At 38.4% G+C, this 72,089-nt stretch overlaps 1 pseudogene; it reads left to right on the forward strand.

Annotated features, from left to right (window-relative positions):
* Positions 1-5,019: 5,019 nt before the first annotated feature.
* LOC128869733 (piggyBac transposable element-derived protein 4-like) lies at positions 5,020-48,852 on the forward strand (annotated as a pseudogene).
* Positions 48,853-72,089: the final 23,237 nt, after the last annotated feature.

Here is a 72,089-nt window from a genome sequence, read left to right on the forward strand (position 1 = left end):
GCTAACCTATAGAATTCAAGTACCCTACGCCTTTGTGCTCCTAATTCCTTGTTCTAAGGAGGCTTCACCTTGCGTCTATTACTTGTTGGGGGCAGGATCTTTTGAAGGCTTTGACGAGAGTAGTTGCAAACAATTCAACCCCTTTCTCAAGTGCAACTTGTGACTATATTTCCGGGGTATCATTGGTGTTTTTGATAGTATATCCCTATACAAGTCCTTCCTTCTTCTTAGGATTTCTAAAGGATATACCTTTATCTTTTGAGCGGAATATAACCTGAAAGCTTATGTATCTGTGATCAGAGAATGAGGGCCTACTCAACATTCCTGTACCATAACATCTTTCCTTGTGTAAAGTGTTGAATCAAGTACATTCTTCGAAGTTGGTCCCACATATGTTGGTTCTTCACCTCTATTAGCTATCTCTAGGCTATTCTGAAGAATATAGTTAAATAGTGACTCACCTCGGTCATTTATATCTGCACTACCCCCAGACCGTGTGATGTGCGTTAGCGTCAGTTCCTACCACGAGAGCGTGTTTCTTTCTGCCAGCTGTTTCTACCAGCTTTCGAAGTTCTATCTGTGGTGCTTCTTCATCATGTGGCATGTAATAAGACCCAAAGAGTAACGTCTCACCCTTGCTGCCCCCCGCGCCACCACTGTCAGACGTCTGATGAGAGATTATGATCAATATAAGAGCATATGCATTTTTAAAGCATTATCGCTGTTCTTACCTTATTCTTTGCAAACGGGATGTAGGTGTTGTAGTTATGTTACTTTAGACCGAAGACTATGTCGCCCGATGCTATCCATGGTTCCTGCACTAGAGCCACATCGTTAAGCAACTCCCTCTATGTTAGGCAGGAGCTCGGCTGAGGCGTTGTTAGTCTTGTGGAGGTTTATCTGACCGTCAGCATCTGGCCTCAGTACCTTATCGGGGTTGGATACTTCCTCCAGCTCACCCTTCTCCACTTCCTGTATATTGAGGGAGGCTTCCAAGATCTCTTCTACACCGAGATCCTTTTCCACCTCCCCCGCAGCGAGCGTGTTGTGGTTGTCATCTGCCGGGTTGCGCTTTTTGAGGCGAAGGTTGCCGCTACCAGCTGCCCAAGCCATCCTCCCGAATCGTGCGTAAAGCAGGTCCTCAGCCGGCTCATTGATCTGGATAATGTAGTCTTGGCCTCCATCAGCAGTTGCTGGTTTTGCCACGCTCAACACTTTCCAGACGTCCATGTTTTGTCTTTGTAGCAGCCGCAGTGCATTTTCCGGTTTTACCACTCGCGGAATGAAAACCTTTGCCTTCGGTATTGAGGAATGCAGCTGGGATCTACAATTTCAAGTGATGACGCTGAACACACATTCTTCCAACGCATGCGTTGGGAACAAGAACGTCGAACGCTGGAGAATGCAGTCGGTCACATAACCATTGTAAATATAATCGACAAGATGCTATTTCGCGAGGAAACGTGGGAGATCATCAGTGGCTTCGCGGAAAGAAGTGTCCATATAAAAAAGAGGGACCTGGACGCAGGCACATAGGGGTAGACCATTGTAATGTAGAAGATGGAATGGCACTCTGAAGTAATGCCGACACTGCGTTTCCCACAAGGTATATTTTGGCGAATTTCCTTTTGGTTATGTAAATTTATTGGGTGTCAATTACATACATTGCTTGTTTAGGCCACACCCTAAATTCTAATAAATGTTTAGCTACTCTAATGTTGCAAGCCACCGGTTCTAGTCGCTGCAACGTTAAGGCCGTTAACCTCGACATTTCCCCGCCGTACAGTTAAAACGTTTACTGTGATAAACGCTGTTCGGCGAGGTTACTTTCGTCTTAACACGTTGGCTGCCACGTATCACCGGTGATCACAAACGAAATATTTTTACCAGGAATAAAAGTCACGCTCCTGACGCGTATGAGCACGTTTTTGTGCTGTGTTCACCGGTGACCACTTGCCGTTTTTTAAAACTATTCTTTTTTTTTGACATTTCGAAGAAGTAAATCAAAATAGATCAATATCAAACTTGAGTTCATAGCGAGCAGTTGGTTGCAAATTACAGTGAAAAATAGTGAAGTGAAGTTGTGAACTTTGAGCTCATTCCTATGGTGCTGGACCACTGTACACCCACGCTAAGTCCGAGCGGACCTTTTTCTACTCACATTCCCTCAAGGGATGAGTGGGCGGGGTGCAACATTCGGCGGCAAAGCATGGCAAAAATGTTCACGGGTGGCTCGAAGTTGGACGGAAGGGTTGGTGGGGGAGTATTCTGTAAGGAGCCTCCCATCAAACTTAAATTTAGGCTCCCGGACCACTGTAGTGTTTTCCAAGCGTAGGTATCTGCAATTAAGGAAGCGGTGGACTGGTTGCTTACTTCGGTAATTACCGTTAAGGAAGTAAATATCTACTCCGATAGCCAATCGGCAATTAGGGCTTTGGGCTCGCTGTTTGTGCGCTCGAGATTGGTCGGGGAATGTCTGGCTTCTCTCTCGATTGCATCCGAATACTTCATCATCAGGCTCATTTGGGTTCCCGGGCACAGCGGCATAGAGGGAAACTGCTGGGCTGATGAGCTGGCTAGACAGGGAACTTTGGAGACGGTCTCGTCGCGAAATGAGGGAATTGGGGTTCCCCTGAGAACCTGTGGTCTGCTCTTGGAAAGATGGGCCTCGAGTCAACTCAGCGAGCGCTGGGCTAGTGCGCAAACGTCCAAGGTCGCGAGATCCTTCTGGCCACGGGTAGATCGGAGACGCTCAAGGGCACTCCTAAGGCTAACAAAGCCCCAGCTCACAAATTTGGTGGGCATCCTTACCGGACATTGTCCGTTAGGTGTTCACGCCGTAAGACTTGGCATTGCCTCAAGTCCGTTCTGCAGAAACTGTCTGGAGGACGAGGTGGAATGAACTCAACACCTTCTTCTCAGCTGCCCTGCTCTCGTCTGGCAAAGACTTAGAAATCTGGGCTCTCACTTTTTCGCTACGCCTGCGGATATAACCGGTGTAGATATCATAAATTTGGTGAAGTTCATTAGTAGCTTGTTACGGCTAACTACGAACGCAAATCAGCCCCCGTCGGCGCCGTCGTAAAAATGTATGGTCATCATCGTTTCTAATCCCAAGGCTCCTCATTCCTTCCCATCTCCTTCCTCCTCTCCCATGTATGGCACCACAACGGACGAATTTCCTAACATTTGTCCAAGTGAGCCCTTTAGCTAGGGCAGCCATTTAACCTAACCTAACCTAAGTTGTGAAGTTATCAATTCCGAGGAAATACGTGACGCGTTGAATTCAATGGAAAATTCCAGTGTTAGTGGTGAGGATTTTAGTCCAGATGAAGATGAGTACATCCCAGATTCAGGCAGTGATAATAGGAGTGATGGCAGTATTGATGAAGACCTCGATGTTAGTGCTACAAATGTTAATAATACTGCTGATGAAGAACAGACGGAAACTACGACAGCGTGGACCTCGCCTGCTACCGGAGAGACTTTGAAGAATTTCGAAGAATTTACCAATCCACCCCAGGTTTTGCAATATGATGCCGGTACGCCATTTCAATATTACAGAAAGTTTTTGACCGATGAGATATTGGATATTATTGTTGAAGAGACAAATAGGAATGCAAACTCTCAAGTAACTGGCATCGGTACTCGCAGCAGCAGTAGGATGAAAATGTGGGAAGATATTGATCGCCAGGAGATCATGGAGATTCTGGCCATAGTCATGTATATGGGAATGGTAAAATACCCTGCAATAACCGACTATTGGAAACCAAGCACATTGTTCAAAAACGCATTCGTCCCACAAGTTATGGCTCGTAACCGGTTCCAGATCTTGCTCAAATTCATTCACTTCGCAGATAATGCCCAGTCCTCTGAAACAGTGTCAAAAACTTATAAAGTTGACAAGGTCTTGCAGGAATTAGTTCTGGCCTTTAAACAAAATAGACCAGCTAGCCAAAAACTAGTTATCGATGAAAGTATGATACCTTTCCGTGGTCGTCTGGGTTTTCGACAATACCTTCCTGGTAAGGCCCATAAATATGGTATAAAAGTGTTCAAAATAGCAGACACTACCGGTTACATATAATATATAATTTGAAACTGTATACCGGAAAAGCAGACACAACAACAGGGTTTTCTCTTGCAACAAATATTTGTCGTCAACTGATGGAAGGTTATTTTGGATAGCACCGAACACTCACGGTGGACAATTATTATACTTCTATCGAGTTGGGCAATGCTCTCTTAAATAGAAAAACCCATCTACAAGGAACTCTAAGAAAAAACCGGAGAGGCATACCTAAATTAACGAAAAAACTAAAAAAAGGAGAATGCATCACATTTGAAAAAGCTGGAATGGTAGTTGGCTACTGGAGGGACAAGAGAGAGGTTCGTTTTTTGTCCACGGTAAGCAATGGAACACTTGTACCCTCTGGAAGCAAGTCAAGAAGAACTCGACAAGATATTTTGAAACTTAACGTTATATTGGAATACAATAAATGTAAACAAGGTTTGTTAATTAAACTCTTTTAAAATTTCAAAATTCAAATACATATCTACTTAAATACTTATTAATTTTATTCCTTTTTTTATTTTTTTCAGGAATCGATTTGGCGGATCAAGTGGCAAGCTACTTCAGTCCCTTAACCTTCCTACGGTCTTCGGGTCATTTTTGACCCATTTCAGGAAAAAAATTAAGTTTTTTCAAGAATCAAATTTTTTCAGGACTTGATGTTTCGTGACTTTTTCTAATTTATTATATTTTATATAATAAGCGTAAAATTAAAAAAAAATAATTTAGGCTCTGTCGCGTAGAAATTTTTATACATCTATGACCCTCGGGTCTAATTTGACCCAACGTATAAATCAGACGTTATTTGAATTAAATTTATGTGCTAATTGCAAATTTTCGGCTCAGCGGGTCATTGTATTATTTAATCTACTTTTATTGAGTTCACAGTAAACATAAATTTAAAAGCACGTACTTTGTTTGGTTATTCGACTATTTATTTCGTAACGATGAGTGATAGTGAAAGTGAATTCTCTTTGGCCGCGTTTTCGGATGATGAGGAATCATGTTCTGAATTCGAAGATCATGTTGAGGTTGTAGATTCTTCCGACAGTGATTTTAGTGATGACGAAAATTCTCTTGTGCCTTCTGAAATTATGTCGTCAAAAAATGGTCAAATAAACTTTTCAAAAGCCCCTCTTGTAACAAGTGCCGGAAGAGCTTCAAGAGAAAATATTATCAGCTTGATTCCTGGACTAACGCGTTACTCGTGCTCACGAATTACCGAAAAAGAAATTTCTAGCTTTGAACTATTTTTTCCACCTCCTTTGATACGTACGATATTGACCTACACAAACATTGAGGGAAAACGAATATACGGGGAAGAATGGCTGGATATTGAAAACATCGAACTATTTGCATTTATTGGATTGCTAATATTAGCTGGCGTTTTTCGATCAAATAACGAAAGCTGTGAAAGTCTTTGGAACCCTGAAACCGGAAGATCAATATTCGCTGCAACTATGCCTTTAAAAACTTTCAAAAAAATATCGGGAGTGATTAGGTTCGACAACAGGGAAACTCGAAGTGAACGAATATCGTTGGATAAATTTGCTCCTATACGTGATTTGTGGAATCAATGGGTTGTGATATTACCTAAGCTCTACAATCTAACGGAAAACGTGACCATCGATGAACAATTAGTAGCTTTCAGAGGAAGATGTCCATTCCGCCAGTACATGCCAGCAAAGCCTCCAAAGTATGGAATCAAATTTTGGGTACTTTGTGTTTCAACGACGAGCTATGTTTGGAACATCCAACCTTACACTGGCAAGGCAATCGAAAGAACCCCCGAAAAAAATCAAGGCATGCGTGTTGTTCTTGATTTGATTGAAGGGCTAAAAGGACATAACCTCACAACCGACAATTTTTTCACGTCTTATCAATTGGCACAAAAATTATTGGAGAAACGTATTACGATAGTAGGAACAATACGCAAAAACAAGCCCGAACTACCACCAGACTTAGTGAACATAAAAAGACGACCACTAAATTCATCAATCTTCGCTTTTTACTTAGCACTCTACACCATGATTCAAAAATTAGTAATCGTCGGGATAAAAAGCCAGAAACAATACTGGACTACAATAAATGTAAAGGTGGTGTAGACACATTGGACAAAGCTGTAAGTGGTTACACTTGCAAACGAATGACAAAACGGTGGCCTCAAGTAGTGTTTAGTAACATAATCGACATTTCAGCTTATAACGCTTTCGTTTTATTCAAATCCGCCAACCACATCTGGAAAGAGGGTTGTCTTACAAAGCGCCGTTTTTTACTTGGAAAACCTTGGTATGCAGCTCGTAACACCCTATATAAAAAAGCGACAAACGAGCTCATTTTTCACTTGAAATTGCCAAAAAAATACGAAAGGATTCTCAACTGGATGCACAACCATCATCATCAGGTCAATTTGGAAACACGTCGGAAAAGAAAATAACTAAAAGAAGTCGATGTCCACTATGCCCAAAAACTGATAACTAAACAGGATTAGTTTGCGACATTTGTAATAAATATATATGTAAACAACATTCTAAAACTATTACTTTGTGTACAAACTGTCTGAAATAATGTATTTCTTTTTTCTTTCATTATTAAATACACTTTTTATTTAAAGTTTTCGTTATTCATGAATATCTTTTTGTTATTGAATAAACGTTTTTGTTAAAGTTTGTATTATTCACATAAAAATAAAATAAAAATTTTCATAAATATTTAATAAAAACATATGATAATGGAATAAATATATTTGGATTTTCATTTTTATTTAAGATACCCATTTAATGGAAAAAAACCTAACAGTAAAAATAATCAAAAACCAAGTATAAACCTTGAAAATATAGTATTGGGTCAAATTTGACCCGAAGTCCGTCCGCGTAAGTTAATTTGAAGACCGTAGGAAGGTTAAGGAAAACTATTCGATGGTTCCACAAAGTAGCTTTTGACGTGCTATTGAATACGGCGGTTATTAATGCGTATATCTTACACAACGAAAATAACCCCAAAATGCAAATATCTGACTTTCGTCAAAGCATTATCCTTTTGATGAGTGGAAAAGATGGCGCTTCAATAGCGCGCTCACATCCGCAAGGAAAACACTTTTTAATAACGTCGACAGAAGCAACAAAGGATGGTAGGCGCAAGAGATATCGTTGCGGCATGTGCTATTCAGAATTAAAGACGACAAACTCATCGTCAGTCGCCAGGAAGAAGGCCAAACTAGTGGCAACATACTGCGCCCAATGTCGGAGGTCACCATACCTATGTCTTAAACATTTTCAACAACTACATTAAAATTAAAAACAAAAAATATAGTGTTTTCTGTTTCCAGAATTGAATTGAATTTTCTCATTTTTAATTTCGTATTATTTCAAAACTTTGTATTTTACTATGAAATAAAATATTTTTTCTTTTAAAATAAACTTTCATTTTTCCCAAAACTCCTTCCGTTAGGGTCCCAGCCCCTAAAATCTAGGGGCCTAGGTGTGTATCACTGGTGATACATTGGCACCTGGGGGTAGTTTTTTGAAATGATCACCGGTGATACATTGGCACCTGGGGGTAGGTTTTTGAAATGATCACCGGTGATACATTGGCAGCCAACATGTTAATTCCAAAATTTAATTTCACTGCAAATTTAGCACATCAAGGATCAGGACGTATCAGCCGACAGGAGGTAAGGATAATTCCGTGTCATTATATATTGTACATTGTATCATATTAATACATACATACATATACATATAAAAATATCAATAAAATATGATAGCAAATAGACACTAACATGCTTTTCTTCTTTTTCTATAAAAAAATATCATCGGAGCGACCGTGGAGGAACCACACTTTAAACCTCGCAACTGCGTCGCCCTCCGATGATAGCATGGTCGTTCGAGCCGGATTTGTTTTAAATTAACAAGTAATTTTTAAACCAGCACCAGTGCCAAGCATCAACCAGCGCTCACCAGCATCAAAGCGAACACTAATGCTGAAAACAGTGAACGACGTACGCAGTCCCTTACCGCAGCCCCTAATGAGCACAAAAACTCATGCCGTGAGAACAACTGCGTTCTTTTAATTACATATTTACACAATACATCGGTTTGTGCGTGTATTTGTTTGGTTGTATCTACACAATGTTGCCATTGATATGTTTGCTTACACACTTTTTCACACATCCGCGTTATCAGTTACAATTTTTCATTGTTTAATAAACCAAAGCTAAAACCAACAAATGCAAATAGTTAATTTATCTATAACTAGCAAACCCGCGAACTCCGTTTCGCCACCAGATGGCTTCATTTTTTGTAACATTTCGTTTAGGGATTAAGAGATGAAAAAAAAAATATTTTTTTTGTTTTATATTTGAAAAGGAAAAATTATATTTCATTTATCCGTTTCATTGAAGTGCTTTTGGTAAACCACATTTTTTGTTCTTTGGTATGACGTTAACACAAACAAAGCGGATGGTTTCCCAACTCGTGAACACGCAACGTATAGCTGCCCATGTGAAAAGACTGATTTTCTAAATTTATCCCGCAAACACTAAGCGATTGGCTTTGCGACTTGTTAATTGTCATTGCGAACGCAAGGCGAACCAGAAACTGCAATCGTTTAAATTCTAACGGCAGATCAGTCGAAATCATTGGTATTCGGGAAATACATACATTTTCACCTGCGTAATTGCGTTAATAATGGGGGCCTCAATCAAATTCGGCATAAGTCTTTTTACCGCAAGTCGAGTACCGTTCCAAAATCGCGGTGGATTTAAATTACGCAATCTGGTAATTCCAGACAGTTCAAAAACTCCGTTGGATAATTTACTACATCATGGGGATTTGTTATGGAATCAAGGAATTTGTATGTCACCAAACAGCCATCGAATGGTGAAATTCAGTGCGTATACATCATTATTCTTTGCGGCGACAATTGCTCGTTGACTTAACCAAGGATAATTCTGATAATTTTCACTAATGTTTGGGAAAACATTTTCAATAAGAGCTAATTGAGAGTCTGCAAATCGGCAAAAGTCGTTGGTAAGAGTAAATAATCCAGCTGTCGTACCATCTGGGACTTTTCCATTTCCAACAGCTAACAATTGTTTGGAAAATTGTGGAGCAATTTGTTCATTTTGAAGTTGAACTCTCATATTAGTGGTTAGCGAAAATGTTTTAACGTTATTCCACAAAGTTGATGCCTTCAGGCAAGCATTCAATTCATCTGCAGGCGTTCCACGGGGAGTTACTGGCAACGTCTGCCTGAAATCGTCTGCCAAGAATATGATCAAGCCGCCAAAGCTGTTGTTATTTTGCCGAAGGTCCTTCAGTATGAAGTTAGGTGCTTCAAGTGATTTCTGCAATGCAAACGCTAGGATGCAAACAGTAATCAGTGTTGCAATCATATCGAAACGCTGCTCGATTCAAATCAGCACTTGATAAGTCTCTTCTTGTGTGTCGAAAAAAATCTGCTTGGAGATCTCTGTTATTCGCTCGACGATTTCGCATTGCCAACCGAGCCGTTTCACGGGCTGCCTCGCTTTGCTCTTGTGATTGAGAAGCACGAAGGCGACCCATACTAACGCGGCGCTCTTCACGGGCAATTCCTTGTGCTTCTTCAGTCGTTTCATTCGCAATGTTTCGTATCCTTCTTGCATTACGGCTTTGCCGGGAAAGATTCGATCGTCTTGGTCGCGGCATTGATAATGATGATGCAAAGAAAATACAAATTACTGTGATAATATATTTCTGACTAAATTTATTTTATCAAAGTTTCTACTTAACCATAGACAAAATTACGTTTAGCTGTCATTAGCGTTTTGTTATTCCATATCAGATGCGTTTTTGTTATACCACATTTTATACGGAAACGTGTTCGAATGGGATAAAAAGTATCCTATGTCCGTCTCCTGGTTTTAAGCTACCTCAAAACCAATTTTCAGCCAAATCGGTTGAGCCGATCTCGAGTTATAAATAGTGTAACTAAAATGACTTTCTTTTATATACATATGTATATAGATTAACATTATTCAACAGTGTTTTTAAGTTATTTTAATAAAAATTATAATTTTTCTAAGTTTATTTTGTAAATGATTTCGAAATGTACTGATTGGCAACACTGTGTGGTGAGAGAGCAATCAGCTGACGGGGTTTTACGGGATGTCTTCAAATGTCGTGAAATAAAATCTACGATACGGAAGGAAGGAATTTTTCATTTACATGGGGTTCTCATTAGTTTGATCGTAACAGCTGACAGGGGACTGTGTTTACGACGTTCACTGTTTTCAGCATAATGCTTACCTATAATTAACATTGTAATTTAATTTTGCATTTACATAGGGTTCTCATTAGTTTGATCGTAAAAGCTGACAGGGGACTGCGCTTACGTCGTTCACTGTTTTCCGCATAAGGCCTAGCAGCGGTATCACCAACCAAATGCAAGAAAAAAAGCAGTGGTCAAAAACATTTCTGTTCCAGCACTACCAAGGTACGTGGAATTTATTGCACACATTTTTTTTTGTGGTGAAAAAAAAATACAGAAATAATAATAATAATAATAATAATAATAATAAAAGAGTTCAACGATTCCGTCTGTCCGGAAACAGACAATAAAATCTAAGTGCGCGCGGCGTTTATTTCAATCTAAACTAACTAAAAGCGCGTTGTTGGGAGTTTCTGTAATACGAGTATTTCATTTTCCGTGTATCCTTTTTCTTTCTATTTGCACATTCCCGCTGTAAAGTGCACTTTTGCTGCGGGTAAATTCCACCTAAAACGGCCCTATGCAGAAAAAAATTAATTTAGTTGTTTTTAGTTAAATTCAGTCAAATAATGTCTGCCAGAGAATAATATATATGGGAAAATCAAAAACTATATTTTTGCCTTAAGTTTAATAAGTTTGGCAACACTGTGAACTTCGCCGATACTGAAAAGTGAGTTTACATTCTTTTTACGATGTGTCTTTATTTTACATTTTCTTGTTCTTCCTTTATGACTATTGACAAAACCCCGTTATATTTGAATAATGGACTATGAATAAGTTCGTGCGGTTTTTTTTCGAAATTTGAAACTTTATTGACGTAAAATGGTTACAAATTTAATATTCAAAATATTGTCCATCGCTTACTACTACTTTTTCCCATCTTTCTGGCAATTCACGGATTCCCTTTGTGAAAAATTCGGTCGGTTTTGCCGCAATCCACGAATCGATCCATTTTTTGACTTCATCGTAATTACGGAAGTGCTGGTCAGCCAGGCCATGTTGCATCGATCGGAAGAGATAGTAATCGGATGGCGCAAGGTCTGGACTATACGGCGGGTGGGGTAGGACATCCCATTTGAGCGTTTCTAAGTATGTTTTGACCACTTGTGCAACATGTGGCCGAGCATTGTCATGTTGCAAAATAACTTTGTCGTGTCTATCGGCGTATTGCGGCCGTTTTTCTCGCAGTGCTCGGCTCAAACGCATCAATTGTCGTCGGTAGACATCCCCCGTAATCGTTTCATTCGGTTTCAGTAGCTCATAATACACAACACCCAGCTGGTCCCACCAGATACACAGCATAACCTTCAGGCCATGAATATTCTGCGCCGACGTCGATGTTGAAGCATGGCCAGGGTATCCATACGTTGCCCGACGTTTTGGATTGTCGTAATGGACCCACTTTTCATCGCCAGTCACAATTCGATGCAAAAAACCCTTTCTTTTGTGCCGTTGAAGCAGTTGTTCGCATGCCATAAAACGGCGTTCAACGTCTCTTGGCTTCAATTCATACGGCACCCAATGGCCTACCTTTCGGATCATTCCCATGGCTTTTAAACGTTTGGAAATGGTTGATTGATCAACTCCCAAAGTTTTTGCAACCTCTTCTTGCGTTTGAGCCGGATCTTGATCGAGCAATTCCTCCAATTCGGTATCCATGAACTTTGGCGGCGCACCCTCGCGTTCTTCGTCTTCCAAGCCAAAATCACCACTTTTAAAGCGTGCAAACCACTTCTGGCACGTTCGCTCAGATAGAGCATGCTCACCATAAACTTCCACCAAGATACGATGACTTTCGGCTGCTTTTTTCTTCATATTAAAATAATGAAGAAGAATTCCCCGCAAAAACACATTATTTGGCACGAAATTCGACATTTTCAAGTGTGGTAAAAATATTGTTGTTTACGCTTCAAATAAAAAACTTATACTGACGTTTGTGCCTTACGACAGTAGCTCTCCAATGAATGTTTGGAAATGTGGACCGATGGAATAATAATCAAGTTACGCCATCTGTTGTAAAACCGCACGAACTTATAAATAGACCTATTATAATATGCTATTGGTTCCATTCTTTCAAAGTTTCGACATGGTCCATTGTAAAATAAAATTTTTATCGATTTTTTAAAACTTTAAAATTTTCGGTCACACCCGTCCCACTAAAAATGGAAAAAGTTCAATTAAATTGGTACTGTATATTATAATCACTTGATGCTTTGCAATGATAACAAAATATGCGTAGTAAATAGTTTGATGACATTTTACTAATTTTTTACACACCCGTCACATAAACGCGAAATGCTTGTTTTTTTAATGGATTCGAAAACCAGAAAGCGAGATCAAAGGAAAAAACTTAAAAACAATAAAGAAAAATATGAACTACATTTGGCTTTAGAGAGAACAAGAGATAAAAAAAGAAGAGATGCCAAAAAAATTACAATGGATGAAGCGACGTTGGAAGAAAAAAGGAGAAAAAATAAAGAAAGAAAGTGAAAGAGTAGACAACGCAAAAAGGATGAGCAGAAAGTATCAAGTGTTTTGAATACATCTGAAATAGGTAGCTTCAAATCTCGTCGTTCATTGAAAAAAACAGTCACCAAAATTGAGAAAATCCTGTCTCGTAGTCCATCGAAAAGAATTGCTGTTATTAAGCAACTCGCTAAAGACGTTCCCTTAATCTCTTAATCTATAATGCCCTCAGTAAGTACAAGAGTGAGAACTCCGATTGACGATATTGACAAAATCAAAAGCTTTTATTTACGGGATGGTATCAGTCGACATACACCTGGAATAAGGGACGTAAAAATCGTGAAAAATCCATCAACGGGCGCTAAGCAAAAAGTTCAAAAACGATACCTCAACATGACTGTGGGCGAGTGCTATAGTTTACTTAAGGAAGAAAATCCAACAATTAAAATTGGTAAATCTCAATTTTATAATTATCGGCCGCTAAATGTGTGCCTAGTGGCGGAAACTCCCCTCAATATGTGCCTTTGCATCTATCATGAAAACATTAAGTTTATGACAGATGTTGAAGACAGAATTGACTATTTTTACAGCATGCGCCTGGGTTAGATATCAAGACGGTATTTCCACACAATCCTACGCTATTATCAGTGATGATTTAACTCATAACAAACACAGTGTTTGGGCATTCTTAAAAATGATTACAAGTGACCTTAAGGAAAAGGTTGATTTGAAAGTTGTACACATTTTTTCAGATGGTTGTGCATCTCAATTTAAAAATAGGTACAACATTTTCAACATATGTCATGCTCCTAAGGATTTTGGGTTAGAAGTGACATGGAATTTTTTCGCTACAGGCCATGGTAAAGGCGCAGTAGATGGTATAGGGGCAACAGTAAAAAGAGCATTATGGACAGCCATTAAAGCTAGAGAATGTACTATTAAAACACCGCTGGACTGTTTCAAATATCTTGTTGCAAAACACAAATTGAATAAGATCAATGTTTTTTACGCATCAAAAGACGACATCGATCAGAATAGTTCTTTCTTAAACGAAAGATGGGAAAGCGTTAAAATGGTAAAGAACCTTCAAAAAATGCATGCCTTTAAAAGAGCAGATGCGGTCTCTGTATATGCTTCCTATTCATATTTATCTGAATTTAAACAAATTTCCTTGAAAAATACAGCTCTAGAGTATTGTGATGTCAATGATAGCGAATAAAAAAATGAAATGTTATTTTATGTGGATTCAATAAAAAGTTTCGGTTCAGCAAAATTTTTGAATTTTCATACTAGGTCACACCCGTCACATAGAGTGGTCACACCCGTCCCTTTTTTTAAGCTTTTTTTTTAAACAAAAATATGATTTTTTTAGAAAAGTAAGTATGATATACAACTAGAAAGACTTCAAACAATGTCCTCCTCCAACATTTCTATACGCATTCTTTGGGAAATTTTACAAAAACTTCAATGAAAGTAAAGTTTTGTTGAAAGCTTAAATATGTAAGGTCACACCCGTCACAGTCTTCAAATGGTAGCTATGGTCGGAAATGATGCATTTTCAGTATGTACTTGGTATCAAACAACTTTAATATTCACATGGCAGGGATTAGTGTCCTTTAATTTAAGTAACAGTTTTAAATTCTAAAATTATAACGAAAAATGTCAGTAACACGGTCACACCCTTCACAATGGAAATGACCTGCGGTATATAATATATACATATAATACACACTTATTATTGTGTGGGCGGCGAATCTTATTTACATGTATAAACATAATATATTATTTTTAAAATTAAATATAAGTTAAAGATTTTCGCGTGGAAATCTCTTTTTAAAAAAGATTGCGGTATGACCGCTCTTTATTAAGTTCAATCTAAAACCAGAATTACAAAATTTCTTAATCTAAAACCTAAACTTAAAATGCACCGAGCTACCTGTGATGGCGTGAGCAACTTCGAGGAATCGCTGACTTTGGTTGCGCAGGCATAACATCCGGCCTAATTCAATTGGGTTGTTGCTGCCGTTGGCTTTTCTGCTGACAGTGCGTCTGGAATATTGTGGGAAGTGCTATGTAAGCGTTGTACATCCGCTGTACTCATGTTGCTGATCGGCGTGTGAAAAGTTAACATTTGCCATGTTAACACTTCCCCTCTTAAAAACGTTCGTCCTCGAGCGTTGTTAGAAATAGGGTAAGTTATTGAAGCTTACATATCTTGGTTGATCTTTTGCCAGATCTTTGAGTTGACCCAAGTTGAGGCCTGCTGGAGGCATCTGGTTGCTGTCTAGGCTTTGTGCGATGATTATTTTGTTTTGAGTTTTCCTCCAAAATTTTAAAAATATTAGTGCTATGCAAGTAATAGCTGCAATTGATCCAAGTGAAAGTGAGCCAGTTGATATTGCTGCTGCCTTTGGGAGATTTATTTTTCGGGTATTATTTACATGCAGTTCTTGCAGAGATTTTAGTGAAAGCAATTCAATTCGTTCGTTTTCGATTGGTGCTGGTTGTAGGACAGCTGGGATAGCTGGAGGAGAAATTGCCTCATAGTTGATGAATATTTGATTATTAACTTTCAATGTTGAGTTATGGAAGTTGATAACATGAATTCCCCTCAAGTTCTGGGTTGTTGCGTCAGCATCTATTTTTCCCACAAAGCCATTAAGTAGTAAAATGCCTGATTTTATTTCTTCAATATGTGGAATATGGTGCCCGGTGCTTATGGTGCAAGTTGAATTAAAGCTATTAATTATTCTAGGTATACAATTACTATTAGTTATATTAACTATCTGCTTTTGTTTACAAATTTCAATTATCTTATAGTTATTACAATGAGTTTTTATTCCGTAAACTTGATTGTTTCCTTTTAATATTTCACTATATTCGACATTAATTATAGTGTTATTTGCCTTTATTACAGGTCTTATAATAATTTTTTGAAGATTTTCTTTAATTGTTAATGGTACCATGTAAAAAATTGTAAAATTTTTGCTAATAACATTAACTTCTGATATTTCTAATGCCTGTTCCGCATTTCTAAATGGAATTTCATCATCTTCTAATTTTTCAAGTGCAATTTCAATTTCGTTCTTGTTTAACAATAATGAGTTTAATATATCTCTCTTTGCCCTTTGTACGGCATATTTAATATTTATTAATTCCTCTTTTATTAATCTAATTCTATTTTGTAAATTAATAATCATTTCATTTACTATACTCATATCTTGCCGTATATTATTAAAAAGTTTATTCACAATTTGTGTAACGTTATTAATTTTTTCATTAAAAATTTCGTTTATATCATTATTGCTGTTAAGCTGGTTTAGATTATTTGATATTGCTTCTAGATCCTCATGATCGGGGGATCCGGCTATAAATTTCCAGGCAGTACCTAGAATATTTATTGATCTTTTTTGTCGTAAGTTTGCTGGTTTAAGGGTATCAAGGATTTGGAGAGATTGAACTAATTCGTGCTTTAGGCTATCCTAGTAATAAAATGCTATCCTTAGGAATGTCTGAAGAAATGTATTCGTAAATGTCCGTTAGAAATTGTTCGTGTCTGTTAAGGTCGATTATATGTATTAGCCTAAAGGCTCCGTTTTGAATTTTTGCTGTCCCGTCATTGATTGTAACCAGTTGAGCAGTAGAGTAGTCATAAATGTCTATTGTTGCGGTGGTCGAAATAAAGAGAGTTCTGAAAAGAAGGTTAGACGGTTTAATTCTAGTTTTTTATATTGCTTTTGTGAATTATTTTTCCCGATTCTGTTACTATGGTTGAGTGTTTGTTCTCCTTAACTATTTCTTTTTTGAATTTTGGGGTAATTTTTGTGCCTAGCCTTTTATTTATTTTTACATAGATAGTTTCGCCTGGATGATAAATCTTTATGGTTTCTCTTTTTTTGTTGTGAAAACAAAGGTCTTTTGCCTGTTTATTTTTTAATTCTAAGATGTTTTCCTCCCTTGCCTTTTCGAACTGGCTTGGGTCAGTGGAGACTCTTCTCCCGAAAAATATCTCTATTGTTTTTTTTTTGTAGTCGAGTGGATAGTATAATTAATATATATTCATAGACTGAGTTATCAAGGAGTTCGGCAAATGAAGTAAAATTTCGTACTGCTTTTAGGCAGCGCATTATTTCTGTTAGGGTAGAATGAAATCGTTCTAGTTGGCCATTAACTGAACTGACATAAGACGGTGTTTAAAAATTTTGATGTTGAGAGTGTCTTCGAGCAGAAATTTTATAGTTGCAGAATTAAGGGAAGTTTCGTTGTCTATAACCACTGATTCGGGTACACCAAATTGGAAAAGCAATTATCGTAGAGGTTATTTTACGTGTTCTATTGCTCTCGATTTAATTATCTTGGTTTGTGCATATTTTGAGAATTTGTCTATTGCTGTTAATACTATATTTCTGTCGGTGATGTAAATATCAATATGCAAAATCCGTCCAGGGTATTGCGGCATGGGCGTTTCGCCTAGTTCTGGTTTACTGGGGCGTCGGTCGTATTTATTTCCCTTGCATACTGAGCATTGCTGAATTATTGTGTTTATTTTCTTCGTCATTGATGGCAAGTAGTATTTTTCAAGGATTTGAGATTTATTTTCTCGGTGCTTTCTGTGTGCTCTTTTATGGATTGTAATTATAATTTCTTCCTGTTCTTGTTCATTTGTAACGTCCTGTACTTGAAGTTGAGTAAATCGAATTTTATAGTTGCTAAAATGTATTGGGTATATATCCTGAATTTTCCCCATAATGCGTTCTTCTGTCTTAATGCAATTAACTACGGAGGGATTTAGATATCTCTTAAGGAGGCTTTTACGATTTGCTAAATTGTAAACTTGTTCCTCTAAAATGTGTCTGTGATAAGTGGGAAATATTATTTTAAATTGATATGTTGAAGTTAACCCAGTGTTTAAAAATATTTGATTTTGGTAAACGTTTATCGGAGTTTCTACGTGCGGGATTAGATTATCGGATGAACTTTCGTCACTGTGTTGTCGCATAGGATTCTTCCGTCTTATTAAGTGTTCTGGATATGAAAGCTATGGGTTTCTTATCTTGTGCGAAGACTGCACCGATGGCATAGTTGGAAGCATCGGTTGTTAAATGAAATTCTTTACTAAAATCGGGGTATGCCAGTATAACGTCATCGGACATAAGAGAGTTCTTAACATTGTTGAAGGCATCTTTTGCTTCGTGTTCAATACAATATTTATCTTGGCTGATTTAGTTTTTGAAATACGTCCCTCTTCCCCTCTTAAGAGTGAAGTTAGAGGTTTAGTTAGCTTAGCATAATATTTTATGAAGCGGCGATAATAGCCTGAAAGGCCTAGAAATGAACGGAGTTGTTTAATAGTTTTTGGATATGGTATCTTTGCTATTGCTTCCACCTTTGCAGGGTTTTTCGTTATCCCTTTGGATGAAATGATGAATCCCAGGAATTCTACTGAGTCTCTAAAGAAATGACCTTTGTCCAGCTGTATTTTCATGTTAGCATCTTCAAGCGTCTTAAAAATTTGTTGTAAGTGGAGGGCATGCTCTAATTCCGATTTACTAAATACGACAATGTCGTGGATATAAACGTAGCAAATTTTGCCAATGTGATGGCGAAGAATGTCATCAAGCGCGCGCTGAAAAATTGAAGGAGCGTTTTTGAGTCCAAATGGTTACCTCATGAACTCGTATTTGCCGTTATTAATTGAGAAAGCGGTTTTCTCGATATCAGATTCCTTTAATGGGATTTGATGGAATCCGCTTTTTAAATCTAGGACTGAGAAATATTGATTTTTCCTTAATTGGGACAGTACCTCATTAATTTGGGGTATTGGATAACGATCCGCTATGGTTATCGCATTGAGTTTGCGATAGTCGATTACTATTCTGTACTGTTTAATGCCTTGAGAGTCCGGTTTTTTTGCTACAACCCAAACGGGTGAATTATATGATGACCTTGAAGGTCGAATAATGCCGTTGTCTAGCATTGTTTTAATTTGGGATTCTACCTCGCCTTTTAATGCCATTGGGTAGGGGTAGTATCTTGTGTAAACTGGGGTATCTTTATTTGTCCTAATTTCGCCTATGACTTTCGTAGTGTAAGTAAGTTTGTCGGTAGGTTCTGCAAAGAGTTTAGAAAAGTTGTTCACTAAATTGTTGATTCTGCTTCGTTGGGTAGATGTCATATGATCTTCTTTAATGTTAATTGCGTTCGCGGATTTGGATTCAAGTTGCTTTATTTTAATTTTGGTGTTACCCTTGATTGATATAAAATTGTCTTTGATGTGGATAACAGCTTCGAGAATTTTAAGGCTGTCGTTTCCAAGGATACCATGGAATGAACGTAGTGTTGGGAGAAGGAAAAATTTTAATTTTGACTCTGTATTAAAAAGCTTTAGGAAAGGTTGAAGCGATAGAAGGTTGAATATAGTTTTTCGTTGATCCCGTGTCAATTAGAAATTTCACTATTTTTCCACTCTCCAGCCTGCATTCAAAATAAGGCAGCGAAGAGTGAGTTAATATAAGAAAAATGTTTATCTGTTATGTCAGTCAGATCGTTGTCTTGTAGTTCATCGTACTGGTCTATTAAATCATTTGTATGTTCTGCTATAGATTGCTCTTGACCATAATTTTGGTCGGAATCTATATGGAAATTCCTTTGCACTTTATTCGGAATCGGTGGGTTATCGATCGGAGGTCTCTTACCGAAAAAGTCGTTAGTGCGTGGTCTGTTCATGTAATTAGCATGGCGTGTACGTAATGATGGATCTATGTCCATCGGTTCCGGTCGTGGTTGAGGTTTCGGAAACGGAAACGGACGCGGTGTTAGATTGTTTGGTTGCTGAGATATGTTGGGCTGATAATGCCGTTGAAATTGAAAATATGGCTTATGTGCTCTGTTGAGGATGACCGGGTTTGGTCGCGACTGGGGCAAATATACTAATTCAGGGTAGAACTCATTGTTGGACCTTCTTGGTGGAAGGGGTGGACGAAAGTTGTGAGGTTTCCTGTTCTGATCACTGCTTTTCAGTGCGTAGTAAGAACGAAAACTCTGGTTTTCCAACTTCAGGCATAAATGAAGAGCCTGTGGAAGATCTGAAGGTTCTCTCATTCCGAGGAGTCTTGGTAGATCATCTCTAAGTCCTCGAATAAAGGTGTCAAGGGCCTTATCTCGATAGGTACGCGTAATTAGATGCATGGCTTCTTGACTAACTTCCATGCTTCCGATTTTGTTAAGGATAAGTGACAGGTGGGAGTAGACGCGCTGATAAAACTCTTGGACAGTCAGGTTGCTCTGCACTAAGGAGGTCATTTGGTACTCAAGGGTACCGATGTCGCGTTTGTCCGCGTAGTGTAAAGTAAGGCATCTGGAAATCGCTTTCCAGTCCAAAGGCGTGTTATACGATTCTAGGCAGTGTCGGCGTTACCCACAATCTTGTTACGTATGACGTTGAGGATTCCATAGTATTTAGGCGTTCCTTTTTGCGGATCATAGATCTGCAAAATGCGATCTACATTCTTTTTCCAGGAGTTGAATTCCCCGGGTTTCCCGAAAATTCACGCAAACATCTCACTACATCTGGAATTTTGTCTAACTCTGTTATATTGTTCGGTAGGCTAGAATCGATAGTTACGTCCGAAATGTCAGTAAAGTTCGCATTAGGGTTGAGGGCAGCTTGAACTAAGTTTCGTCCCTCTTGTTTAAGTATGTTATTTACGACTCCTGCTATTACGTTTGTTAATTGCTCCATGTTGAAAACATTTGCATTTGAGGAGGAAGGAGCAGATTGTAGAGGAGGAGCGTTTAGCACAGGAGGTCTTACCAAGTTATTTGGATTAGACATGATTTAATTTTTTTTAAATTTTTGTCTTTTAAAATTTTTCATTATTGATAAAGCTGGATGGTCCCCCCGAAGGTGGTGAATCGCAGCTTTTGCGTGTAATTAGTTATTGGCTATACAAGCATAACATTCGGCTTGGAAGGTCCCTGGTGTTGGGAATCGCTGAGTTATGCTATATTATCAATTTGCAATTTATTGAGTTATTGGCTGAATGAGCCGTTCTTTATGAATTTTATAATTGTGGTATTTGTTTTACTCCTTCTAGGAAGGAGAGCTTTCTTATCCTGGAGGGTCCCTGGTGTTGGGAATCGCAGAATTAAGCTATGTTATTAGTTTTAAATTTATTAAGTTATTGACTGTACGAGCCGTCCTTTATAAGCTTTATAATTATTATATTTGTTTTACTCCTTCTAGGAAGGAGGGCTTTCCTACTCTGGAGGGTCCCGTAGGAATCGCAGATTTAAGCAATATTATAAAGTTTTTTTATTTTGAATTTGTTATTGGCTGTACAAGCCTTTATTTATAGAATTTAGCAGGAATTAATTATTTCCCTTTCACAATATATTTATTTTTTAACATTTTCGTATTACTTTTGCGATTTCAAGGAATATAGGCATTTATACTTTAAGTATGTGGCCATGTACATAAAAATAAAGGTTAACTTTAAAATTGTTATTTTTTTCCACAATTTTGTATTTAATATTTTCGTAATATCTTTATATTTAATATTTTCATGATTTTACATCCTCAATTTCGTATTTAATATTTTCGTAATATTTTTATATTTAATATTTTCATGATTTTACATCCACAATTTTGTATTTAATATTTTCGTAATATTTTTATATTTAATATTTTCAAGATTTTACAAATGTATGCATTTTTAACCTTAAATTTATAGACTTGTATGTAACTTACATAAAGGTGTGATGGAACATTTTCACTGTTGACCTTTTCCTTCCATGAGGTTTACTTGCGTGTCTTGCGCTGATTCGGTGCGGCGGCTGACGGATCGCGTCTCCCGTTTGCTTTCGCTACTAGGGGGCCCCTTTTCCGTCACTCTTGGTTGCTATGATGCGGCGGATTGATGGTAATCCCCGTTTGTCAGGGAATCCTTTCTCCGCTACTTGGTCGCTGTGGTGCGGCGGATTGTTGATAATCCCCGTTTGCCAGGGAATCCTTTTTCCGGCACACGTTTCTAGCTTTTGGTGGCACAGCTTGAAAAAAGCCCTTTATGTCCACCGGGTTCGGGGGCCAATTCAGTTACTAGTCGCGAATGGAACACTTATTAATGGAGGCGGCTCTTCTATTTTTAGTACGGACACTATTGTTGGAGACGGCTCCTTTATTGGCTTACACTCGCGTTAGTTAACGAATTGGCCCCACGTTGGGCGCCAGTTAAAGATTTTCGGGTGGAAATCTCTTTTTAAAAAAGATTGCGGTATGACCGCTCTTTATTGAGTTCAATATAAAACTAAAATTACAAAATTTCTTAATCTTAAACCTAAACTTAAAATGCACCGAGCTACCTGTGGTGGCGTGAGCAATTTCGAGGAATCGCTGACTTTGGTTGCGCAGGCATAACATCCGGCCTAATTCAATTGGGTTGTTGCTGCCGTTGGCTTTTCTGCTGACAGTGCGTCTGGAATATTGTGGGAAGCGCTATGTAAGCGTTGTACATCTGAAAAGTTAACATGTGCCATGTTAACATATACCATATATATATATTTAAATATATTTAAATAAATCACAAATTTTGGTACTTTTAATATCGGTGGTGCATTTGGACTGGGGTCTCGTTTTGAATTCGTCTCCATTTCGTGAAGGAGCAATTTCTTTAATATGGATACATATATTCGTGTAGTCGACGCCGTAACGGAATTCGAATTTAATGGCACACCGTCAAGTGACCATTCGAAATTGATGGAAAATTGTTGAAAGCAATGTGGGAAAAAGCCAAAGCGGCTTAGGATAACTTGCTTTCAACTAAGGATCTCCTAAGGATCTTGCCGCGATAAAGAAGAAGAATAAAATGTATTACCACACATATTTGCGCGGCATATCGACTATGGCTGAACTCTCTGCAAAGCTGGAAAAAGCAGACCTGGAAGGCGAACATTTCGCAGTGCGTGAGCACAGCATTCACCTTCAACCGTGCGATAAAGACGTATTCAAAGGTGACTACGTATCTTGGCCAATATTCCGCGATATGTTCACGGCCATGTACATTTTGAATAAGCGCCTTACCCCAGTCGAAAAGGTATTCCACCTCAACCAGAAAACGCATGGTGACGCCAGAGACATAGTGAGGAAGTGCCCGCTCACTAACGACGGGTTTTCAACGACATAGAGAAATCTTTGCGAGAGGTACGAAAACAAACGAATTCTGGTTAATACGCAGCTAAAGATCCTCTTCAATCTACAGGCAATCCAAACTGAATGTGGCAGTTCGATTAAAAAGCTGCAGAGAGATATTAATAATTGCATCTCATTCCCACAAAATCACCAGATTGATATATCAAACTGGGATGCAATTATTACGTACTTATGCTCCACGAAATTGCCAGAAAGTACTTTATCGCTTTGGGAACAAACGATAGAGAATAAATCTGAAATTTCAAAGTGGACGGACATCGACAGATTTCTTTCCAATAAATTTCAAACACTTGAAACCGTGTCAGGCTTAAAAGGGATTAAAGCCTATAAAACGCCCAAGGCGCAAAGTATACAACGGTCAGCGGAAACTATACCTAAAAAGATGAGTCGAATCGCGAGCGTCAAGAGCAACAACTGTTGCTTGAACTGCTTATCGTCAGCACATACGGTGCCAAGAAGCACGAGCTCATATAATTGCAGCACGCTTCTTCACATTCCGACAGTTCAACCAAAAGGAACAGTTCTTAGGCAAACCAGAGATCCCGCTGATGACCTACCCTCAACATCCAAGGTGGCTCTAAAACGACACGATTCCAATAGGCCAAAGGATAGCAGAATACATAATTTTATATAGTGCTATTCCAATACGGATAAAGGTATACTGTACGGATAGTGCTATTCCTATATGTATATATAAGAACAGCCATTGTAAACATATTTCATAATAATAATCATTTTGAAGAACGAGCATTGATCGCTTCTGGGTCTGAGTGTTCGTTCATCACTGACCGACTCAAACGTAGAATCAACCTGCCATCTAAACGCGTGCTTGCCCAAGTCTCGGGCATCAATAATTCAATATCTGCGCAGGTAAGACAAGCGTGTTCAATCCAACTGCGGTCGCCTATCGACCCTTGCATAAAAATAGACGCAATTGCGCAAGTTTTGCCGCAATTGTCTGGAAATCTGTCTACTTCCCTATTAAGGGGGGAAACCGGTTTAGGAGGCCAAAATTCTGGTGTTTTTCGAGAATTTTTAGAACAAAGAAGGAATAATCAGAAATTGTTTAAGTTTAGAAAATATTTTATTTATATTTTTAGCTACACTTTTAAATTTTTTTGAAGCTATATCAGCGGGAGATAGTGGCGTTAGAGCGTGCTGTCTATGGACGATCGCCATCCGAGTGTTTTGCTCGTGGGAATCCCTGAAGCAATTTTTCTCTGAAATCAACAGCAATTTTTTTTATTAACAACATATTTCCTAAGAGTATGAACCTAATTGTGGTAAAAAAATATTGAAAATTGCATGCTTTTGAGGCACTTGAACACAAAGTAGTTTTTTTTTCCATATTTTTTCATCTACTTTGCTTAAAGGATAATTTGCTTTTTTTAAGGATAATTTAATCCCAAAATTAAGTTCATATGGATTAGGATTGAATAAAGAATACTCCGAAAAAAACTTATAACGATTGGTATATAACTTTTTGAGCTAGAGTGCCCACCAGTTGAAAAAAGTAGTTTCGAGAAAAATGTCGTTCTAAGTAACGCGCGCTATGGCGCGGAACCGACGGACAGTCACTTAAGTGCTCATAGAATCGGGAATAATGCGAATTTCGCTTAAAAATTTTTACCACATATTCCTGAGTTGTTATACTAACGCTTTATTCAATAAAAAAATAGATTTTTTGATCGATATAAACCGGTTTCCTTCCTTAAGCGCAACGTCAAGGCAAGAATTTCCAGATCTCCCTTTGGCGGATAAAAGGTTCTTCGTCAATGAACCTGTGGACTTTGTCCTTAGCGGAGACATTTATCCCCAAATCATTTTAGGCGGCTTTAAGAAAAGCCCAAGAGACTGTATTCGGGTGGACACTAACTGGTCGAGTCGAAAAAGTCAGACCACCAGTGAATCGGTGGCAAATTAAAGGCCCTCCATCAAACCTTTTGCAAACGTTAGAAAAGGCAATTTCTTCATCGAAATGCAAAAACACACAAAGTGGAAACATCAAAAACCTAACATTAAGGTAGGTGACCTTGCCATCATTAAGGAGGCGACCTAACACCAAATGAATGGAGGATGGGATGAGTGGTAAAACTACATCCCGAATCCGACTACCAAGTACGCGTAGTGGACATCACAACGAGTCAGGTGTCCGGACCACTGGTCGAGCTGGTTCTACATCTACCTTACTCAAAAGAAACGGCAAAATCCACACCTACACCCTCAACGTAATATTTTAACGTATTTAACGTGTATTAATCCAATATATTACACAAATATTCACTTTTTCTCTATTCAATGAAAGAAAAAATTAGAAAAAATAAAATAGAAAAATTTAGCATTTGGTCGTACCCTACGAATTGTGCATGCATGAACGACCGCTTTTTGTGCTGCCCTAGTTTGATCGTTGGCACTGTGGCACTATTGCTTTTTTTTTTCGGCTTGTTTTTCTTGAGTTTCTGCTTGCGATTGAATTTTTATTGATGCCCTACCGCAATTTTGTTGATATTTTTTTAATAAGACGTTTTAATAAATTGATTTTTACAATATGGTTGTTCCATTTAAAAATATTTATAAAATGCGATAATAACGGGTGATTTTTTAGCTATTGTCTTTTTTAACAGTTGGTTTAAACAGCTGGCGCACGTTTCGTGCTTTGTTTCACTCTCAAACATCTTCAGTTTGGTCTATAATTTAACCATGAATCGCCTTACAAACGAACAACGCTTGCAAATCATTGAATTTTATTATAAAAATGCGTGTTCTGTTAAGAAAGTTTAAAGTCGAAAAATGTGCTCAGCGACGAAGCTCATTTTTGGATCAATGGGTACGTAAATAAGCAGAATTGTCGATTTTGGAGTGAAAATCGGCCAGAAGAACTGCAAGAGCTACCAATGTATCCAGAAAAGATCACAGTTTGGTGCAGTTTAGGGGCTGGAGGTATCATTGGACCGTACTTCTTCAAAGATGTTGCGAATCGTAACGTAACTGTGATTGGTGAGCGCTATCGTGAAATGAGGCGAGTTCGGTGAACATTTTATTTCACGTTCGGGGCCTGTCAATTGGACACACAGATCGTGCGATATAACGCCTTTAGGGGCTATGTTAAAGCTCATGTCTATTCAGACAAGTCTGCTTCAATTAACGCATTGGAAGGCAACAGTAAAGCATTTATATGTGAGATACCGGCCGAAACATTGGAAAGAGTATGCCAAAATTGGACTAAGAGGATGGACCATTTGAAGCGCAGTCGCGGTCAAAATTTGCATGAAATAATCTTCAAACATTATATTATATGGACTTTATTATGGATTTATATTAAAATTTGATGCATTTTTTTGAATTTTACGTGTGATTATTTGAAAAACTTGCCTGTAGCTCTTAAAAAATTACCCTTTAGTTCGAAGAAACAGGCCACTTTTATAACGCGGTATTCACTATTACGTTCTTGTTACACTCCGAAATTATATGCAATTCAAACAATGCAAAACTTTCTAAAGCACAAAAATATCACCGAATCGACGTGTCAAAAGGAAATGGGCCGAGGTCAGCCATTAAGGTAATTAGGTTTAAAAAAAAACAAAAATGCCATACAGAAATGATATAAACGGATTCCACATACCAGGAATAGTTTGCGTAAAGTAACGCAAACTATTAGTCTTTCAAACTTCATTTATATTAACTTTATTTAAATTAAATAGGGGTTTGGAGACAAGGCCTCTTCGACCCCAGCTGCAACATGAATGGCGGCAGGCGCGTGGATCGGAAACCAAACCTCTTCGACCACGTGCGCAAGCAACGTTAATGCGCCAAAATAAAATGACGGGCGACAATACGCTGACGACTAAGCCTTGCCAGGTATTACGGCCATAATATAATTTGAGCATAACTTATCACAAATTTTAAAATAATAAATTTTACTCCTTTTTTGTATGTTATAAATAAATCCACGTACGTAATATTCATATATTTACAGAACCTTTGGGATGACACCGGCGGCCTCAGGTGTCTCACAATAAAAAAGAAACCGAACGTTGGCTGACACATCCTAAGTTCTAATAAATGTTTAGTTACCCTAATGTTAATTGCGTCTACCGTTCCGACTGTTTCAAACCACCGGTTCCAGTCGCTGCAACGTTAAGGCCGTTAACCTCGACATTTCCCCGCCGTACAGTTAAAACGTTTACTGTGTCAAACGCTGTTCGGAGAGGTTACTTTCGTCTTAATTTTAAAATTTAATTTCACTGCAAATTTAGCACATCAAGGATCAGGACGTGTAAGCCGACAGGAGGTAAGGATAATTCCGTGTCATTATATCTATTGTATCATAATAATATAGTACATACATATTCCGTTTCATTAGTAGTAGTTGTAGTATTTATTGTAATGTAAAGAAAGTATTGGTTATTTGTTTTTAATATATTTATTTATTTATCGTTTCAAGCCGGGCATCCAGCTTGTAAAACGATTGTTTTCTTTCTTGTGTCTTACATACTACGTACAAGCGTTTTTATAGGAATTTTTGTCAATGCAAGCCAATAACAATTTTTCGGTGTTTAAGAGCATAAGAGAATTACGTTAGCTATGTTTGCATTTAGTTTCAAGTGTAATGAACCTTTTAAGAAATATGATACTATTTAAACGGCACAACAAAGTGAATGCATAAGTGGACAATAAATTTAAAACCAAAACAAAATGTTTATGAATATTAATGTTAAGGCATATCCGACTTATAATCATACTACACCTCCCTTCTTCGGAAGAATGCTCATACAACTTTTTTTTTGTATGAACATTCTTTTACATTGAATTGTTAAAATAAAATATGTACATAAGAGTAATCTTAATTTTATATATATGTATATATTGTATTAATTTTCTAAGTTTAGACGCGTCTTTAAAACTACTTATTGTTGATAAATCTTAAGCCTGTTTTTGTGAACTATTTGTTCTTTTAAAGATAACTTATCGACTATAGTAACATTATTTTTATTATCTATTGCTTTAATGGTATAAGGCCCACAATATTGGGGTTCCAGTTTATGGGCCACTTCATTCCTAAGTAAAACTAAATTGCCTATGCTAAAATTGTAATCTAAACTATTTTTATCATAAAATGTTTTTTGCTTAATTTTAGCTATGTCTATCATATTGCGAGCTCTTTTATGTGCTACTTCGAGCCTAAATCTTACTTCTCTAGCGTAGTTATCTATGTTATATAATGGAGTAATTTGGTCTACATTTTTGAACTGCTGAAACATGTTTGGTGTTTTTCCAAAAACTAATTCATACGGACAATAGTCATGTACTGTAGAAGGAGTGGTGTTAAAACAGTATGTGAAGTATTGTAGCCACTCATCCCAGTCGTTTTTGTCAATCGATATGTAAGATCTTACGTATTGATTGAAAGTTTTATGTGATCTTTCTATTACTCCTAGTGTTTGGTGGTGGTAGGCAGTTGAATTAAGTTTCTCTATTTTTAGCAATTCACATAGCTCTGTTAGTATTGAATTTTTGTATTCTGTACCCATGTCCGAAATGAACGTCTTCATTGGACCGTAGGTAAGAATAAACTTTTCAAATATTGCTTTCGCCACTGTCTTGGCGTTTTTGTCTTGGATTGGTATCGTGACTAAATATTTTGTCATGTCGCATATTATTGTGACTGCATAATTATTGCCATTAATTGTTGTAGGTAGTGGGCCTATTGTGTCTACAAAAACTGTATCAAATGTACCTGTAGGTGTTGGTGTTATAGTCATTGGGCTTTTTAAATGCTTTGTTATTTTGGCATTTTTCGCAAGTTTTTACGTACTTAGCAACATCTTTTGACATTTTATTCCAGAAGTAATGTCTTTTAATTTTCATAAATGTTCTGAAAATTCCGCAGTGACCGCCTTCTATAGGGTCATCGTGGTATCTTTTTAGAATGTCCATTACAGTTTTAGCATCATTAATGTGGGTCACCTCATTCAGTAGCGCTACTTTTACTTTATTTAATATCATATTGCCCTTATTTTTAAAATCATTAATCGAGACAAATTCGAAAATTTTCTCGCTAGGTGCCACTTGTAAATTATTAATGCCATGTTTGTCGGCCACTTCGTCGAGCCTAGAGAAGAATTGTCCTAAGTCAATTTTCCCATTAACAAATAAGTCATCAATTTTTATATATGCCATTATAGATTTTCCTCGTTTGACGTAACATCGCGTGGGTGTAATCTTTAATTTATTGTATTTCCTGACGTCAGTGTTATTAATTGGGACATATATTTTGGGCTTATCATATGTTTTAATGTGCTGCTGTGTAGTTGGACTGCTGTCATTTTTCGACATTGATCTAGTCACTATTTTGTATGAATTTTGATTCTTTTCATTTATTTCTTTTAAGTCATTGATTGTAATGCGAGACAAAGCGTCCGCGACGTGATTATCTTTTCCTCTAAGATATTCTACTACGAAATCATACTCTTCTAAATTAAGTCTCATTCGTGTTAGTTTTGAACTTGGATTCTTCATTGAGAACAGGTAAGACAGGGGTCTGTGATCGGGTTCTTTGTACCATAGATATAAGGTCTGAAATGGGTTATTGCCCAGTGTATGGCAGCTAACTCTTGTTCAATTGTCGACTTGTTGCTTTCTCCTTTTGTGAAACTTTTGGAGGCATATGCTACTGGTAAATGTTTTCCTTCATATTCCTGAGTAAGTACTGCACCACACGCGTATTTGCTTGCGTCTGTTGTTAAGCAAAATGGTTTCTTAAAGTCGGGATATTGTAACAATGTAGGACTCATTAATGCTCTTTTGAGGTACACAAATGCATCATTGCATTCTTTTGTCCATTCGAAAGCAACTCCCTTTTTTGATAACCTTGTTAGGTGTCTTGAATATTCAGCGAAGTTTTTAATAAACCTGCACCAAAATTGCAATATATTTGCAAGTGCCCTAAAAAGCACCAAAAATTCACAAAAATATTAAGTCCTGACGTGATCAGCCAAAACGATCCGTCAGCTGCGGAAGGAAGAACCTGGTTAAGCCAATACAACCAAAAAATAAATATAGATGAACAACCCAGCTCAAGGGCCGCAACCAATCTCCTTGGAGGAATACAGGAGACGGAACGGCCTTAACAAAAAACCAAAAGAAGTTTCCATCCCAAAGGTGAGCAAACCAAAAAGAAGAGGAGGCTACACCACCAGAATAAAGAGAGAAATAAGCATACTTATCAAGGAGGTAAACCAGCAACCACCACCATCCTGGGAAAAAGCTAGCGCAATCTGGGAGCGCGTAACCCGACTAGAATTCCTGCTCCTGGCAGGATCGCCATGTAAAGAAAGTATTGGTTATTTGTTTTTAATATATTTATTTATTTATCGTTTCAAGCCGGGCATCCAGCTTGTAAAACGATTGTTTTCTTTCTTGTGTCTTACATACTACGTACAAGCGTTTTTATAGGAATTTTTGTCAATGCAAGCCAATAACAATTTTTCGGTGTTTACTTATGTAATATGATTCTAGCATTCACGCGCCGCACATAAGAGAATTACGTTAGCTATGTTTGCATTTAGTTTCAAGTGTAATGAACCTTTTAAGAAATATGATACTATTTAAACGGCACAACAAAGTGAATGCATAAGTGGACAATAAATTAAAAACCAAAACAAAATGTTTATGAATATTAATGTTAAGGCATATCCGACTTATAATCATACTACAGTAAATAAAAGTAAAATATACAAAATTTTAAATTTACTTATTGTAAGATTAAGAAAAAATAAATATTTAGAATAATTTAACGACACTGGCATGAGCCGTCTGTCGATTTATTTTTCGTACAAAACAATTATTCGGTTTACGGTTTTTTAAAGCCAGATAAACTCTTTTATAAAGTAATCTCTGTATCTAGAGGCATATTTAATGAAAAGCAAAAGTTTATCGCAATGATCATTTTCCCCATTGAGAATCTCAATCAGTTGTGAATCATTTAAGGTAAATTTTCCGAAAAAGACTTTTCTGTATTTTCTTAATATTAGACAGCGCGCCAGGAAATGTGCTATGTTTTCAAGCTCGCCCAAATTACACATTGAGCAAGTTTTATTTTCTGTGTAAAATCTGTTATTATTTAAAATTACCATGTCACTTCAAGGGTAATTTTTGTTTAGGCCAAACCTTTCTTCTTCATGTACCAGTAGTTTTTTTTAATTTACTTCGACTTGTCCACCTCTTATAACACCAGTTCGTGTAATTAAAAATAGATAGCCCTCTGGTTTCACCTTTGGCAATGAAAGTACACATAAAACTAGATTAAAACTCTTCTCAGATCCAGGAGAACTGAGTTATCTTCGTTAATGTTTTGGCTTATTGTGTTTATATGCAGCATCACTTCGTTCGCTTCGCAATATGTAGTCCCAGTCAGCTGCATCTGGGGACCCAACGATCCACTTCTATAACCACTTCCTGAACTAATTCAATTGATTCGGCGCGTTACTCTTGGCCTTCTCATATGTAGCTCATCTAGGCTCGATAAATTTCTTTAACGCTTTGTTTAATTAGTGTCCATTCATATAGTGTCCTAAAGTGTCAAATCAATATCCAATCGTGCCATTGCACGATCATCATCAGCGGAGAGTCATAATTGTAGACATTGAGACCACATACGCTCGGCAGAAAAATGAATGAATTTGTCTGATTTGATTTTTTAAAATATTGGAAATATTTCAGATAAGTTTTCGCCTACGGAAAGGTTATATTTTATTTATTAATTTTCATTATTTTTATCAAATTTTAGTATTTCGGTTTATTAAATTTTATTATTTTTGTTTATTTTCTTTTATTATTTTCAGACACCAAGGCATTCATAAAAGGTATCCATTTTCTGGATAGGTAGTGCAGTTTGCGCTGACACAGGAAACATCAGCTTTCTTGAGAATACCAGTGCACAAAGTCCATCGAATGCTGAAGAGCTCGCTTCGGTGGGAGAAAACAATGAGGAAAGTAATAAGTTTACACAGAGAAGCTCGGATTGCTGGCAATTGCAGTATACCCCGCAGCCAACCAAAGACGAACCTAGGAGGAAGAAGATGCGCTGAAACTTACAAAGGTGCCCCCGATACACAGCAGGCGTTAAACTAAAACGAACCAGCTCTAAAGGGCGAGAACTGGTTCCCATATTTGAATACCCCGATGTCTCTGTCTCGCAAATTGGTCGGAAAGGCAACAATTTGGCAATAAAAGAAGCTGTAAATGGTCGATCCCAAGTGCTTACTCTAGATACGAGTACAGCAAACACGATCATCCGCTCGGAGCTGATAAATGGTGATGTGGAACCACTGGTTGACGACAAGCTCCAGACAGCTTCGGGAGAGAGAGCTACGATCTCCGGAAAGGTAATTTACGAAGTCGTAATTTTAACTTTGTCTGTAATTCACACATTTTTACTTGCTTGACACGGATGAAGTAATAACTGGCGTAGATTTCAAGCTGTTGCACGGGTTTAAGTTGGAGGGGGCTATGTCGTGTCAGAATATGGATATGCCACTGAGTACCGGGTATGAGCCAAGTGTGCAGTCCGGAATGGTAACCCTATGTTCCCGTTAACGGATTCCATCAAAATCTTAGGTAGTCATATGGGTTAATGTGGAAGGAGGCTGTGGGTCATAGGAGCTGCTAAGGAGACGCCAAACATAATCGTACGAAGACACTAGTGAATACGGAAAAAAACAAGAGGGTTCCAGTATGCGCCGTACATAATTCCAAGTCACCAGTTATTTTGGATAAAGAAGCTGTAATTGCGGAATGTCGCAGCAAGAAAAACCTCCGATTTCATAAGAACTTGGTTACAAGAAGTAAGAGGGCTAGAGAGGATGAAAGTTAAGAGATTGATGGAGAAATACGGCTACTTATTCAACACCGATTTTGGAGGGTCTGCCATCGTGAAACATCGAATCGATCCAGAAGATGCAAAGCTTACTCGCCAAGTTACACGGCGAGTCCCACTAGCAAAACGCGAAGAAGCAAATCAGATAATCCAGGATAGGCAGTAAAGTGGAGTTATTGAGCCATCAATAAGCCCGTGGAGTTTACCTTTTTGATTATTTGGTTGGTTGGGGTGATTCATCCAGAATCCAACTAGCGCCTCCGCACCATTTTGTTGCCACAACCTCGTTATCAACTTGTTTAACAGTTATATATATCCAGTCTGTGCGGTTTAGGAACCTTATAAGATTATTGACGTCTAAGCTAGACAGTTGCTCGAGACTCTCGAACAGCGGTTTGCCCAGGGTTAACATTCTGTCCTTTCATAGGGCAGGGCATTCACAGAGGAAATGGAAGATTGTTTCCTTTTTCTCCGGTTGTTTACAACTATGGCAGTATGTGTTGTGAGGGATGCCCATTTTTGCGGCTTGTTTCCGATAGACCGGAAGCCAGTTATGACTGCCGTTAGTCTACAGGTGTCCCGTTGTAGGTGGGCCATAACATCCTGCTGATTTTGCATTTCGTCTGGTCTATAAATCTACAATCTGCGATCGAAGGTATTTGAGGGAAATTGCATTCTTGACCGCACCTAAAGGTGTGAATACCGATTCTGCAAGAGCGTTATTCATGGCAGATCCCCCTCTTGTCAGTTCATCGGCTTTTTCGTTACCTTCTACGTTCCGGTGTACCGGAACCCAAATTAAGGTTACTTTATGGTTTTCACTCAAGGTAGTGAGGCTATTCCTGCTTTGCTCCACCACTTAAGAGGTTGTTATAGTCGCGTCCAGTGCCTGGATTGCAGCTTGGCTATCTGCGATTCGTAACCTACAAGCTTCCCCAATTGCCATTACTTCTGTTGAAATACACTGCTGGTACTAGAGAGACGCACAGATTTTTGAATTCTAAGTCTATGAGAATATAAACCATCTCCAACACCACAATCCATTTTATTGCCATCTGTATAGACTGTGGTATCGAAGTTGTTTAGTCAAAATCACTTATTCCATTCTTCCTTAGATGGAAAGAGAGTGGCAAATTCGTATTGAAAGTTACCATCGGGACGATGTAGTCAGTCCTCACCGAGATTAACTGAGCTTGTCGCAATAATAGACTACCGTGACCATACGTTTTTTCTTTCCAGCGACCCACTTCATTTAACCTAAATGCACTCATGGTTGCCGTCTTCTTTATATGTAGGTCTATTGGAATACTGTGTGTCGGTGCATCGAGAGCCTCTCTAGGACATGATCTGATTGCACCGACCGTTATTGCACAGGCTGATCTATGTTTTCTTTATATGTAGGTTTATTGGAATAACGTGTGTCAGTGCATTGAGAGCCTCTCTAGGACATGATCTGATTGCACCGACTGTTATTGCACAGGCTGATCTTTGTATTCTTCCGAGTAATTTGGAATTGTACTCTCTAGAGCTTTGCACCAAACTACCCAATCATACGATAATATAGGTCGTATAACCGCCATATACAGCCATAATGTATGCTTAGGTTGAAGAGCCCATCTTCTTCCAAGTATACGTTTGCAGACATATAAAGCAATTTCTGTTTTCTTCATTCGTTCTTTGACGTTTAACTTCCCTAAGTACTTTGCACTGGGTGAAAGTGAAAGAGTTTGTCCGTTGATATTTGGTAGGGTAAAAGTTGCTACCCTGTATCTGGCATAAGTTCTGTTTTACGCGGGTTTAAACTTAAGCCATACCCTGTGACTTAAGTAAGCTCGCCTAACGCCCTTTGTATGATCTCACTGATCGTATTGAGACACAGTCTTGACACCATTAGCACCACATCATCAGCGTACGCCACCACCATTACCCCACCTCTATTAAGTTTCATTAAGATTTTGCTGATCACACATAGCCAAAGAAGTTGAGATAATACTCCCCCTGTGGAGTGCTTCCATGCACCTTCTCGGTTATGTTGATATAACCCATATTAGTTTTGATGATCCTGGTTTCTAGCATAGAGATGACCCAATTACTAATGCAACTCTCCACCTCTAGGTCTATCAACGATCGTTGGATGGCGTTCGGATTACCTCGTGCAGCGCTGTTTCCGTTGAATTTGCCTTTAATGTATGCAGGTTGTGCAGTTGATATACCAGAACCCTTCAAAGAGCTTCTGAGGTGTATATCCAAAAGTCTTTCAACAGTTTTTAGCAGGAAAGACGAAAGACTTATTGGCCTCAAGTCCTTCGCTGATGCATGCCCCCTCTTACCTACTTTTGGTATGAAGACGATCTTGACTCGTTTCCAACTATCTGGAATATGGCCTAAGTTTAAACACGCTTTAAAGATTTCCTCTAGCCATGGTAGGATACAGTCTAAGGTCCTGTAACATCTTTGGAATGATCCCATCTGGCCCCGGAGATTTAAAGGGTGCGAAAGATTTCATTGTAGATTATATCGGCTCAGTCTAATATCTCCCCTCCCACTATCGTGAGCGCTGAATCCAGGAAAATGCATGTTTAGCAGAAGTTCTAGCGACTCTTCTGCCGTAGCAGTCCAAGTTCCATTAGATTTCTTAACCCAAGAAGCCATTGAATGGTATTTTGAAAGAACACGGCTGAGCCTAGCAGAATCCCTGGTGGATTCGCTTGACGAACAAAATTCCCTCCGGCTCTCTTTTTTGGCGGCCTGATTGCCTTCTTGTACTGTCTCGGACTTTCTCTGTACAATTCCGAATTTCCCGTCGAGTAGCTGAGTTAAATGATTGTTGATCTAGATTTTTCCCTTAGTTTTAAGACTCACTGTTCTACCAAGGAGGGTGAGTTTTTTACTAAATTTAATGGGGCAGGACGTTTTGTAGGCCCTACTGAATGCTTTTTCCAGTGTTATGACTCTACTCTCAAGGTTTTCCGTGAGAGTGATTTGAGGGATAGTAATCTCTCCTATCCTCTTGTTTACTGCATTTTTGAACCTCTTCCAGTTGGTTCTTAAAGGATTTCGATACGGTAAGGGTGGATCTACCTTAAGATCAAAATCGTAGATCCAACTACGATCCGAAAAGGACCTTTTATTGGATACCCTCCAATTATCTACCCTTACTAAGCTATTTTCAGACAGTAAATTAACATCAATCACTTCCTCCCATCCTCGGAAGTACTCCGTACTAGGAAAGGTGAAAGTAGGAGTGTTACCTCTGTTGCAAGTTAGTATTGATAATAAAATTATATAAAGGCTCACCTCGGTCGTTTGTCTCAGAGCTTTTTTGTTTCTGGTTCCTTCAAGCACAAGCCTACAAGCCTCCTCGAGCGGATACAAGTGCGATGCTGACACCGTCAGCGGCTTCCACCTCGACGGTCGTCACATCCTTTGAACTATATGATGGGATTAAAAACATGTTTAAGTGTTTTTTGGCTACAATACATGATCAGATCAGATCAGATTTGATTGTAGAGTATATTGGTTCTGCCTAAGATCTCAACCCCTCCCCCCACCGCCCCCCCCACTTTCGTTGGCGCTGCATCCCGGAAAATACGTGTTTATCAGAAGCTCTAGCGATTCTTCTGTCGTAGCAGTCTAATAACCACCAGGTTTCTTGACCCAAGAAGCAAGTAAATGTTCTTTGGAAAGAACACGGCTAAGCCTAGCAGAATCCCTGGTGGAATCGATTGACGAACGAATTTCCCTCCTGGTCTCTTTTTTGGTGGCCCTGATTGCTTTCTTGTACTGTCCCCGACTTTCTCTGTACAATTCCGAATTTCCCGTCGAGTAGCTGAGGTCAAAAGTTGATCTAGATTTTTCCCTTAGATTTAAGAGCTCACTGCTCCACCAAGGAGGGTGAGTTTTTTTGCTTAATTTTATGGTGCAGAACGTTTTGTAGTCCCTACTAAATGCCTTCTCTAGTGTTATAACTATACTCTCAAGGTTTTCCGTGAGAGTGATTTGGTGGATGGAAATCTCTAATATCCTTTTATTTACTGCATTTTTGAACCTCTTCCAGCTGGTTCTTAATGGATTTCGATACGGTAAGGGTGGATCACCATTAAGATCCAGATCGTAGAAGATCCAGCTGTGATCCGAAAAAGAGGGGGCCCTCCAATTACCTAACCTTACTGAGCTGTTTTCAAACAATAGAGTAACGTCAATTACTTCCTCCCATACTCTGAACTGCTCCGTACTTGGAAAAGTGAAAGTTGGAGTGTTACTCCTGTTATATACCGACAATTTAGTATTTATTATGAAATCATATAGAGACTCACCTCGGTCGTTTATTTAAGTGCTTCACCATAAGGCGTGCCTCGCATTGGCGTCGCATCCGAGTAGCAGGGTTTTGTTTGAATTTCCTTCATCTGGTTTTGGGCCTCCTCAGGTTGTGCTGGTCTATAATGTACCATGTGTATTGAGGCAAGTGTTTTCTGACTCCGTCAGTGACTTCCCCCTCAACATCCTGTGAACTATATGAAAGGATTAAAAATGTATTTTAGCTACATTACATGACCCGGGATTACCTTGAATCCGTTTATAGTATATATTGTTGCTTTTTTAGTGAACTCTTTCACCTCGGTGCTCCGCTCCCGGGGTTCCTGTATTAAGGCGATGCCCCCGTCCTGCTCCTCAAGGAGAACGGTTAAGTTCTCCGTTGCAGTCTGCAGAATAATTTGGACAACTTTTAAACCCATGTTTACTGGTTTCCTTATTCGGTTTCGGTGGCATCTAGCTGCATCCCAGTCAGCAGTTCATTGGCGCCATCGACCTCATCCTGCCCCTGTTCCGGATTCGCAGAACGAAATATCTTCAACTGGGCTGTCCGAATGCTGAACCGAAGTTTGTTTTCAACTTTTTCCAGTGGTCCCAGATTCTCTTCTGTAATTAGAAAGAGGTCATCGGCACAGAGCGGTTATGAGCCTGACGGTAGTGAATCATTGATTGGCTTCAATATCCAAATTTGGTACCCAAAGGGCGAGCCCTCAGCCTCAGTGGAATCTCGCTAGGCGGAATTAGCTTGAGTTTTAAGCCTTCCCAGCTGTTCTAGAGTTTATCAATCACATTTTGTAGAAAATGCAGCAAGAATTGGCCGTCGCATTCGATAACACGGTAACCGCGGACTACCTCCACCGTGTCGAAACCTTGTGTTTCACCCTCCGGTAGGGTTGGAGGGAACTGCACCCTGATTCGAGATCTTGTGCTTCTTAGTTACCTTCCCAGTTTCGTCGTGCGAGCGGTTTTATTTTTTGGCAACTGTCTTGTTGGCGGCTTGGAATGCGAAGTATTCGTCAACAACCTTTACCTTCGGTCTGATTTTTTCGAATTCTGCCAAGGATAGCGAGAGACCTCTGGTAAAGTTCATACCTCGAGGGTCCTTTGTTTCCACGTTTTGCGCCATGGCTTAAACGGATGTTGTTGGTTGATTTATAGTTGTTGGCGTGCTGTGGCCCACGTCTTTGCTCTCAACTGTTTCTTGCCTAGAGGCCAAGAGCTCATCCTCTGAGGGTAACCCAGTCATCCTCAGGTCGTCCTTGCTCGTACGTCCTGTCCATTTGTCCAACTGTTTGTTAAGTACGTCGGTCCCTTTTTCCTGTCTGTCTGTCTGCTTGTCCTGTGTTTTTGACCATGTGTTCGCTTGTATATCAGTCCGTGCTGTCAATGCGTCGGTATGTTTTCCCGTTATTTTGTCCGTTTGTCTTGTAGCTTTTCTTCCGTCATCCAAATTTTTACATAACATCTGGTTGGTACGGTCACCTACCTCGCCAAGGGAGCTGCGTATGTAGCCATGCGCGGTGACCGAAGAGGATAAGGGGAAATATCCGGTCGGCCATGGCTGCGCCCCATACCATGGTCACCGTTACAGCCTGGGGGGGCCAGATATCAGGAAGGCTCGTTAGAAGACTGAATTATTTATTCCTCCGGCTGGCAAACCCACTCAATAGGCACGGGTCGCTTCATACCTTGGGGTGGAGGAGTTTTTTTTAACGAAGTTAACGTTTTTGACCTGTGTGGTTCGCGAGAGGTATTTGCTCTCTTAACCTCCATATGTGGGAGGTGTTCCCCTGTAGACCACCTGGGGACGCATCCTCTAGGGATTACAGGCTCCCCCGAGGGTAAGGCTAACTTACTGGGCGCACATAAATCATGCTGCCACAAGAGCTGCAAAAGTAAGCGGTATGTTAAGTAAGCTCATGGCAAACCTTGGAGGTCCAACTCAGAGCAAGCGAAAACTTTTAATGGACACGATGAACTTGATTCTTCTATATGGATACGAAATATGGGCAAATTCCCTAAGGGTGCAATGCCGCCGTAAAACATTAAAATCTGTGCAACGTACCTGCTTTCTTCATAATATTAGGAGAAGCAGCGGTTTTAATTATCAGCGGAGCCATCCCTACAGATATTTTAGCACAAGAGCGCAAACGGAAATGGGAGGGAAAAATCTTGGAAAGCTCACACTTTGACAAACAAGATGGAACTTTTAGCAGTACGGTAGATCGACAGCGAGACTAATACTTGATTTAAAAGAGTGGGTAGAAAGAAAACACGGTGAGGTTAACTATTACCTCACACAGTTTTTGTCCAGACAAGGGTCTTTTCGCAAATACTTATGGCGAATGGGAAAGGTGAACCAACCAAATTGGCACACCTTCTCCAAATGCGAGAGGTGTATTACATAGCGAGCAGCTCTGCAACGAGATATTAGTGTACCATACTAGCCCCTGAAGAAATAATCGAAAAAATGAGGATAGACGAAGAAAAATGGAATGCCGCTGCAAAGTTTACATAGGATATTATCCGAAAAAAGATCTGTGAAAGGGAGATTATACTGAAGAGCATTAAGCATAGGTTTTTCAAAACAGGCGACCCTGGACGCAAGGTGCGTAAGTAAGTGTCATTCTTATGACGACGCCTTGGAGTCCTACTTCGAAGCAATCCGGAAGCAGTCCCGGAGTGGAGGGGAAGATACAAGAGAGGAGGAGAGAGAGTTTCAGTGGAATCAGCATACACGTAGTAGCGATGGTCAGTCAAAAAAAACTCCTGGTATGTACAAAATACCCTACCCCATTATTAGACACCACCCTTGTCCCGTCCTCTCCAGCCTCATCTTCCATCACAACAATATTTTACGTACTAGCACCTTCCCCAACTTTGGAAAACAACTGCTAAAGTCCCCATATTGAAACCTGGAAAACCTCTGCTGATATTTTCATTCCAACAATCTGATCCATCCAAATCAGGTAGCCTTCAAAAAGGGTCAAAGCACTATCGATGCATTCTTCATATCTGACGCCTTATCCAACAAAAATCATGTTTCGTTACTTTCACTCAACTTTGAAAAGGCTTACGAACGTTTTGGTATACAAGTCATCCTAAGGCAACTCAGGGAAATATTTATAGTAGTATAATGTCTTTCGCTTTGAAAAAAAAGGTTAAAAGCGGGGGGATAATGGGGGGTATCCCCATCTTAAAACTGATAACCGCACCTGCCGGAGGCTTATAAAGGGTGGTTAAGTTTCCAGGGCCGGTGTTGATTTTGAATAAAATACAATTTTTTTAAGAAATTATTGCCATTTCTCTTTATTATGATAATATTGGTATGGCTGAATTACGTATGGAATAAAATATCGGCCAAATGGCCGCCGCGGCCTCGGCGGCAAACCTCCATCCGTTAGTCCAAATTTTCGATGACGCTGAGGCATAATTGAGGTTCTATGCCGTTAACCCTAGAAAACTAAACCCCGCCTCTGAGGGGTCAAAGATTGTCATTTTTACGTATTTCATTATGATTGAATGCAAGTGGCAGCACGAGCTTTCAAACCATTATAGTAGTCTCTTGTGTGAGTTTGTGGGCGAACGTTCATTGTGCAAAGTTTTTTTGTTACGGAGATATATTAATTCGTGTTGCCTGAGAGGCGAGGTTTAGTATTAAAGGTATTTTTCTGACTACATATCTATATATATAAAAATTAAGCCGAAAAAAAGTGTGCATTTGTCCGGGGTAATCTCAGCAACGCGTGTAAGGAAAACAATGAAAGTTTCACACATTGTTGGTGTTTCTTTGGCAAAAGTTTCTGTGAAGTTTGGTTGAAATCCGAAAACGCGTGGGTTAAGTGAGTGTGTTTTTGCTATTTGCCGCACGTATTTTTTGTACCGCACATAGCATTCATTAGAATTGAATACATTTTGGTCGTGTGTGTCTGGGCTGATTATTATGAAAATTGGTATATATATATATTTTTCCACGGTGAAGGTTAGTATAATATGCTTATTGATTCCACTCGCCACCAGGTGGCGCTGCCGAAGGCCAAAACGAGGGCCCGGGTAACCCTAGGATGTGTTTTTACATTGTGGGTATCAAATCAAAGCTACTGATGAGTGCTTTAATACAGAGTATTTTTTAGATCTCTGAGTGACCAGGGTCTCGAGATATAGCCGAAAAGGTGGACCAAGGTACCCTGGGATGTGTTTGTACAATATGGGTATCAGATGGAAGCTGTTGATGAAAGCTTTTAAGTGAAGTAATTTTTACTGCCCATTTCTGGGATAAAGAAAGGATATGGAGCTGGAGATGGAAGAGGAAAAGGAATAGCTACAGGAGGAGGAAGAGGAAGAGGAAGAGGAAGAGGAAGAGAAAGACCACTTATTACTAAAGATTAAAAAAAAAATTCTAAAAAATTGTAAAATGTTACATATACGCTTATTATTTAAACGTTAATCTGAAGTCAGTTATAGTGAAAAACTCATTGTATCATTGCCGGCGTGATTGGTGATCGTTTCCTTAATTTTTTTGCAGAAAGGTTATGCTAATATGAGATATTACCTATATCATTCATATATTTACGTATTACCTGTGTACTCACAAATATACGGTTGAAACAAATATATGTCAGTTTTTTTACTTCGCCTGGAAAAGTTTATATAAATTTAAGAAGAGTAAATAGAAGTTATTTTATATCAGACTTCACGCAAAAAAGTCATTTGCATCTGAACACATAGCTGGGTTAAAGCGGGGCGGAATATAACAGTTCTCTTCTCCTTCTCCGCTTTTTCGCAAACGTAATGGTATAGGATGAGTGCACGATGGCACATAAAAAGTCACTGGAAGCGCTTGATAGGACATTACGAGATTTACGTAGTAAAAATGAAATGTTTGGTCGTGCCTTAGTGCTGCTGGCAGGTGATTTTAGACAAACACTGCCTGTTATTCCTCGAGCAACTGTAGCAGATGAATTGGTTGCATGTTTGAAATCATCATATTTGTGGAGACATGTTCAAACACTCAAACTAACTACAAATGTACGTGTTCTAATGCAAAATGATCCATCAGCTGCTGAATTTTCACAGCAATTATTGGATATTGGAAATGGCAAAGTTCCTGTCGATAATTTAACTGGCTTAATAACTTTACAACCAAACTTTTGTCAAATAAGTCAAACGAAAGAACAGTTAATTCAAAGTATTTTCCCGAATTTGCCTCAAAATTACAAAAGACATGTTTGGCTTAGTGAACGAGCCATCATGGCTGGCAAAAATAAAGATGTGAATGAAATGAATGCGGCTTGTTTGGCTAACATAAAAAGTCCAGAACAAACATAACGATCCGTTGACACTGTTACAAATCAAGATGATATTGTAAATTATCCCACTGAATTTTTGAATTCCCTTGATTTACCTGGATTACCGCCACACATGCTAAACTTGAAAATAGGAGCACCGATTATTATGTTGAGAAACATAAATCAACCACGACTAGGTAATGGCACTCGATTAACAGTTAAGAGATTGATGAATAACGTCATTGAAGCAACAGTTTTGAATGGAAAATACTCTAATGAAGACGTTTTAATACCGCGAATACCAATGATACCATCGGATATGACATTTGAATTCTAACGTCTTCAATTTCCTGTTCGCCTTGCATTCACGATTACTATTAATAAGTCACAAGGCCAAACTTTATCAATTTGTGGTATTGATTTAGAATACCCATGTTTTTCTCATGGCCAACTTTATGTTTCATGCTCAAGAGTTGGTAAGCCATCGGTATTGATCATTTATTCAACAACGCATGGAAAAACGAAGAATATTGTACACCAAAGAGCATTACAATAAAAAAAGTAATAAAGTAAATCACATCAAACGTTTTTTAATTGCTACTACTATTCAAAACTTCCTTCATTACTATTCATGCGCGAGAACTTTTATAAAAAACACACAGTATTTTTCGGCTTAATTTAATTAATTAGTCTAGATTTTTTTAAAGACGACCAGCGGAACGGGCGGGTTTTCGCTAGTTATTTGTAAATATTTCCTTTTTTTTGCGACAGTAGCTATAATGTTAATGACATTTTCGTTTAGAGATGTGTACTTCTGACTCCCAAATAGAAAAATGGCTGGAGGAGCTGTCGCTAAATGGAAGCGAAATAGAGGACAATTTAGAAAAGGATTTCGATTCAGACAATAGTCTAATTGATCCAAACTTTCAAATTGAATCTGAAGATGAAGTTGAAAATATAATTGTAGGCAATCAAGAATTGACTCCTGTTGCAGTTTCCCCTATAGACGTACCCCAAAGTAATGACCAACCTAATGACTCTTTAATAATCAAGCCTTCCAAAGCTATTGTAAGAGGTAAGAACAATTTCATTTGGTCGACTGAATCGTCTTCTACAAAACGAAGCTCAAGTAGAACTCCAGCGAGGAATATTGTTCATATTTTACCGGGATCAAAGAGAGAATTTAGGGACGTTACAAAACCTTTAGATTGTTTTGAAAAAATTTTCACACCAAATATAATTGAAGAAATTCTTCTTTATACCAACGAAGACATTAAAGTTAAATCCAATAATTACAAAAAACAAACCACAACCACATCATTAACTAGAACAGAAGAACTTCGCGCTCTCCTTGGAATTTTGGTTTTAAGTGATGCGCTAAAGAACAACCATTTGTCAACTAAAGAGCTTTTTGATCCTTTGCTCTGCGGATCTAAAAATGTTGCTACAATGAGTATGGAACGTTTCAGATTTCTTATAAATTGCCTTCATTTTTATGATCGGAACACACGAGAAAATAGAAGAAAAACCGATAAATTTGCTCCCATTAGAAACATATGGGAGATTTTTATTCAGCAATGTAGAGATAACTTTAACCCTAGAACACACACCCGGGTACAAATGTATCCACTTCAACTTTGAAGTGTTGTAACTTTTGAACCGCTATACCTCTATACCGCTAACTTCGGATCTAGGAAGATTATTTAGTTTTGAGTTCAAATTCAAAATTTGAACCAGATCGGACCATTCGTTCAGGAGCTACAGCCTTCCAAACACATTATATACGTAAACACACACCCGGGATACGTTTGTACCCTAATAGTAAAAATCCTCATAATAATCAAAAAAAAAACATTTTTTATATTATTTTTTTATTTGAAAAATTAAAAATATTCATTTCAAACATTATATTATTGACTTTTATTATAAAAATTATAAAAATGCATCTTATATCTAAGGAAAATCATGGTAAATAGAGCAATGTGTTGATGTGACCGAATGTTCAAGACACATTGGCTTCTTACATTTGGCGCACAGCTTTCTAGTTTTTCTACGGCGTTTTTCCTCGTGTGCGTAACATAAATAGCAAGATCCGGACACAGGTTTTGGCGTGCGCGCTGCGGCAGATGTTGATTCTGCTGTTGACACCATTGATTCCAGCGGTCGGTTGAAATATGCTTCAAAAGCAATTTTAGTCGAAAAATTTCGCGTCACTTGACGATTTATGGCTCTGGCTTCAATAATGGGCATACACAATGCTTCAGCCAAGCTGCGCAGGATCTGCTTACGCTTGTTGTTTGTTCTCCAAGGCAACATAGGGTTATTCAAATCGTAGACAATGTAGGCTGTAAGAGCTGTAATGTCCAACATGTTGAAGAACATCGCTAGTGGCCATCGTTTTGTTTGTCTTTGTGTTGGATATTTCGCAAACATTTGGTCCATTCGATCAACACCACCTTTGGTACGATTATAATATTCAATTATTTCAGGTTTCCCACTGTCAGCTATTTCAGCATCATTATGCATGGTCGAAATCAAAATTACTGCTTTATTTTTTTTGGGAACATAAGAGCACATTGTCACATTATTTTTGAAGCCAAATGTCGTTGAACCAATTGTCCTGTTTTTGTTCTGATTCATTTCTTGAGGAATATATGATTTGTTTTTGCGCAAAGTTCCAACGATCGTGAGTTTCCAGGTGAGAAGCAGTTCTGCAACTGGCAAGGTCGTAAAAAAATTGTCCATTGTAATGTTTCGGCCACTTCCTTGGTATTTGGCAGACAAATCCTTCACCACTCGTTCGCCTTGGTTCGTTTCCCTACCAGTTTCTGCTTGGCCAGTATATATTTGTCCATGCAGTGGATATGCATTTGTGGCATCGCAAATCCACCAAACCTTGACACCATATTTAGCAGGTTTTGACGGTATGTACTGCGTAAATCGTGTGCGTCCACGGTAAGGAAATAATTGTTCATCAATCGTCAAGCATGAGCTGGGCTTGTAATGTGCAGCAAGATTATTGTTCATCATCGTCCACAACTCACTGATCGGTGCTGCTTTATCAGTTAGTAAGCGTGTTGCACGAGTGTTTTTATCGTCAAATCTTAGGAACCACAATATCGAACAGAAACGGTTGACTCCCATTGTGGCGCGATATAAAGGATAGTTTTTGACGCTCCATAAATCTCGAACATGTTCTCCATTGCTATGGTTCGCACCAGTCATAATAAGTATGCCAAAAAATGCATACAGCTCTGTTATTGACACAGGCGTCCATGACTTAGGAGTTGTGTTTGGATGCGCATTGTTGTAAGCATTATAAGTTTCTTTTGCTAACTTATTTGTGTGGCGCATAATTATATCAGCCATTTCAACGTTCATGAAACATTTGAATGTTTGCTCTATTGACAACATTTCAGTGCATCTAGCTGGTCCAGAACGTTCTCTTATAATATTTTGTCTGAGTACCTGACGACTTACATTTGGTTCTTTCATCCACTCAGTACCATCACGTGCAACAAATTTTTCGCCACTAGCAGGTAATTCATTATTTTCTTCTACTTCTTCTTCCTCATCGTCTTCTTCATCATCCTCATAGTCCGCATAATCAGGTAATACTTCTGCGGCACTTTGCGAAACTTCAGCATCGTCATCAGCAATTTCAATGTCATTGAATTGAATTTCTTCTTCATCTTCTGAGTCAAAGTCATAGGGAGCGTCATCGTCACAAATTTCATCAAATAAAGATTGTATATATGATTCTTGCTGTTCCTCAGTTAGCCTGCATAATAAAAAAAATTAGTATATGTTTCCATTGTTGCTTATTTTACATTTTTTACCTTCTATATGCTGCACTTGATAAGTATTCGTTTCTTCTTGAAATCATTTCGTATCCAGTTATTTATAGTTTCAGTTATATTTATTTTCACTTATATTTTCACTTCTTACACTTTTGAGCACCAAAACAATAATGAAAATATCAACAGGCAGCATTTATAACAACACCTCGTGTGAAAACAACCCTTGCAGCTGCATATAAAATGCAAAAACCAGTTATACCAGTGTATTTGCTACCTACGTACTCATACCTTGCGAGACCGTTTTGCACATATCTTTTGAACCAGGTAGAATATTTCAATGAAATAAAAACCAAAATGTGTATTCATTGTTACTCTACAAGTATATTGTTATAAATTATATTATTTTGTTTTGCATTTATCAGGACAACAACAAAAACAAAAATCCACTGTTGCATGTCCGGACTTTATTTGCCCATATCGCTGGAACTAGGAGTGGGACTATTTTCGAATAATATTCGAATAAAACGAATAATAATATTCGTTTCAAATAACACAGGCCGACAAAATTTAACCAACATTCAGACCCAGAAACCAGACTATATATTTCCGAAGGTTTATGATGCGCTGAATCCAAATCTGGCCTCAGAATTGCTCTATTAGTTTGAGTTTTCGAGATATCCTAACCTAAAAGTGCAAAAAACCCCATTTTTACCCATATTTGAGGTTATGTAGCCTTGCAGATGTTTTCTTTCACCAAAATTAAAGGATGGCATCTTTAAATACAATCCTTCTTTTTTCAAATGGCGTTTTGTTTGCTCACATATCATTTTTTTTCGCAGAGATATCGCATTTTGAAATTTTCATGTTTCGAAATTTTCCTACACCTGAAAATCGATTAAGATAACATAGACATGATATAGTCGATTACTAATTTTCTTGGGTTTGAGGGCCTGAAATATATGGATTAATAGTATGTAAATTTGGAGTTTGTGGGAAAGCCTGCTTGCGGTTATGTGGGTTAGCCTGCTCGCGGTATGATAGGGGTGGTTTCTAGGGGTTAGGGCTGTGTGTGACTCGGTACCCAAAGGTTAGATAGTGTAGGGATGTGGTGAGTCAGCACACTTATGGTGTGAGACAAAATTTTAAGAAAAATAAGACTCAATTCAAGAAAATTAGTAATCGAATATATCATGTCTATGTTATCTTAATCGATTTTCTTCTTCTTCTTCTTAATTGGCGCGATAACCGCTTACGCGATTTTGGCCGAGCTTAACAAAGCGCGCCAGTCGTTTCTTTCTCGTGCTAACCGGCGCCAGTTGGACACACCAAGTGAAGCCAAGTCCTTCTCCACCTGATCTTTCCAACGCAGAGGAGGCCTTCCTCTTCCTCTGCTACCACCAGCTGGTACCGCATTGAATACTTTCAAAGCCGGAGCGTTTGTATCCATTCGGACGACATGACCCAGCCAACGAAGCCGCTGGATCTTTATTCGCTGCGCTATGTCTATGTCGCCGTAAAGCTCATACAGCTCATCGTTCCATCGCCTGCGATATTCGCCGTTGCCAACGTGCAAAGGTCCAAAAATCTTACGCAGAATCTTTCTCTCGAACACTCCAAGCGTCGCTTCATCGGATGTTGTCATCGTCCACGCTTCTGCGCTTTCAGGTGTAGGAAAATTTCGAAACATGAAAATTTCAAAATGCGATATCTCTGCGAAAAAAAATGATATGTGAGCAAACAAAACGCCATTTGAAAAAAGAAGGATTGTATTTAAAGATGCCATCCTTTAATTTTGGTGAAAGAAAACATCTGCAAGGCTACATAACCTCAAATATGGGCAAAAATGGGGTTTTTTGCACTTTTAGGTTAGGATATCTCGAAAACTCAAACTAATAAATTAATTTTAGTTATCAATCCGAATTTTGCATGGACAGAGAAGCAGATATTAGTTTAAATTATTTCGGATACTTTTCCTTGTAGACTAGTGTAATTCGAATAGTTCATTATTCGAATACCTTACTATTCGAATACCTCACTATTCGAATACCTTACTATTCGAATACCTCACTATATATTCATTTATATCAGGGAGAAAATGCTTTTAAAAATATAAAAATTACATTGGCCCTTCTCATGGTGCTAATCAGTTTTTCTCGATTTTTGAACATTGTGATTTTTTGATTTGACCGCTTCATGTTTCAATTAGCTAATATGATAAGATTTCTTTGGTATTGTTCTTGATAAAACATCGGCAGGTATACATACTTATATGTATGTGCATAACTAAATGTGCATAAAAACATCAGAGCGTTTCTAAAAAAATATTTGGTTTTCCTTCGTAACAATTCTTGTGTTTAGACGCCTTAATATTAATATTAGGGTGGCCCGCACCGCACTTTTCAATTTCCCATATAAATTGTATGGAGAAATATGATTTCACATTTTCTATGTCCGCATCGGTTTTAACATTCTCGGTAACGGATCGAAATAATGGTTTTCTCTCAAACGATAAATATGGAGCCTTAAAATCTTCTTTTGCTTAATCTACAGATTTAGAAGTTATTCAAGGCCAATAATAGGATGGAATTACTATATACTTATTTATGTACATGTAGAAAACACTCATTAACGATCTAAATCCTTCATTTTCAACAAAGGATGTCGGCAGCATATCCATTGTTAACATTTTCGTTAACGCCTGGGTAATTAGTTCTTGGCGGTCTTGGGTAATACTTGTGGAAATGCTGGTTGAAGTACTAACCCGTGACTGCCGCTTCCGGTTTGGAGGCAAAATTTCTTCTGAATCACCTGTAGCACGGCTGCTCGAAGGTTCCGGTTGATTATCAACTCCATAACTGAGTTTATGCTTAAAGTTATAATGGTTCCATAAACAAGCGGTGGATCCCATACGTTTCAGCATATCACCACAATAATTGCAGGAGGCCTCACCGGTATTTTCCACGATTGTAAAATGTTGCCAAACTTTGCTTCTGGGCATTATTATTATTATTTTTATTTGTCTTGATTGATGATTAGATTGGCTGAACGTTCTTGCTTGAGGTTCTTGATTTTAATGAGTGATCTAACTCAACCCAAAGAAAAGTTTGCCTCAAATGTCCATCTAAATAATTCTCATCGCCAGTTACCTAAGCGTATGAATGATCGTAGGACTGTCTGCACTCGTTTATCGGGCTTAGGTCAGTCAGGTAGCAGGTAGAGTATATGAGTATATGTATGTGCATATAATAGTACTGCGAAAAGCAAAAAAACCTAAAAGAAAATAATTTCATGCCTCAAGCAAGAGTAGTCCGCTAATCTAAGTAAATATTTACCAAAATATGAAACAAAAACAAAGCGCCGACACAATAAAAAGTAGGTAGTATTGTCATTTAACACGTTCCCTGTCCGCTGAGCCACATATGGTTCAGTAAACGTGCGCCTGATAAGCACTGATACGTTCCTGAGCCATATGTGCGTCAGGGGGTATATGAACCACATGTCTTTCATGAACGTGCAGAAGCAAAAATGTCCCTCTACGCTCATGTACCATATGTGTTTCAGGTAGAAATACCCTACTTCCGTTTTTTTTTTAATTATTATTATTACTAAAGCTATCCTATGACTACAAAAAAACAAATTATTCAAAAACCCCTGTTGGACTTGTCGGTCAATTTTGCATTTTTGTATTGCCACAGGGAACGTGTTCATATAAGCCTTTGCGTGGTTTTTGAATTTGCATACATAGGTACATGCACCTGTACAGAAACCGATTAGTAGTCCGCTAATCTAAGTAAATATTTACCAAAAATATTCGAATAGTGAAGTATTCAAATAGTAAGGTATTTGAATAGTGAGGTGGTATTCGAATAGTAAGGTATTCGAATAGTGACGTATTCGAATAGTAAGGTATTCGATTAGTGAGGTATTCGAATAGTGAGGTATTCGAATAGCATTATTCGAATAAACGAATTAAAAATTCGAATAAATATTATTCGAATTACGAATCCCTCTCGAATGAAAGATTTTATTATTCGAATAATTTTTATTCGAATAGTCCCACCCCTAGCTGGAACCAGTAGGAATATTCGAATGAAACAAAAGACAAAATACTTGTTATATAATAAAATATACATTTCAAAAAAAAAATCATAGAAATCGGTTGAATAAGCATTAAAAAAACCGCAAAATAAGGTCCCGGGTACAAACGTATCCCGGGTGTGTGTTTACGTGGTATTTTCTGGGTGTGTGTTCTAGGGTTAAACCGGGGTCATATGTGACAATAGACGAACAGCTACTAGCATTTAGGGGTCGATGTCCATTCCGAATGTACATACCAAACAAACCAGCTAAATACGGAATAAAAATTGTGCTAGTCTGCGATGTCAGAACTAAATATATGTTTAATGCTTCACCATACTTGGGAAAAAATTTTAATACAGTAGCTGGCGAACCGTTAGGTTCTTATTATTGTAAGCTTCTCACTAGAACTATACATTGAACAAATCGAAACATAACTGTAGACAATTGGTTCACTTCCATTCCATTAGCAGAACAGCTATTAGCGGATCCTTATAAGTTAACTTTAATTGGAACAATCAAAACTAACAAAAAAGAAATTCCAGATGAGTTCAAGCATAATACATCCCGTCGTATTGGAACATACATGTTCGGTTTCCATGATAAGTTAAGTCTTATTAGCTATAAAGCAAAGCCTCATAAAACTGTTTTTTTAATATCAACTATGCACGACGAACCCACACTCAACTCGCTATCAAAAAAACCTGTTATTATTGAATCCTATAACACTGTGGAACAAATTCAGGTCAGCAAAAATTAGGTCCATTCTGAGAGTGGCGGGTGAAAATAGAGGCGAAATTAGAAGACCCGTATCCCGCCGTTTTTTTATGTTAGTTCGAATTTTTTTTTAATCGGCCTTCGAAGTTCGAAATCGGAGTAAAATTGTTTATATGGTTTTTTGGCTATAACTCGTCGACTAATTGATATTTTTTCAATCTGTAAAAGCCAAATTATTGCTAGAGACCTGTGCAACAATTACAATTTTTGAAGAAATTGATTTCGAAAATTTTTGTGGTACTTATGAAACAATATACTGAAAATCGGCATTTGACTGCAAACTTCGAAGGCCGATTAAAAAAAAATTCGAACTAACATAAAAAAACGGCGCGATACGGGTCTTCTAATTTCGCCTTTATTTTCACCCGCCACTCTCAGAATGGACCAAATTTTTGCTAACCTGAATTTGTTCCACAGAGTAATGCAACAAAAGGTGCTGTTGACACTTTTGATCAGATGTGTTGTCATGCCAGCTGCAGCCGCAAAACCAGGCGTTGGCCATTATGTATGTTTTACGGTATGATATATTAAATATGGCAGTATTGAATAGTTATATTCTATATGTTTCAAACTGTGACCAAAAACAAATAAAGCCAATGAGCAGAAGGGATTTCATGAAGGATCTTAGTAAGGATTTGTGCTGTGACTGGCTCTCAATGAGACTTCAAGAAAGACCATCTATGCAAAAACGAGTTCGTGAAGCAATAACCGACTCCATTCATAGCTCCGAAGAGCAGCAAGAAAACTCTGAACCACAAATAAAGAAAGGGAAAAGATCAATGTGCAATTACTGTCCATCAAGCAAGAAACGTATGAGTGTTTATTATTGTGCAAAATGCAATAGAACATACTGCCTGGAACATAGATCCCCAAATTGCTATACATGTGATATAAGAAAAAAGGTCTGAATTAATTTTTATGTATTGTACAAAACAAAATGTTAATAATATATTTGAAATTCTTTATTTTTATGAAACTTAGTACAAATAGCTATAAGAAAAATATGAATTTTATGTTTATGTTTTAAAGCAAAAAAAATTATAAATTTTTTTCTAAATGATATCCTTGCAAAAAAAAAAATTTAAGTGTTAATTTAGTAAGTACATAATTGGCTTATAAAAACAATTTGATGAAATATTTTTTTTATATTATAGTTAAATACTCCAACTCTCAACAAATAAAATGTTTTTCAATACAAAAACTTAACAAAAATTAGAGAAGAATTTTGTTTTTTTAAAAAGTAGCCTGATAGGCGAGCTTTAGTTCTAAGCGTTTAAAAAAAAGGTTTAGTTTTCTAGGGTTAATGTGCCGAACTATCTCATCCTTTAGCTCTTGAATTGTTGCGTACACCTTTTCTTTTAAATAACCCTAAAGAAAGAAGTCCAACGGTGTCAAATCACATGATCTTGGCGGCCAATTGACATCGCCGCGGCGTGAGATTATTCGGCCATCAAATTTTTCGCGCAAAAGAGCCAGTGTTTCGTTAGCTGTGTGACAAGTGGCACCATCCTGTTGGAACCACATATCGTCCACATCCATATCTTTCAATTCGGGCCATAATAAGTTCGTTATCATCTCATGATAGCGAACACTATTCACAGTAACTGCCTGACCGGGTTCATTTTGGAAAAGATACGGCCAATTGATGCCGCCGGCCCATAAACCGCACCAAACAGTTACTCTTTGTGGGTGCATTGGTTTTTCGGCAATCACTCTTGGATTATCATTCGCGCAAATGCGGAAATTCTGCTTATTGACGAATCCACTGAGGTGAAAATGTGCCTCATCACTGAAGATGAAGTGCGCGATATGCATTTTGATTTGAACGCCCGTTTTCATAATAAGCCTGAATAACTTTAACGCGTTGCTCGATTGGGTATCTTTCAATGGTTAAAATTGAATTAGTCTGAAATTGAAAAATGTCAAATGAAATGCAGAAAAAAACTTGACGTTTAGGTGTGGTTCACATTCAACATCGACCCTTGAAATTTAACCACCCTTCAGTTTTTAAGTAATTTGATTTAAAGTTCTGTAATTTAGCGAAAGGATGGTGTTGCCATATATCTGAAATAAAAACGAAGTTCGTATGCAGGATAAAAACGAAGTTCGTATGAACCTTCCACTGAACATCATTGTAAAACTGCAGTATTTTTTGATGTAATTAAAATTGAGAAATATTTTTGAAAGTTTTTACCATTCAATGAGTGTTGTAAAGATCGAAACAAAAAGTAATCAGATGGTCCATGGTCAGAACTCAGTGGCGGCGCTAGGCCACCGCCGACGGCCTGACGCCTGACGGGCCTCGCAGAAAAACGAGTTACCTATCTATTTTCGTTTCGCCAATTATCTTGGCTTCGCTCTAATGAGCGTTCTCACACACACTGCCAGACACGATATCTGTATTGGCTGAACATGTTTATAAGAAATGTGTGTGGCATTTATCATTTATTTATTTATTAAATTCATGGGTAAACCTATGAATGCAATAAATAAATCAGTTATACGTACAAAAGATCTTAACCCTCTAGTGCCCAAATTTTATTTTTGAATGACAACTTTTTTTTTTTTTTTTTTTTGTCGGGACAACTAGCAAGTGCAGTCCATTGTACTACACTTGGATTCCCTTTTAATTTTCTTTAAATCTACCCGATCTCCGAAGAAATCTGAGTAGATCTGGTGGTGCCAAGGAGCCAAGATGGTCGCTTCTTAACACATCAGTGCCAAAGACCTCAAACCTGATTTGAGCGAAGGCGGGGCAGACCCACAGGAAGTGGTCCGCCGTCTTATCCTCCTCTTCACAAGCTTGGCAGAGTACACTGTCTGAGATGCCCACCCTTTCCATATGCTTCGCACACAGAAAGTGGCCCGTCATCAGTCCAACCAGCCGTCTACACTCCCCTCTGCCTAATGACAGAAGGGTTTGCGACAGTCGATCGGACATGACAGGTAACATCAGTTTTGTACATCTGCAGCCTCTCTCAGCCTGCCAAGCTCGCTTGTGGGTGGTAGTTACCCCTTTGGCCGTGATGGCCGCAGAGGGGAGTGGCAAAGCGGGCTCCGGGCCAAAGAAGTTGGCCTCAGAGCCCATCTTAGCTAAGGAGTCACAGGTCTCGTTACCCGCGATACCCACGTGTCCCGGGACCCATGTTAGCGTCAGGCTATTATGTCTTCCGACATAGTTCAGCCTGGATTTACAGGACTTCACTACCCCTGATGTGGTTGGAGGGCTGTCTAAGGCCATAAGCGCAGCTTGGCTGTCGCTGCAGATACATATAGATCTGCCTCTCCATCGGTTTTCCACAACAAAGCTCATCGCTTCTTGAACTGCATACACCTCCGCTTGAAACACAGATGCATGCATTCCAAGAGAAAAGTGCAGTTTTGTCCCGCTGGATTCCACGTAGACCCCCGAGCCGGAGCCATGCTCGGTCCTGGAGCCATCCGTAAAAATGCGAAAACAGTGTTTGCCGGGCTCATTTTCTGAGTCTTCCCACAACTGAGCCTCTGGTAGCACAACACTGTATCTCTTTTCAAGTACGACTCTTGATGGCATGGAGTCAAGGGGCATGGAGAAAATCGTTGGATCGATGTCCATGCCTTCTCTGTGTTCCAATGCCGGACAAGGGCCGTACCAGTTTCCATTGTGTTTCAGTCTGCAGATGGCCTTCAAGGCCTCTCCTTGGATGAAAGCATCAAGTGGTGGTAAACCAATCAGAGCATCTAGTGCCGGGCCTGAAGTAGTCGGAAAAGCTCCGGTACAACAGATGGCCACAGTGCGTTTTAGTCTCGATAAGGTTCTCCTGACTCCCACTACAGAGAGTCTACTCATACAGACCACTGATGCATAGGTGATAATGGGTCTTATCATAGCCGTGTAGATCCATAGGACCTTGCTAGGAGAGAGACCCCACGTTTTCCCAAAGACACCTTTGCACTGCCAGAAAGCTGTCAGTGCTTTGGATGCCTTTGTTTCAACGTGTGATTTCCATAGGAGCTTACTATCGAGGATTACTCCAAGATATTTAATTTCCTTGGATAGCTGGATTGTGACTCCTTTTAGCTTTGGCAGAACGAGTCCATCAAGCTTCCTCCTTCTGGTAAAGAGGACAATACCTGTCTTGGCGGGATTTGCCGATAGCCCATTCGCACAGCACCAAGTGTCAATCCGATCCAGAGATTTCTGCACTTTCCTGCAGATGTTCATAAGCGAAGGGCCTGTTACCAAACAAGCAACATCGTCCGCATATGCTTGTGCGTAGACTCCCGAATCGTTTAAGGTGGGGAGTAGAGGATCGATTACCATGTACCAGAGCAATGGAGACAGCACACCGCCTTGGGGGCAGCCTCTATTAGCCCCAGATGACACCAACAGATCTTGCTTTGCTCGCACCGAAACGATTCTTTGGGCCAGCATCGAACGAATCCAATTTACTAGCACCCGGTCTACGCCGTGCCTACTAGCAGAGTTACACATACTATCAAAAGTGGCATTATCAAACGCCCCCTCTATGTCTAAAAAGATGCCCATAGCGTAGTCCCTCCTGTCGATGGCCAGCTCTACCCTAGCAACAAGGTTTTGCAGTGCCGACTCGCAGGATTTTCCACTCTGATAGGCATGCTGAAATAGAGACAGAGGGTGAGCCTTCAGCGACTTCTGACGTATGCGCAGTTCCACCAGTCGTTCGAGACTTTTCAGCATGAAAGAGGTCATGCTGATGGGTCTAAAGCTTTTGGGGCTGGTGTAGTCGTCTTTTCCAACCTTTGGGATGAAAGCGACCCTCACCATCCTCCAAGAGCGTGGTATGTAAGCCAGTGCCAGGCATGCCGAGAAGATTTTCTTCAGGGCTGCTGTCACGAACTCTGCACCATGAAAAAACAAAAATTGCTTTGGGTGGGGATTATTGTAAAATTATAGGTTGTTTATCAAGAAAGTGAAATTTTGTTCCTTGATCCGATTATATAGGGATAAAACCTTACCCCGCCTGCAGGCGGCTTTGGGAAAGAACGCCAAAAAAATCTAAATGAAAAACTTGTTTATCATGGCCATCTCAAGCAGGTGTATAAAAAGTCGGTTAGTCGCCCAATTAGGTCGACGCCCCCCATATGACTATTATATTCACGGACTATATTGGGTCAATCGACATCAACAAATTTTTTTTCTGAGCGGACGAACCGCGACACCTTGTTTATAACATTTGTTTCATTCTGGAAGTGTTTTCGCCTGCGTAACTCGATGCGAGTCGAACTATTTTATTGTCCTTCCAAACTGATAAAGAAATGTCAACTCCTAAAGCAGATCCACAAAATTCAGTTGAATATCCACGGGGTTGTTTCCTGAGATCAAGATCTGTCGGAAGTTTGCAATTCGGAATTCGATTTGAACGAATAGTTCCCAGCGAATGTATTCCGCGTGATTTTAGATAAACCAGAAGTGGCAGTGACGTGTAATAGTTGTCGAAATATGTTATATGGTTTTTAAAATCTGGAATATTACGGGACAATCGGACCACTACATTCGCTGATGCCCCAAGATCTGGTGTATCAGTCAGAACAGCATTGTCTCCTGCGACGCAATATATTTCGAAGTTATAACAAAATCCGAAGGAGTCACACAAAATGAAGAGTTTTATACCCCATTTATGTGGTTTATCTGGCAGATATTGTCGAAGGAAAGTCCTCATCTTCGTTGCGCACATTTGTTCATCGACACATAAACGTTGAGTCATCGGAATGGACTGAAACCTGTTATTGAAATGATCCACGATAGGTCTTATTTTATACAAACGGTCGTAATCTGGAGCATTTTTATCAGGTAACTTATCGTTTTCATTGAAATGCAAGTTGCTTCTTATTAGATCAAATCGATTTCGTGACATTGTGTCCTGAATTATTTGGAACGCATATTCACCCCAGTAGTGCTAATATTCTTTTGAGCGCTATAGAGATTGGTTTGTTCCACGATATGGTCGATGACACTGTCGCCCAAAAAAGTACTCGAAGCACTTAAAGGGAGTGTCAAGACTTTTTATATCATCTCCCAAATCAGGTTCAGAAAAACCAATCGCTGATTTATCTAGCACTAAGTTCTTCTTTCGCCACAACATTTTCTTAAAGGTCTGCAATTTAGGATCGATATCATTAACTGACCCAACAAACTCACCTGCGTTTGCGATTCTGTGATTGCGGAATATTTGAGGAAGTCGAAGTAGATGGGGATAATACATGTGCAAACGACGCGGGACTTCCAGTTAAATTCACACACACTTCTGATTCCAGCATGGAATCTGGCAAATTTACCGCCCTGTTAATCACCTCGTCAATTCCAGTGTCGATAGGTAATTCTGCATTGTCCACATCTTCGTCTAAAAGATCTTCCAAATCTTCTTCCACGTCTGTATCATCGTCGATTTCTAATATAGTAAATCCAAAAATGTTGCAATATCTTCATCATTGACGGATGATATTTTACACTTTTGTCGTTGATTCATTTCTAAAAAACCAAAACTTTAAGCTTAGCCCCCCTCTAAAAATATCAAAATTTCAAACTTACCGCATAGTGTTATTTATTCCGAGTTATCCCAGGACCGCCTCTAGTTGGGCTGTCTTCAAAGATTTATAAAATACAGGAAACACTTTTTTTTGTTATTATTTTTAACTTTCGTATTTTGAACACAACCAGCAACACTATGATAATTTTTATTATAAGCTAAATACACGTCTAATATTTTTATTTAATTTTTAAAATACACCACTTTTGCAGAATAATTAATTTGACCGCACTTCACTATTTTTCGACTTCAAATGACTATGACGGCTGATTAAAAAACAAGACGCTGCTGCAAATGCACCAGCAATAATTTTGGGACTTCCCCGAATTAGAAATAGTTTAAAAAGTAACGAAATAGTATTTTAAAAGGGAATAAGCGTGAAATAAACTTAGGCCGTCTACAGGCGGTCTTGGGTACTAGAGGATTAATTTAGCATGTATACAAACATAATATGTGTGTGTGCTCTTCATTATGAGCGTCCGGTACCAATATCGTATTATCGGGTAGTGTGAAAACGCTCGGTTTCGCGCACGACGCACGAGACTCTGGACGGGGAATCCCCGTATTGTTTAATTTATTTATCTATATTTCATTTGTCTGTGAGAGCGATTTTCTTCAAAGTTTCTTTTTATTGTATTGTAAAGTCATCACTCCGACGTTCTAGTGCACAGTTCTAGTGGATAAAAGTTTTACGTTATTTGTTATTAATTTCATATCTAATGTTAAGGTAAGACAACATCAACTTTTTAACGACTTTAACGATAGTATATTACAACCCAAGGCCAGAAAGCCATCTCACACACGCTAGGATATCCAAAATTATGGCCGTGGCTAGTATACTACTTTTCGTGATCTCCCGCCGAAAGTACGTACTTGCAAGGATTTACAAACGCGAGGGAGGGGGCGGCGCACACTGGGGATTTTTGTACAGAGATGCGGAAAAAAGTATACATCCCAAAAAATATTTACATTTTTACTACTAACGAAGTTGTATATATTTGTGTATGAAAAGAACATGTTTAAAAACTATTTTTTAAAAAACAATGTTTTTTAATATTCCTAAATTTTAATTTTTTTAATTTTTTTTTTTTATTAATATAACGGATACATGTAAGTTCATAATTCCGAATTACCCTCAAAATGTCAAAACAAAATTAAAAGTGTTTCGTTATCATTATGCACACACTAGAAAGCGTTTAGTTGTTATCATTGCCAAAAAATAATCAGTGGCGCCTGGTGGCACCTGCAATTGATTAAAACTGAAAGATACGCTATTAAGCAACACGTTGATACTAGTTTCTGACCGTAGGTAAATGTAGCTCAACTTGCAGATCCAAGAATATGAAGGAATATGATTTTTTTTTTTTTTCGTAAAATTAATTATAAATAGATAATCAAATGCTTCACAGCCTTTGTTCTTTCGGCTGAAATATATAAAAATATCGTACCCTAAATGAAAAATAAAAAATTGGAAGTCGGCTCAAGCAAAAGGAAAAAAAACCACCTTGGGCTTTGAAGTTTTTTCTTAGTCAGTTCAATACTATAAAAAAATTATACTTTTGACATATCTATAAAAAAAACCGTAAGTCGGAGTTTAATAATTCTTTTTGATTTTATTGTTGGTTCTATTCTGGAATTTAGAAATACCATTAAACATTGCGTAGGTGGTATGTTGCAAATTTGACTTTCTTCCGCTAAATCCCCAGTGTGCGGCGCCCGACTTTTGCAAATCCGAGGCGTAGCCGGGGTATTTACTGGTCGGGGCGCATATCAATAACTGCGAAAAAGAAAATTGTTGATAAAATAACATTATTATTATTTTAAGCAAAATGGTATCATTTATATAAGTAACTTCAACATTACGTAATAGTAACAATATCACATTCTTATTAATAATATTAATTAACTAGCTTATACCCGCGGGTTTCACCCCACATTTCTATCAAAAAGTATGCAATGTAAATAAAACAACTTTAACTTTTTTAAGTCAGTTTAGGTATTATTTAAAACGATCGGATATATGACATTTTTTGTTATATTATTTTGAGTATAAATAAAAAGGTTTTGCGGTGCGCCAACTCTGGAGCAGGCTACATATAATTGGCCATGGGTAAAACATGAGTTGGTTAGATTGACTCCTGCTACAGCTAATGATTGTCGCTGAGCTTCATTTATGGACATCGCGAAAGCCAGTCTAATAGGAAATTGGAGGTGTTTAAAATTGAAAGGTATGATCCGTCGGTATCATTGGAATTCTTGGTATGAAAACTTTATGGTTTTCAAAATTTCCTGATAAAACCATAGCTTCTATAACATTCGGTAAAAGTTTCGTGATGATTAGCCTTGTGCCATTGCATAAACGTGGAGGATCCAAATTACGCAGCATAATTATCATGGCCCCCTTTTTAAGCATCAGTCGATGAGGAGGAATTCCTGATGGGTCCAAGGAGTTAAGAAACTCAACGGGATAATGAACTGGCGGAATTCTTCGACGACTGTGTCAATGGAATGATAAGTTGTGACAGTTCCCGGTAGTATTTCTTGAATTTTGGAGTTAATGACATTTACATCGTCATTCTTAGGTGCCAAAATGGCCCTTTCTCGAAGCCATCTATAGTTTGTGTGATTGGCTGAAATATTTGGAAATACCCTTTCTATCAAAGCATCGACTGATAACATAAGTTGACAAAAACCTGGAGGAAAAGAAATTAAATTTGGTTGTAAAGAAATTGGTATTTTTCCATTGCCTATTGTAAGTACAATAATTGTTCAGAAAAAACTTCTTCTGAAGCATCTCCTCCCAAATGTACTCTCATATTTGTAAAAGAGTCAATTTTTCAAGACTACGTTCAGTCCCATAGGTATGACGATTTTAAGCAGGCATTCACTTCATCTGCGGCGGTTCCTTTCGGAATAACTGTAAGAATTTGTCGAAAATCGCCTGCCAGTAAGAGTAAGGCACCACCCATTTGTTGATCATTACCTCTCAGGTCTCTCAGAGATCGGTCTAAAGCTTCTAGCGACTTTTTATGGGCCATTGTGCACTCATCCCACACGATTAGCATACATGTCTTTAGAACCCTACCTTGACCTGAGTTTTTGCTTATATTGCACATCGGTGTGTCAGATATTTGCATAGACAGTGGTAACTTAAAAGTTGAGTGAGCTGTTCGTCTGCCACACAAAAGGGTAGTCGCTATTCCTGAAGAAGCAACTGCCGCAGCGATTTCTTTCTTTTCTCTTACATCAGCCAATATCAAATTAAGCAGAAATGTTTTGCCGGTTCCTCCAGGCGCATCCAAAAAAATCAATCCTCCCTTATTTTCTATAATCATTCCTTGAATAGTTTTGTATGCGACTTTTTGATCCGTAACCAATAGAGGTTTGCTTTTGCTTATAAAAGTATGAAGAGCCTCGATATCGTAATTCATTTTCCGGGAGATATCTTTGTCGGCTAAATCGATGCTAATCCCAAATGCTCCAAGGATTTGCTATTAATTGAAATACATATATTTTCTATGTCGATTAGCGCTTGGTTGTAAATTTGCAAAGAGCAGTTCAGGTTTGTATTATCGTTTGCAGCTCGTGCTGCTCTCATGTAGTCTTCACTAAGGTTATCTTTGTGATTTTCCCATAGTGCTTTTGGATCTGATGGCGAGCAGGTTGTCAATATTATTGCCAATAAGCTGCGAAGCTGCGAAGGAAGGCATGACAGTCCAGCTTCAGATAATGTAATTTCCCAGTGATTATCGTTTTCCAGTAGACCTAAATGTTGGCAAGCAATTTTTGGTATTCTACCATAAATGCGTCCAGTGATATGCAGTATGAAAAATCCCATTTGTATAGTTGGTGTCACGCCCCATTTCTAGCTATCACCAGTTTTCATGCATGTGTTAGGTATTGACCTTATATAATCTCTTACCAAATTTCAGTTGTCTAGCCCGAATAGTTCCGGAGATATGGACAATGAAAAATTGCATTTATATGGGAGGTGCCAAGCCCCTATTTTCGTTTTTCTCAGTTTTCTTAGAGGTGTTAGGGATTAACCTCATATAACCCCTTCCCAAATTTCATTGGTCTAGCCTAAATACTTCCAGAGATATGGACTATAAAAAATTCCATTTGTATGGGAGGTGACACGCCCCCTTTCTCGTTATACGCAGTTTTTCTGGATGTGGTAAGGATTAATGTCATATAACCCCTTACCAAATTTCAGTAGTCTAACGTATATACTTCCAGAAATACGGACTGTTAAAAATTCCAGTTGTATGGGAGGTGACACGCCCCCTTTTTCGTTATACGCAGTTTTTCTGGATGTGGTAAGGATTAATGTCATATAACCCCTTACCAAATTTCAGTAGCCTAACGTAAATACTTCCAGAAATACGGACTGTTAAAAATTCCAGTTGTATGGGAGGTGCCACGCGCCCTTTTTCGTTATACGCAGTTTTTCTGGATGTGGTAAAGATTAATGTCATATAACCCCTTACCAAATTTCAGTAGTCTAACGTAAATACTTCCAGAAATACGGACTGTTAAAAATTCCATTTGTATGGGAGGTGCCACGCCCCCCATACATATATAAAATATTTTTTAGCCTATGACCATCCCGGTAAGGTATCCAGTTCGTGTTTCAAATTTGGTTACGATTGGTTTATGCGTTTAAGACACAAGTCGATTTGTAGATACATATGTACATAATTTGAATTTTATATATATAGATTAACAAAGAAAAAATTTCATACTATTATTTTTTTAGAACTTAAGAATTATTTTCCTTATTACAATAACATGATGTGATATTGAATACGCAATTACTAAAAGTGCAGTGTTCAAATTTTCAATCACATTATGTAGTATATTTTCTTTCACGTGAGCTATAATTTTACTCATAAAAAATTTATCTGGAATATTTAAATCTTAAAAGCTATTGAGAATAATATTTAACCCAATTGATTCTGTTTTCGTCAAATAAAATATTTTGACAACAAACTAACAGGTTAGATTGCACCGACTAGTATTGTGAGATTGTGTTGAATTATCGGCTCTATAGTTAGTACGGCCGCACTAGCATGTGGCGATCAAGGTGGCGCTCTTAGGGGAGGCCTATATACAGCAATAGAGTTCTACCGGTTGAGATGATGATGATGATACAAAGTCGGCAGCTGACTCATAAATTTTGTATAGTCGTTTTTTTTCATTTCCGACAAAAAGTTTGACAAAAAAATGTTCCGGGTATGTATCGTAATCCGTGGTTTTTGTATTTTCACTTTATCCAGGACCTCCCTGTGTAATAATCATCAACCAACTCTTATAATCTGTATCCTGTAACATTGCGTTCTTACCAAACTTAACTAAAAACTGTTTAAGGTATCGGTTATATCCAACCAAGCTCTGAGTTCCAGTATAATGAAATTTCCTAAAAAGCCTTCTTCAGGTGCCACTGCTTCAGAGTCATGTGATAAATCTTTATTTTCTGAAACAGAATCAGGTCCAGAGTTCAATAAAACTTTTAGTAAAATTTCTAATACAACTTTACCTTCAACATCGAGTGAATCTGCTGTGACCCAAATTTCTGAATCCAATAAAGAGTTAGAAATTGAGTATATGTGTGAGTCAGAAAATCCAGAGCAAGAAGGTCATTTAAGCGAGCAATTAATAGACCTAGATCCGGGGAACTGGGTATTGTCACTATGTGTTACGTAGCGCCATTACTTAATTAAAAACGGTCCCGATCAAGGCCTAGAGAAATCTGATGAAAATTACCCAAAAGACCAAAGTAAAAGACATTTTTCTAAATTTCGTTATACTAGAAAATTGAGTAACGGCGAAACGCAACATCGCAGATGGTTAACTTACTCCATGCCTCAAGATAAAGTGTATTGCTTTCCATGTACACTTTTTTCACATTTGCAGACACAGATAGTAAAAGAAGGATGTTGTGATTGGAAGGATCTGAGTCGGATACGGCAAAGACATGAACAAAGTCAAGGACACAGGGTGTGCATGATGAAATGGATAGAACTCTTTAAAGGAATCAAACACGGTAAAACAATAGATAAGGATAACGAGAGATTGATTAGGGAATCCCAAAAGTATTGGTAAAACTAGTTTGAAAGATTTATAGATATAATAAACTACTTGGCCTCACACAACTTGGCATCTAGAGCTCATCGAGAATCCTTGAAATTGAACGATAGTAAAAATTCTGGCAATTTTCTAGACTTAGTTAAGTTGTTATCTAAATATGATCCGACATTACGGGAGCATATGCAACGTATTAATGAAAAGCAACTTAATCAACATTATCTGAGCCACGACATCCAACTCGAATTAATTACTTTAATGTCTAAATTAGTTATTAACGAAATTATACAGAGGGTTAAACAAGCAAAATACTATGCCATCTTGCTCGATTGTACCAGGGACGTAAACCGTGTTGAACAAATGTCAATAATATTAAGATTTTGCAGTTTGTCAACTGGAGCTGTAGAAGAACATTTCATTGGGTTTATTGACGTCGCAGAAACAACAGGAGAGTATTTAACAAAACCAATATTACAAGAACTGGAAAGAAATGATCTAGATATCCAAAACTGTGGAGGACAGGGATATGATAATGGCGCCAATATGGTCGGAATTAACAAAGGTATCAAGAATACTCAATATAAATCCAAGAGCATTCTTCAACGACAGCCAAAACATTTTTCGCCTTATCAATAAAATATATGTGCTGTTTTCAAAGTCAAGCAAGCGTTGGGAGATAGTGAAAAGTGAATTAAAATTGACTTTACCAACTCTGTCTGAAACGAGATGGGAGAGTAGAATCGGAGCAGTAAAAGTAATATTTTTACAATTTGATGACGTCATCGAATGTGTGAATTAACTGAAAAATAAAACTGATTATTCCGAAACTCTAAGCGACGACTTTTGAGTTTATTGTTGCATTACACGTGTGGTATGTGGTTTTGCTACGTGTAAACAGTATAAGTAAACTATGGCAATCGGTTCAAGTCAACTTGCAAGTCGCTATTGATACTTTACGTTCATTTTGTAGCTGGATTCAAGAATTCCGAAATACAGGATTTGAAAAAAGCGTAACAGAAGCTAGACTATTTGTGGAGAAAAGTACTTATGAAATTCGGTCCCAATTTAAGGAAAAAAGAATAGCCAGGAAAAAACGAATGCTTTATAACCAAAAACACTCAAAAAACTAAAAGAGAAAGTGAACTCACAAACAAATTTAACACTACAGCTGTTTCACGTTGCTGAAAAGCAGCTGACATTCGAAAACAGTGTTGTAAAACGTAAATTTACTTTACACACTACATTTAACTTATAAAGGCATGTACGCAGCTCAGTCGCCAATCAAACAAAAGTTTGCGCAAACAAGCGATCAAATATGCAGACAAAAAAATCTTGGAGCTCTCAGTGTGAGTCACCAACAACCAAAGATAAATCGACCTCTCCGAAAGGTATCACAAATAACTTAAAAAACATGAATAAAGGTGCTACGCCTGCAAAGCGCGGGAGATCTAGTCCAGGTAAATATACACCTAATAAAACAAAACAATCTAAGCTTGATAACTACTGGCTAGCAACGCCATCTGCAAGCAACTCAAATCGATTCGCAGTACTCGACCAAGAGGAAATCAATCGTAGTACCCCCCACCTCAAACGCGCAAGGAACCTAGGCCCCCACCGATATTTGTATCTGGAGTGAGCAACATCCAGCCACTTCAAGACCTACTCTTAAATGTTGCCGTAGATGGCTTCGTATTAAAAGTTACTGGAGGAAGCGAGGTTAAAATCCAACCGCAGTCAGCAAAACAATACACTGCAATAACTGCGGCCCTAGCGGAAAAGAAAACTGAGTTCCATACATATAAGTTAAAACAAGAACGTAACTTTAATATAGTCCTTAAAGGTATGCATTCATCGACACCCACAGACGACTTTCGTGAAGCAATAGAAAACCTCGGCCACCAAGTGGTAAATATTTGCAATATGCGTCAATGGAAAACAAAAAAACCGCTTCCAATGTTCTACATTAGCCTCAAAGCAGGCAACAAAAATAAAGAGTTATATGCATGCGATAATCTGCTTTATACAAAAATTAAATTTGAAGCACCAAGAAAACGGCGCGAAATTCCACAATGCACAAGATGTCAACGCTACGGGCATACAAAGCACTTTTGCAATCGTAGTCCAAGATGCGTTAAATGCGTTGGTAATCACTTAACCATTGACTGTCCAAAAAGGGGTATTTCAAAGGAAGTTAAATGCGTGCTATGTGATGGTAACCATCCCGCTAATTACAAGGGTTGCACTATTTACAAAATCCTGCAACGAAGAACGTACCCAACGCTGCGAAAAAAAGAGCTGCCAAATGTTGTGCCTAACTCCGAAATCTCGCAACCCGCAATAACAAAAAACACGCTGTCCTACGCGGAAGCTCTGAAAATCAATAATCGAGCACAAGAAAAACCACAACCAACTACGGAAAAAGATACTGTTCAGAAAGAAACTAATAATGAAATAGAAGAACTGAAAAGAATGGTCAGAACTCTAGTCGAACAGATGGGTACTGTACTCAATCTGCTTACAGCCATGCTTCCGAATGTTCCAAAATGAATAGGCCGCTGATGCTTGCAATTTGGAATGCCAATGGGCTCATCCAACACCGCTATGAAGTGGAAGTATTTCTAGCAGATAAAAATATTGACATAATGTTAATATCTGAAACACACTTGACAGACAAATGTTACGTAAAAATTCCAAAATATGATTTATACCACACAAATCATCCTGCTGGTACAGCAAGAGGAGGCACAGCCATCTTAATCAAAAATAATATTGCGCATATGGTTCATGGAAACACTAAAAATTACAATCTACAGTCGACTGCTATAACAGTCACAGATGGAAAGAGCTCTCTTGTGATTGCTTCTGTGTACTGCACTCCAAATCAATCAATAAAAAGCGTTGAATACCAAAGGTATTTCAAATCGTTGGGACCTAGATTTATAGCAGGTGGCGACTACAATGCGAAACATCCGCAATGGGGCTCACGCTTAATAACTCCAAGAGGGCGCGAACTCCTCAAAGCAATGCAGGCCAATAAATTATTCCACGTATCAACAGGACAACCCACTTACTGGCCTAGTGACCCAAATAAAACACCGGATCTTATAGATTTTTGCATATGCAAAGGTGTATCTAAAAATCAGGTATCCATAGACACATGTCTAGATCTCTCATCAGACCACTCACCTTTGCTGTTAACAATAAACTCTTGTTTTCAAAAAAAGGAATTGACACCAAAGCTACACAATAAAATGACAAACTCTGAATACTTTAAAGAACTAGTCGAGGATACACTGTGCCTAAATATTCCACTAAAATCCAACTCTGATCTGGACACGGCCGTTGAGATTTTCAACAACTGTATTCAAAGAGCTGCGTGGACCGCTACGCCGGAAATTAAGCACACTCACGCTGAAGCGCACATTAACGATCACGTCAAAATTTTAATATCAGAAAAACGCAAGCTTCGGCGCATATGGCAAAGCACCAGAAACAGGAACGACAAAAAAAAACTAAATAAGCTCACAAAACAATTAAAAAACACTATAAGAGACGCAAAAAACTCAGAACTGCATGAATACTTATCCAACTTGTCACCTACGGAAGCTACTGACTACTCACTCTGGAAGGCAACGAAAAAGATCTCACAACCAACGCCTCACAACGCAGCGATAAAAACGTGTAATGGAGATTGGGCAAAAACTGATAAACAAAAAGCAATAGAGTTTGCCAAACATCTATCAAATGTTTTCCAACCATTTCCGAGTCAAAGTGCGGAGGTAGACTCAGAAGTTAACGAATTTCTCTCAGCTCCATTTCTAATGGATTTTCCGACTGTACGATTTACCTGGAAAGAAGTTAGATACGCAGCAACCAAAACTCTCAAAACCAAAAAGGCGCCAGGTTACGATCTAATAACTAGTAAGGTTTTAAAAGAACTGCCCAAATGTGGATACAAATTCCTCACCATTATATTTAACGCGATGATAAAACAAGAGTATTTCCCAACTCAATGGAAAGTTGCTGAAATCATCCTTATACAAAAGCCAGGGAAGACCCCGAGCGTGGTATCCAATTACAGGCCAATAAGCCTATTGCCTGTTGCCTCCAAGCTCTTCGAAAAGCTGCTTTTAAAAAGGATAAATCCAATAATTGCGCAAAGAAATCTCATTCCAGTCCACCAATTTGGTTTTCGTAAGTATCACTCCACCATAGAGCAAGTTAATTGTGTGTATGATTTCGCTAGACAAGAACTTGAGAGGCGGCAATTCTGTACAGCGGCATTTATAGATATAACGCAAGCCTTCGATAAAGTCTGGCATGAAGGCCTGCTATACAAGCTTAAGCAGGGCTTACCGCACAACTGTTATATGCTCATAAAATCATATTTGCAAAATAGACATTTTCTTGTTAAAGTAAACAACGAAACCACTAACCTTCACGCAATCAGAGCAGGTGTACCACAAGGAAGTGTTCTAGGCCCCGTCTTGTACACTTTGTTCACGGCAGATCTTCCACTATCAAAGAACACATATACAGCCACGTATGCAGATGATACTGTCGTCATGGCCAGGAGTACCCTTCCCTCAATTGCTTCTGATTACCTACAAGAAAACCTTAACAGTGTTAGCGGCTGGATGAAAAAATGGCGCATAAAAGCTAACGAAAGCAAATCGTATGTTTTTATTTGTATTGCTCACTAATTATAACAACGTTCTTTTCTGCTATCAGTTGTGATAGGGGCGCGTCTGCGGCTTTACTTCTGTACAGGTTTGCCTGTAGTATATTCAATTTACGTTTTGACTTTTATCTTCCCGATTCCGGTATATGGTCAGTCTAGCTGGGATTTACTTCGGACCACAAACAGCATTTTGGGGAGAATCTAAGTCTTGTCTCTCTAGAGTACTTTTCGATGTAAGGTCTTTAATAGCAGCCGACAGCAGAAGGTGGGGCTGATCTTCTCACCCTTATCTAGCTCAACCAGTATTGCTTCCGCTCTTGTTTTACGAACAGCTTTTATTTTGGCTTCTACGTCGCCGCGCTTTAGTTTGCTACGGAGGTTTGCGGGCCCGATTAGAAGTGCTTCCGATTGAGTCTTGCTTTTAACGGTTTTTTGTTCTTTCCGTATTTGCTGCTTTACGATCTTCTGTTTTGGAGAACTCTGACAGTACGACAGTAGTGAGGTTTGCGTAGGATGGGCGTCTAATTTTGGTCTTTCGATGCATCTATTATAGCCTTTACTGTTGTTTTGCTAGGCTTGCCTTCGGGGTCCACCGTAATCGTCTTTTTTGATGATTGAGGCGTGCTCATGACTGGAGATCGCAGTCCCTGCTGCTCTTTTTGGACACGCTTCTCTCGTCTATGCTTTTTTGTCTAAATTTTGTTGTTGTTGTTGTTTTTGTTTTTGTCCCATTTTTTATTTCTTGGGTCTCTTCACTTTAAGACGTACCATGGTTTTAGCGAGACGGAGGCGATTGTAACATTAACTTATTAGCCATTTCGCGGAGGTGTCACCCCCCTGTACTGAAACCAGATTGGTACTTGGTTTTTGGCGGTAGTGCATCTATATTGACATAGAAACATCTTCTGTGCGCCCTGCCGAGAACTGTTTGGCTGCGTCGCACAGTGTCTTCTCCACGGGCACAAATAAAATCCTGTGTTATTCGAATACGTATTTGGATTGTGGAACAACATCAAGGCGCACACCACAAATACGAGGAGGAGCTCGGCCAAACACCCAAAAAGGGTGTATATATATAGATTTGGATTGTTGAAACACTTCTCAACCCTAATTTAATTACTTAATTTCATCAGAAATATAAAATCTTTAAAAAACTTAAAAAAACAATCCCAGATATCAAGGATTCAGCGTAGTCTAACCCAGTACGGTACATATTTTGATCACAATTCATCCATTTCCGCTCATTGTATATATTGAGCTGCAGCACTCTGCGTCGTTTACTTTTATGTCGAGTATTATTACTCGACACTTAGATTTGCGTATTCTCTTATTTCTATACCCTTACTTTATGCATAAAGGAGATGGACTATTTTAGTGGAAATGTACTGGCACCCCACATACAAAATAATTTTTGTTCGACATTATGGCTCTATGGTATTATGTACTTAATGCTCGAACGCATTCAAAAGAAATTTTTTCATTTGTTCTCAAATCTTTAAACTCCACACATCCGATTCCTTTATAAAACGCATGGTGAGTATTACTAAATTTCAAATCGTTACAAAATAGAATAATTTTACTTTCTTTCTGGTGTGTTTTCGATATTATAAAAGGGACAGTTGACTCTCTATTACATTGAGAGCGCATTCACTTTTATCTACCGCAAAAAAATCTTCGGAGTAATAATTTCTTCTTCTTCGGAGTAATAATTTCTTCTTCTTCGGAGTAATAATTTGGTCTCCATATTATACGTGCCATGCTACTAGAATTGAACGAATCCAGGAAGTATTCTTACATTTCGCGTTGCGTAATTTACATATGAAGCGCGTATTACATACTGGCGCGTACACCCTTTTTGGGTGTCTGGCCGAGCTCCTCTTCCTATTTGTGGTGTGCGTCTTGATGTTGTTCCACAAATGGAGGGACCTACAGTTTCAAGCCGACTCCGAACGGCAGATATTTTTATGATGAGCTTTTTCGTGGCAGAAATACACTAGTAAGTTTGCCATTGCCTGCCGAGGGCCGACCGCTATTAGAAAAATGTTTTTTCTTAATTTTGGTGTTTCACCGAAATTCGAACCTACGTTCTCTCTGTGAATTCCGAATGGTAGTCACGCACCAGCCCATTCGGCTACGGCGGCCGACGTAATTAATATAGTCCATTTTATTGAAACTTGGAGCATGCATGGTAATAAAGTTTAGTAAAAATTGTACACAATTTTTGTCAGGGTTTAAGCCAGTACTAGAATTGTAAAGTTGGCGCTGTTAAATACAAAGTTCATTGAGGCAATGATAGAAAGAAGAGAAAAGTGTAAAGAGAATTTAAGACCAAAGACGGAGACAAGATAAAGTGAGAGTATAAAGTGTAAATAGTTCGATAAGTTCAACCAACAGCCTGATTCTGTGTTTTCTTGATACAATTTGTGTCAAGCTTTTTATCTGGCAAAAGTTTTATTGGCTTTCTATGGCAACCTTGATAAATTAAAAAGCTCTATAATTTCACCATGAGGGGAACATTGATAGTATCAATTTTGAAAAAGATGGATGACGATAAAGTGTAAGTTTACAAATTCCATTTAATTGTAAATGAAAATATGTAATAGTGTTCTTATTTTTTGCAGAACGGGTAAATACGATAGCGTAACACATGAGCAATTGCAGTATTACATGTATATTTTCCGCAATAGACCGGAGTTGCTTTCGTTGAAAATTTGTTCCAGAGCCCCCAAGCAAAAGCAAGAGTTGTGGACTGAAATCACGGAAAAACTGAATTCTTTGCGTGAAGCAACCTGAACCAGTACAAAATGGAAGGAGGTAATGTACTTGTGCTTATTATGGCGAAAATTCGTCAATGCAAATAAAATTGCCATTTGAATTTTAAGTATTACATATACAGACTTTAGGTGTGCGTAAAAGCCGATTAAGGACACGAGCAAAGTGGATTAAGAGCAGGCAGAGTATAAATGGTAGCGGCCAATGTAACAAATATATTAGCTCACAGATTTTAAAGAGATAGCTTTAAACACTTTTGGTGCAGCACCTGTCGATGGAATAGGGATAAATATTTCGGGGCTAATCACATCACCAACAGTTATCACTATAAGCGCACCGTTACGTTACATTGTATAATAAGTCCACCTATCTCGGCATCTCTGCACAATCCTGGTTCAGAAGAGCGCGTCGACGTCCAAAGGGCGAAACCCCTACGAAGTTCTCTAGGAAAAGATATAAGTGAGAGCGACGAAGGAAAGGTTACGTGATCACTCAAAAAATGTTAGAAGTTTTGTAGCAATTAGCTAGTTGTCTCTCAGAGCTTGTTGAAACAGTAAACAATATGAAAAGCATACATATATAAAAAGTACCAAGTAATTTAGAGTTTCAAACTTTGTACAAAAAGTATAAAACTGTCGTCGAATTTTGATTTGTTTTCATATTACTGTGTTTGATTTTCTTAAAATAATGTCGACAACTATGACAAGAGGAGCGAAATTGCAAGAACAACAACAGAATTTATGTGTCACAAACTAAAGGCAATTGTTGCATACTTCGTAAAACAGCAATGTCGCCAGTGAGTTGTTCCTTTTATATGCAATTTTTTTGTGATAAAATGGAAACTATGCTAACCTTTGGTCAGTGTCATTAA

The sequence above is a fragment of the Anastrepha ludens genome, chromosome X (genome assembly GCF_028408465.1).
Source record: "Anastrepha ludens isolate Willacy chromosome X, idAnaLude1.1, whole genome shotgun sequence".
In the NCBI taxonomy this organism is placed as follows: domain Eukaryota; kingdom Metazoa; phylum Arthropoda; class Insecta; order Diptera; family Tephritidae; genus Anastrepha; species Anastrepha ludens.